The following is a 72,089-nucleotide window of genomic DNA, read 5'->3' on the forward strand; positions in this document are numbered from 1 at the left end:
ACCTCAACTAGGAGTAGGTTTGCAAGAACCGAACCTCGGTAAAACAAATCATCGTGTCTCGCTCTTTATTTGCCCGCGATTTGTTTTTCACCCTCTCTCTCGGACTCGTTTATATTTCTAACGCTAACCCGGCTTGTAGTTGTGCTTAAGTTTATAAATTTCAGATTCGCCCTATTCACCCCCCTCTAGGCGACTTTCAGGAACATTTCCCTAAAAGATTTCATATGTCACCCCACTGTAAGTAACGTCATGACATCCGACGTTGTTCAATCTCCTAAAAATTATTTATATCGGGTTAAAAGTGTGGAAGAATATGTAGAGGAACTTAGGTGCAAGTTAAAAAAATGTGCGTGTCTAATTCTTTGTCACGAGAATTGGGAACCAAAACAATTATGCCAATAACATCGGCAACAAATGGGTTTTTTCAGACATATTCTGGTAGGCCGGTGGACTCATATCCATGACGACTGTCATCGCCATCTTCGCTAAACAGTGGGTCGACCCTGAGCACAGCCGGACTGTCCGCACACGATCTCGGACCGTCTGGCCCTCTGTCAGACCATCCGGCACCCTACGCCGGACAGTCCGGAGTCACACAAAGCCCATCACAAGGGTCGTAGGTGTTGCCCGGCGTGACCGGACAATCCAAGAATAGTACCGAACCGTCCGGCAGCACAGGTCGGACCATCCGGAGCACCAGAAATCACATGTGATCCTCCTAGTGCGAAGGGCCGGCATAAAGATAGCCGACCACCCAATCCCCAAGAGTCGAAAAAGTAACTTGTCGATGAGCTTGTTTGGCCCGCTAAGGCCAAATCTTCTGTTCGCGCTCACCCTCACTCGACACAAAAGGAGAAAGTTAAGTTCACATTTAATATTATTAAGTGTGATAAAATATTTGACGAGTTATTTAAGCATGGTAATAATAAATTGTCACATATAATTCCTCTGGTTGAAGAATTAAAAGGGCGTATATATTGTAAATGACATGTCTCCTTTCTTCATAACACCAATGATTGTGTTGTCTTTCGTCGGCAAATACAATCAGCTATAAACGAAGGCCGGTTGAGATTTCAAAAGGAGGTGAAGATTGATAGGCCACCTGTCCCTATCACCACATTAGAGCCGACGAGGAAAAAAAGTCATAGTTCGGCCATGTGCAACCGATAAAAGCAAAGATAAAAATATCGTCATTGGTGATCCATGTACGCCAAATATATCACGCAGAGTGGTTACTCAGAAGGCTCCGAACAAAAGAAAGACCGGAGGCATCGGGGGGCAAGCACGATCGGACACCCGCGTACGTCGGACGGTCCGGGTACTAAGGCCAGACAGTCCAAGACAGGCGCGGACAGTCCGACTATGAAGGCTGGACGGTCCGCAGACGACCAGAAGCAGCAGCAACCTCAGACCGTCGGACCACAACGTTCCAAAACAAGTATTAGGAAGCAAAATACTTCTAAGACGTATGGCCGACTCAGCAGAGTCGCCACTACTTTTGATAAGCTGCTTGCTAAATATATGAAGAAGGTCGTTCCACACAACTGGCCAATAAAATAAACGAAGTCAAAAAGGCGATCTGTGCGAAAGGCCCAAAAGGTAGCACAATCAAGATCGTTTAGTCATCCTCCTCCAGAGATGGCATGGTGCTTCCCGGTCTATCCATCGCTGATGTGTTGTCCTACTCATGTGTGGGGCAGTACGGTGATGAATTCGTATTACTGGCCCAATCCATTTGCTTATTTGGGCTGGGAGGCACCACAAGTTTTTGTCTATTGGCATGTTAATCAGTCAGACATGGCCGAAAAGGATGCAATCCGAAACGACCTCTGTTATTAAAAGTTCTATAAAAAATATTTATATTATCTAATCACAAGAGCCGGTAACTTGCATCGATCTGAGTCCTTACTTTGGGAACGAAATAATTCATGAGGTCAATTGTTTCTGAAGTTCGCTGGTGCTTTTGGTTCGCCAAGCTCCACCAAAAGGCAGGGGCATGTGTTGAACACTAAAAGTGGCGGATGATCCGGCCCAAGGGCTCGGACGGTCTGCGCCCCCGCGATCAGATTAACGCGGATGATTATCCTTATCTCATGCGTAATTATCCATCTAATCATGTGGGGTTTGTTAGCTATCGCATAGGAACGGATCCAGACATTCCCCCTATATATATGAAGGGATACTACTGATTGAGAACCCACGAACACATTTAATTGAATCAATTACTTTCTTTATCATTCCTGTCTTAGGAGTAGATGTAGCATAGTCTAGTTATAACTTTCCGCATATCCATCTCCGCTCATTAAACTCTACATCGTCTAGATCCATCTTAGTGGCCTGCTGACCCTAATACAACCTTTAGGATCTTACCCTCCTGGGGGCAAGATCTAGTTATTCACCCAAAGCCTCTTGCTCGAATTGATCTTTTAATTCCTAGACGACTCCATGTTGTATGGGGATGCTCCAGGTGACCTGTCGACCCGGAGCGTCCTAAGATCTCTTCCCCAGGAGGCAAGATCTAGATTCCAGCGAGTAGAAAGACGACCCTACGTCATCGCGGACCGTCCGGCCCTATGCGCGGACCGTCCGACACAACGACACAACACAGGGGAGGTGCTGCTCATGCACCCAGGCCAGGGACCATCCGCGCCATCGCAGAGGGTACCGCCAGGCGGTACACCCCGAGTGATCGATGCTGCCCAGATCAGCGCCAACACATACAACTACATATACAAACTAGAAAGGGCATCGAAGGAACCACATGAGACTTCGAGTAAAAAACAGAGGTTCTAAATCCACGGCAAACTCATGCATTTTGCATTCAGTTAATATATGCTCAAATTGCCCTGTCTAGTGGAGACAATCTAACAGAGCATATCCGAAGAACCCAAACTTCACGATCATCCCAATTTCGCCATTAGTGCAAAAGGTTGAGTAAAAATGCAGCTCTTCCAATTGACTGTAAACAATAAGCACATCTGATTGGAAAGCAGGAGCAAGCTGCTCGGTGATTTCGTAATGCTCTTTTATTTATTCCACTACATAGAACGCCACAGTACGCAGCTGAGTTTTACATGCAAATGGATTGCACCAACTTACAGAATACAGACAACATCAATCATGTGAGGGTTTTCCAATGTGATCCCTTATAACAGGAATCAAATGGGATAATGATGATCGAAACCTAAATTATGTTGCTCCCAGCTGTATATATATTACTACAATATCAAACTGGTCCAGTGAGCCCCGATTCAGTGCCACCTATGCACATATGGATGCACCTTGTCGGCACTTTATCAGCTACAATGGAAAACTCCATTTGCAGCAGTACAAGGGGCCCATAGCGAAGGAACTGAAGCCAAAGTTTCTGATTCTAATGCACTATAGGAAGGTTCGACAAACACAACAATCAATAGCTGTCTTCATCTGTCTCAGGCCTTCGGAGGTAATAACGCAGGCAATTGGTCAGCGCCTATATAAAAAGCAAAATAAAGTGTGCAAAGTGAACACAACGAAGACAGAAAAAAATAACATTAAGGAAATGGTCATGATGTTGCTCGAATGACCAAGGAAGTAGACCTGAGATAAGGAGCTGTTTAGTTTTCCACCTCTGTAACTTACATGAAACTTGTCCTTCGCAACCAAACCCTGTACAGAATGCCAAATATCATCTAACAGGCTTTAATGGTCTTAGCGACTATAAAAAGCAAGGGGGGTGAAACGTAGCATACTTCAGTATCAATCTCAGCTGATTCCACATCAATATTTGTGTCCGCGATGATCTTGATTATCTCAAGAAGTAGGCCAGGCCGGTCGGCGGTCTCTATGTAAAGTATGCTGGGAATTCCAACAGAAATCGATGAGGAAGGAAATGTGCATCATTGTATGAACAAATGGCATACACAGTGAATTCAGATTCTACTTGTGTTGGAAGTGATCCATAGGGAAGGACAAATATGCATTTCAAACATGTTGAGACACATCAAAGTTCAAATGAACAAAGGATAAGACTAATAGGTAGGCACAAAAAATGAATTGAAGCTGATTCTTACATGAAAAGCAAAATATAGAGCTAAAAGAAACCTGACTCAGTTAATGACTTAATGATCATATTACAAAGCACACAAAAAAATTGGAAGAAAAAGGGCAGGAGCTCTGCCTTGCATTTAAGGAGGAAAAGAATAACACAATTACATAGGCTGAAGAAGGAAAAACAACATTGATGGCCTCAAGTAGTATTGTGTTGCTCATGCCTACATGTTCTCAGCCTATCTATGACACTTCAAACTTTTTATGCTCTGTAACCAGATCCAATTTACTATTATTTGGTTTGTGTGAGAAGTAATGTATACTTTTTTTCCAATTTTTTCTACAGGAACTGATACTACATGTCGCAGCCTAAACATGGCTCAAGCCTAAGATGTTCTGGCTTATACCATGCTGTACAGGTGTACATGAATAGCTAATTCATTTTGTACTACAGAATATTTGGGACGTACATCACTTGGTGTCAATCTTATTTTCACATGTGTAGGACTTCTTCTAGGATAAAACAATACACGAGGGCATGTAAACAATAAGATTGACATATATAACACGACAACATGCTATGAAACATGCAAAATAACAGTTAATTTAAAAGTGATAGTACGTGCTTGGATCATGCTAAGACAGAATCAAACCTTCTTTTTGGTCCGTCATCTTCAACAACTATATGTGTTGCAATATCAACATCTACCTACCAGTTCATAAATCAAAGAATGCAAATTCAGGCTTAATAATGTATCAAAGGTCAAAGCACAAACCAATAGCATAACAAAGTAAAATTTGTAGCCTAACTGTTTATAGATTTCCATTTCCTAAAATAGTGATAACTCACAGATCATAGTTAAAAAGATGGCCAAACCGAGATAACACGATACAGAACAGCATCTGAAATTACAGAATGGGAATGCATTACACTTTAGGGCTGATTTGGTGAGCCGGGATTACGGGAGGATTGGAGGGGATTGAGGGGGAAATTAGTTAATTTCCCCCTCAATCCCCTCCAATCCCCCCGTGATCCCCTTGTCACCAAATCAACCCTTAAGTGTTGTTTGATTCACGAAATGTAACGTAAATAGTAATAATAATGATTCACATTCGAGTACCAACGGTAACAAGTTTGAATGGACGGTATCCATTTTTAGTGTGATATGTGATTACGGTTGGACTTAAATAAACATGATGTAACGTTATTGACTTATTGATTACCCATTACGTTACCAATATGTGAACCAAACGGCACCTTACAGTATTGCACTTGCCTTCTTCTCAGGAGGTTTTATCCCAAAAAATTCACCCATGGCTAACTTCTCACTTGATTCCTACACAAGGATGACATGACTACGGTGTTAGTTACATTCAATCAGATAGTAAAAAATAGGTAAAGAAAAAACGATACAGAGTAACACATAAGAATCTGAAACATACAGGATGGTACTGGAGAAGGTTGTTGATGATGGTTAGCCGAATCCTTTCTAACATGTCAGGGTCCTCAACCTTGCGCCCACTAGATACATACAAAAGGGAAGGGAAAATATTACTGTTAACTAATCCAAATAAAAATTATGCAGCGGTTAATGTAACACTATAGTATTTAGATGGAATCATGGTCCAGAAGTCTCAAGGGTTCCACCATTTTTTCCATCTAAGATTGAACAAGGGATTTTCAAGAAGGAATGCCAATACTGTGAATAATTGATATGTGACAAAGCATATGTGAGAGGATTATGTGATTACTATCAAATATCTCAAGAAAACACTAGGCTAAATGAAAAATTAATGGAAGAGTATTTCAAGAAATCCATGTGTGTACATGGATAGAATTAATCACATCAAAGCTGAATAAAGGTATATGCATATGTGCAGGAACAGCGAATGCTCTCTTTAGTTTTCCTAATAGACACACATAACTAGATGCTGCACGTAAAAAATAAAACAGAAAGGAGCAAGCACCCACAATCGCATGATGTGGAACTTTGTTTGTGTGACAGCTGAGTCAGTTGTCACACTTCCTTTTGTGACATCAAGGCCAAGGTCCTTGAGTGCTTTCATCTGCAAACAGTGAATACCAGGAAAAATAATTGGCAGATATGACAAAAACTTAAACATCACAATTTTGAGCAGCAACAATGTAAAGACAGCATCAGTGGCGCATGTAAAATATATACCGTGTCAAGTAGTGCCCCCAAGCGATCTCCAAAACTTAGCTGCACAATGGTCGCATCACGGTCTGAGTCCTGATCTATCTGGACAACTGGGACTGGGACTGCCTCATCAGATGTCTGGGGTGATAATTTTCCCAAGAATACACATTAAAAAGCAAACTGAATAAATACAGAAGTGGCGTCTGCCACTGATTAAACCAGTCGTGTGAAATTGTACCGTTGAAGAAACTCCCAACACATTAGCTGAGTTGATAGATTGGCAACAAATTCTGGGAAGATTTACAAAACACAAAGATTATTAGTACATATGTTGGGAAGATTTACAAAAGACAAAGATTATTAGTACATATACAGTGTATATAGAACATGGAAGTATTATACAGGACAGATCTATCTATTACTATCATGTATATACTATAACTTAGGAATTAAGAAACAATAGAGTTGGGGATGAAGAGATACGAGATGGCAGACATAACTTCCCAAATGAATCCTACTACTGCACAACTTATCATAGGCGCAGGCAAATTTCCCATATACATACACGAATCTATCAAATCATCAACGGAGAACTCTACGAGACCGTCGAACAATGAACAACACTGAATTAGACGGTCTAAATGGAAAACAAAATCTATGCAGAGATCATGTATAAGTAAAACCCATGGAGCACAGGCTAGAGGCGTCCAATCATGCTGATGCTAAAATCCTTCCGTCTAATCAATCTGCTCACGGCACATGGTACACGGAGATGTTCGATCCGGCTGTTTAAGCGAGTTCGATCCAACTGATCGTCACTTCGTCAGCTAGGACAGACACAAAGGGACGCACGGAGATCGTCATGTAAACGTGTCGGTCCTGCATAGAATTTTTTTTCCCGGTCGAGAAGAAAAAATCCCTATAGCAAAAGAGAACTAAAGCCGGCACCTACGAGACCATTGGCACTCTAATACGAGTAACGCAAGTGGATAATCCCGCTGAGACTCGAGGCTGCCAGCGAGCAATATCCGACCAGCGCGAGGCGGCGAGCACGACGTCAGGGAAACGGGCCCCGCGGGGATCAGATCGCTCACCTCCGGGCGGGGCGGGGCAGAGGGCGCGCGGCGCGGAAGCGCAGGTGCCACCGTGACGGGGTAGGCGTGGCAGCGGGGGCGAAGGGCAGGAGGCCGTGGTGGGAAGCGGCGAGCGCCATGGGTGGGTGCGCGCAATCTGGAGCGGAGCGGGGCGGAGAGGCGTGCGGCGTGTCACTCTGCCCACCGTGACCGTCTCCGCCCTCGGCTCACTGGAGTGGCGTTGGCGCCGGCCGGGGACGGAAGGGGAAAGGTCTGGGGTCTGGGGTGGGCTGACCGAGCCTATGGGTCGGACTAGTTGTTTCCTTTCGTCACAAGTGGGCCTGAGCCTGATCGTGGCGACTATTTTACGCGCCACTTGGACTGCATGATTGGATCCAGACCGCTAGACGGGAATAGGAAAAAAAACAGAAGCGGCTAGATTTAAGGGGTGTTTGGGAGTGAAGTTTTTTCACAGTTTTGAAGAATACTGCAGTATTTTTAAATACTGCAATATTATATACAGAATGGTGTTTGACAAGCCGGCTAAAATCTCTGTTTTCAAAACTGAAGTATTGCAAATACTATAGTTGTTTTAAGGTATTCTAAACTTAGATTTAGATCTCAGTTTCTAAAATTGTGGTATTGTAAACTGCGGTATTGTCATGACTAAAGTATACTGTAGTATTTCAAAAACTGTGGTTTTCAAAAACTTTGTTCCCAAACAGGGCTTAAGCCTGCCTTTCCTACGCCTCCATCACGAATACTCAGTCCTGTGTCGAGTCCATCCGTGCGTTGCAACAGAATAATGTTATAATAACAAGAACGAATAACCACATTACGGACTACGTGACAACAACAAAGTAATAAGAATCTAGGTACTTTTAAGTCTAATCTAATTCAAAAATCATACAACAAATTCGTGACAATATATATACATGTAGGTATATATAATACTATCGATCATAATAGTAGATGACTGATATACGCAAACCATACTCACTACACCCGAAATTATCTAAATTTAACAAAATCAGAGAATGAATCTATACTACTATATTAAGGCTGCAAAGACTAGTCTACCTCTCCTGGTTCTATCTTTCACAAATCTACACCGTCCATCTACCTCCATCAAATCTAAACCATCCGTCTGTGTGCCCTCGGTTCTCGCCCCCACGTCTGATCCGCGCACGGATCCCCCACCCCTCAACAACCTCCACGGCAAACGCCGTGCGCCCCGCCCCCTCGCGACGCTATAGAGTCTCCGTGACCTCAACCACCATGCCGCAAGTCGGGCGTGATCGGGGCCTGCTGGAGCGGCCGCGCGCGCTACCGCGGTCGGCGGACCCGGCCGTGCAGATCGCCGGCAACTTCGCGCCGGTCGGCGAGCAGGCGCCGGTGCGGTCGCTGCCAGTGTCGGGCCGCATCCCACCATTCATCTCGGGCGTGTACGCGCGCAACAGGGTCAACCCCAGCTTCGAGCCGTCGGCAGGGCACCACCTGTTCGACGGCGACGGGACGGTGCGCGCGGTGCGCATCCGCAACGGCGCGGCCGAATCGTACGCGTGCCGGTTCACCGAGACGGCCAAGCTCCGGTAGGAGCGCGCGCTGGGGCGGGCCGTGTTCCCCAAGGCCATCGGCGAGCTGCACTGGCACTCCAGGATCGCGTGTTTGGCGCTGTTCTACGCCCGCGAGCTGTGCGGGCTCGTCGACCCGTCCCGTGGCACGGGGGTCGCCAACGCCGGCCTTGTCTACTTCAACGGCCGTCTCCTGGCCATGTCCGAGCAAGCCCTGATTGCCGCTGTCGGCTCTCCACTTCTCCAGTTCTGGGTGAAGAAGTAAAGATCAGCCGAGAATGAGGTCAACCCAGTTGAATCCAATGGAGCTGTGGTCTCGGTTAAGAAGACAGTATATACAACACTAATCACCAAATCTTAGTCGCCGCTTGCGGCCGCCGCCATCACTAGCCAAGCCATCGTCCCTGGCGCGCGGTCGCGTCCAGGCTTCCATTCCAGGTTACTAGGTGTATCCTACCGGTACTCTTGGAAACTAGACCGGAAAGGTGTGGCCAACCAGCAGCCCAGCGTGCGCGTGGCTGACTGACTGACTGACTGGCGAGCAGATGCAGATGCAGAGGCAACAGCAGCAGCCTGCCTTGTTCGGTTCCTCAGCTTGGTGCCCAAGCATGCAGGATCAGCAGGACGACAACTTGAGTTGCTCATCTTGCGTTGTGCAATAAGTATACGTAGTTAGGCATGTAGTGTAGAATATGCTCTCATACTTGTGCTAATTCCTGTCGGTATTGGACTAATCTTAGTTGGATTCCTGTTGCGACTCTATTTTTCTCTCTTCATCTTCCTCTCTGCTCTCTGCTCTCTGCTCTCTGTAGATATGGAAACAGGCCAGGTAGAGCAAAAACTCACTTGCGGTCGAACCCGTGAAATCTACCCAAAGTCGCCCACGATCGCACTGTGGGTGTAATTCCAAAACCGCGCCGAATCCATCGGGATCAAAACCTCCACCCGCGCCCAAGTACGTGTGTTTCGAGTCTAGGATTAAATTACCATCTCTCTCCTGCCTCTGCGGAACTCTCAACTGATTTTTTAAAAAAAATCCTGGTGGATCACATTCATGGATCTGATGTCAATTTATATTGTGTCCATTTTAATCAGCAACGTCAAATCGTTATATAGAAACAGTGTTAGATCACAATTTGGATGCCCTAACCACGCCACTGGTGCATGGCTCCAACTCGTCAGCTGTCAAATGTCATCGTCCCACTCCCAGTGAGAAGACGACTGTGACAACCATACAAGAACAGGCGGAAGCAGGGCGGAAAACAAAACGGTGCTGACCAGACGCAGCGCCAGCAGCGGCGAAGTTGACAATGCCGAATGAGAGAACGTGTGGAGGCGAGAGCGGTGCTGCCCGCCGGCAGGCAAGCCGCGAGCGCCGTCCGGCATGTGATGTGATCTGGAGCACAGGAGGACAAACGCGCGGCACACTTGTTGCATCTGGGAAGGAGGGCGACATGACGGGGTAGAGCCAGGAGGCACCTTTTCTCCCATGTCTTTCCAGAATCTTCTGTGATCCGCCCAGCGAATCGGAAGCCACCGAATGGAAGGAAGGATGACGCAACCGAGTTGGAACGGCACATGGCATGGAAGCCATGGACGAGCTAGCACACGGCCATGAGGATGACGATACCGTCACTCAGTCCTGAAATAAGCATATATATATATATATAACCTTGATTAAATATATAAACAAAATTACTATTGTTTATCAAGTATAATAAGTACTATTAGATTGGTTATAGTATATAATATTATAATATATTTTTTAATACACTTAGTTAAATTTTAAAAAAGTTTAACTCCTTAAAGACGTGTGGTATACTGATCCGTGCGCGCTGCAAGGACACTTTCAATACAGTATGAAACACATTTGTACATAAATTATTGTGGTATTATATGTTCCCGATGCAACGCACGGGCACTCACTTAGTTATACCCAGCGGATGAATACATGTTCAACACACACGGTATAGTTTAGTATGGTTTGCGTATAGGCTGGATTTTGGAGGCTGGTAGGAGGACAGTCCATTCCCTGCCGATTTGTTAGGGAACACACACGGTATAGTTTAGTATACCCATCTCTATCCAAAAGCCCTGGCTGACTACGTAAATTAATTAAATGTATCCTTGAATCTATTCACTATCCCATTAGTGAATATTTTTGAATTGATAAAGGGGCATCCCCTATTCCATTAAGAAATAGGACGTAACTGAACATAGTTCAGGATTACAACCACTGAGAGCAATACTAGGGTCATAACAAACCTCACAGCCTAGAACATCTCGGAAAATAGCATCATGGTCATTACATCACCACATGTAGCGACAACAAAACAGATAAACATAGCAGACAAACCTAAATGACATCAACGAACTGATAACGACAACAACATGTTCCTGCCAAGGAAGGGCATGAAGCAGCCACAAACAGACCAAAATGCTTCGGAGTTGAAGTCAACACAACGACGATGCGATCGGACACCATCTTCATTCCAAAATCCTTCTAGAAAGAGATACCCACTCCTTCGCCTGATCAAACACTTACATTGCCATCTTTATGATCCAGGAGCTTCCTTCCAGTACCATCCTTCTTTCTGTCTTAGGAAGACCATTGGTGTCTTGGTCTTCAAAAAAAACAAAACTCAGTAGCACAATCCACTACCATGGTCGAGTACATTGTTGTAGGGCATTGCTGTGCACAATTACTCTATATGAGGCAAACCTGTTGGGACTATGACTACAAGTTGAGCGAAGTCCCTCTCCTATGTCACAATGAGTGATATTCGCATGGCGGATAATCCAATTGAACAGGGGCGGATTTGGGCCTTAGGCCACCTGGGTCGTGGCCCGGGACGTAGCCCAAAATCCTCTTATACCTCACTACCGGAATCGCGTTCTTTGCCGAGTGTCTAAGACACTCGGCAAAGGCTATTTTACACTCGGCAAAGCTTTTGCACTCGGCAAAGAACACTCGGCAAAGATTTCATCGGCAAAGGGTTCTTTGCCGAGTGTTTTTTTTCGGACACTCGGCAAAGACTTTGCCGAGTGTCAAAAAGCACTCGGTAAAGAAAAACACTCGGCAAATTAAGAATCGAAAAAAATTTAAAAAAAACAGCAAAACATTTTTTTAAATTCTAGGAACAACTCTCCAATCCTACCTATTACTTTATCCGTTGCCTTATCATTTTTCACTATTATTTTGAATCAAATTTAGATACTTTGTAAATGGTGAGATTCGAACTCGTAACCTCTCTCTCGCGCATACCCTCCTATACCACTACACTACTACATCAATTATGTCTACATTACGTTTTCATTCCCCATGTACTATAACAAATCGAGAGTAATTTGATTATTTAAGGCACTAAATGAGTTCATTTGAAAATGTGACCAACTATAAAGTTGCATAACTTTTTGAGATCTACAAGTTTTATTTTAATAGTTTTTACATCCGAGACCGTTTACAAAATTTGGATTTTAAATTTTAAAACTTCACACGAATTTTTCAATGATAAGATGATTTCAAATCAAAAAATTGTCAACTACAAAGTTTCATTACATTTCAAGACCTACAACTTTTATTTTGGTGGTTTTTCCATCCGAGACAGTTTGAAAAATTCAAATTTCAAAATTCAAACATAATTTTGCATAATAAGATGATTTCAAACCAAAACATTGTCAACTACAAAGTTTCATAACTCTTCAATACCTACAACTTTCATGTTGGTGGTTTTTTCTTTCGAAGTCATTTTCAAAATTCAAATTTTAAATTTTTTAAATTCAGATGTAGTTTTCGTTGACAATATGACTTCAAATGAAAAAGTTGTCAACTATAAACTTATATAACTTCTCAAGATCTACAAAGTTTATTTTGGTTGTTTGGTCATTTGTTGATCTTACATGATGGTTCTAACAATATGCACAATTTCTATACGTCTCTCTTCTAGTTTCATAAACTCTCGAGAGAGATATAGGTTTTATGAACAAATTTATTTTTATTTTGTCATATGAAGAAATGTTCAATATATAAATTGTACATCATGATGAGTTATACAAATTTGTAGTTGAAAACTTTTTCATTTGAATTAATTTACTATTTTAAAATGTGATTTTAAAATTGTCTTTGCCTAGTGTTGGAGAAAAAACACTCGGCAAAGAGCTCTTTGCCGAGTGTTGTATTTGTGGCACTCGGCAAAGAGCCCTTTGCCGAGTGTCAAAAAAAGACACTCGGCAAAGAAACTCTTTGCCGAGTGTCAAAAATAAAACACTCGGCAAAGAGCTTCTTTGCCGAGTGTTTTATTTTACCGAGTGTTTTTTGCGTGACACTCGGCAAAGAGCTTCTTTGCCGAGTGCCCGAAAAAAACACTCGGCAAAGAATATGGCACTCGGCAAAGAGCCAAATTCCGGTAGTGCCTAGGCTGTTTCAGTCCAAAAAATCTGACCCATAACCCCTTCCACTTGCTAGATTGGGCCTGGTAGCCAGCGACCTCAATCACTTGCACAGGCAAACAGCGTGAATTTTGTTGAGAAACACTAATTAAGGGTTATGTGGGCAAATACCTAATATAGCCCTGAGGGCTATCGCATCTCTATATATAGAACATGTACCCCCTCATATGGAATAGAGATTAGAAAGAGGCCAGAGGCCCAACCCTATATCATGTGTCTCGTGTGTTTCCTCTGTCGTGCTTATGGGAAGGGAGACGGGTTCTCTACAGCTTCTTGCGCCTCTACTGCTAACGAGAGGGAAGGGAGCGGATCTGGTGATCCATGGTAACGTAGTTCTTAACACGTTATCAGCACGCTCTACCTCGACGTTGCTGCGGGATTGGATCTACATCAACTCTCCGTCAATCCGGCAGGTCTCCGGCCTAGCCGAACTGTCCTACGCGACAGGCTTTGATTCCTCTACACAATCGAACGGTATGATTTCCTTTTTATCTACTGATTGTGGGATCGCGTCGTCGCTCCACTATCTTTGGTAGGGCCCCACTCGGTCTTCCTGAGCGCCAGAGTTCGCGTTGTGGGCCTTGTCGGGGCGACACCTGCGCCGGAAGCCGCGCCGCGCCGGCAGCCGCGCCACACCGCGCCCGCTACGGAGCCTGCCAGGCCCACGCCCGCGCCGGAGCAGCACCTCACCTCGCTGGTGGCCGTGCGCCATGCCAGGACCACGTCCGAGGCGCGCCCGCGCAGGAACCGCGCCGGAGGTCGCGCCACGCTACGTCGGCGCCACGCCCGCGCCCGCGTCGGGCCGCGACTAGGGGGGGTGTTTGGTTACCCCAAACTAAAATTTAGCCCCTGTCATATCGAATGTTTGAACCTCCGTTCCGGGTAAAACTAATTTGTCAGCCGAAGATTAAAAGACGAGACGAATCTAGTCCAGTTGGTTGGGTCTATATTTCAAACTCCTATTTAAAAGTCAAACGCTTGATGTGACCCGGGCTAAACTTTAGCAGGAGCAACCAAACACCCCCTAGACGGGGAAAAGCTGTGCCAACGTCTGTCTGCCAGTCTTCCTAGCGTGGAGACACGGCCGATAGGAGCGATGGATCCATCATCCGTTTTCTCAGGCGCAGATAAGAACGTATGATTGAAAAAAAATGCTCCCATGCACGCTCCCCGAGAAAGTCGGATCAGAGACCATCCGCGTGGGGACGCTTCACCACGAGTGGGGCTGTGCTGTGTGGAGACTTCGAGAGAGTTCAAGACTCAAATGCAGCAGGGAGCAGGCTATTGCAAGCGTTTTCATTGGATGACTTGGGCCGCATCCTTCGCTGGCTCGCTCTTTCCTTGATGGCTTTTGATGAGTGGTAGGACTCCTGCACTTGTGGTAAGTTACTCCTGTAGTAATCATGATTCATGTTACACTTTCAATTTTTAATTAATTATTTCCCGTGGTAAATAATTAATAGAAAAACAAATGCTTGAATAAAGGAAAATGCCTTCATGCACCTGATCTGTTTATGCTCATGCATTAATTCTATTATTATTTTTCTGCTTTATTTCATAAAGTAAATAGCAGAAAATTATTAAAATGTATATGAAGGCTATAATGCACATACTTAAATCGCTAGACATATTTGTGTCACGTTGAGCTTTCAGACTCACGTCGAACGATTAAATTGTATAGTGGGTACCCGAACATGCCGATCAGAGTAAATTGTTAATCGGGTGAGTTATGGTATTGACTAAGCATTGGCTGCGCCCTGACAACACGATGCAGTATTTGTGTCGTACGAACTTGGTTGCGTCATGTGATTGCTATGTTGCACTCTCATTTACTCAAACCGCTCCTGTTGAGTCGGACCGTCATTGCTGATGAAAGTCGCCAAGAGGGGGGGTGAATAGGGCGAATCTGAAATTTACAAACTTAATCACAACTACAAGCCGGGTTAGCGTTAGAAATATGAACAAGTCCGAGAGAGGGAGTAAAACAAATCGTGAGCGAATAAAAAGTGTGACACAAGGATTTGTTTTACCGAGGTTCGGTTCTCGCAAACCTACTCCCCGTTGAGGTGGTCACAAAGACCGGGTCTCTTTCAACCCTTTCCCTCTCTCAAACGGTCCCTTGGACCGAGTGAGCTTCTCTTCTCAATCAAACGGGAACCAAACTTCCCCACAAGGACCACCACACAATTGGTGTCTCTTGCCTCGGTTACAATTGAGTTGATCGCAAAAAGAATGAGAGAAAGAAGCAATCCAAGCGCAAGAGCTCAAAAGAACACAACAAATCTCTCTCTCTAATCACTAGAGCTTTGTGTGGAGTTGGGAGAGGATTTGATCTATTTGGTTGTGTCTGGAATTAAATGCTAGAGCTCTTGTAAGTAGTTGGAAGGTGGAAAACTTGGATAACTTGAATGTGGGGGTGGTTGGGGTATTTATAGCCCTAACCACCAAACTTGACCGTTGGTGGAGGCTGCTGTCGACGGGCGCACCGGACAGTCCGGTGCGCCACCGGACACTGTCCGGTGCGCCAGCCACGTCACCTGGCTGTTGGGTTCTGACTGTTAGAGCTCTGACTTGTGGGCCCTGTAGGCTGTCCGGTGTGCCACCCGCGCGTGCTCTGCTACTCTGCGCGCGCAGGCGCGCATTTAATGCGTTGCAGTCGACCGTTGCGCGTGAAGTAGCCGTTGCTCCGCTGTCACACCGGACACTGTCCGGTGACTCACCGGACAGTCCGGTGAATTATAGTGGAGCGGATTCTCGAAGCTGGCGAGTTCAGAGTTGCTCTCCCTTGGGGCACCGGACACTGTCCGGTGGTGCACCGGACAGTCCGGTGAATTATAGCGGAGCTCCTCTAAAAATTCCCGAAGGTGAAGAGTTGGGCGTCGAGTTCCCTGGGGCACCGGACACTGTCCGGTGGCACACCGGACAGTCTGGTGCGCCAGACCAGGGTGCCTTCCGAGTTGTCTTTTGCTCTCTTGTTTGAACCCTTTTCTTGGTCTTTTTATTGGCTTATTGTGAACCTTTGGCACCTGTAGAACTTATAGACTAGAGCAAACTAGTTAGTCCAATTATTTGCGTTGGGCAATTCAACCACCAAAATCAATTAGGAAATAGGTGTAAGCCTAATTCCCTTTCAATCTCCCCCTTTTTGGTGATTGATGCCAACACAAAATAAAGCAAATATAGAAGTACATAATTGAACTAGTTTGCATAATTGTAAGTGCAAAGGTTACTAAGAATTGAGCCAATATAAATTCTCATAAGATATGCATGGATTGTTTCTTTAATTTTTAACATTTTGGACCACGCTTGCACCACTTGTTTTGTTTTTGCAAATTCTTTTATAAATTCTTTTCAAAGTTCTTTTGCAAATAGTCAAAGATAAATGAATAATATTTTGAGAAGCATTTTCAAGATTTGAAATTTTCTCCCCCCGTTTCAAATGCTTTTCCTTTGACTTAAACAAAACTCCCCCTCAATAAATTCCTCCTCTTGGTGTTCAAGAGGGTTTTAAGATATCACTTTTTGAAGGTGCTACTTTCTCCCCCTTTTGAATATAATAAGATACCAATTGAGAAAATAGGATATTGATTGAAAAATTCATCATTTTAAGACTTTTTAAATTTTTGAAAATTGGTGGTGGTGCGGTCCTTTTGCTTTGGGCTAATACTTTCTCCCCCTTTGGCATGAATCGCCAAAAACGAATACTTTGAGTGAAATATAAACCCTTTTTAAAACTACTTTCTCCCCTTTGGCAAATAAAACATGAGTGAAGATTATACCAAAGTTGGAGAGTTGCTCGGAGCGACGGCGAAGGATGAGTTATGGAGTGGAGTGGAAGCCTTTTGTCTTCGCCGAAGACTCCAATTCCCTTTCAATACACCTATATTTGGTTTGAAATTCACTTGAAAACACATTAGTCATAGTATATAAAAGAGACATGATCAAAGGTACATTAATGAGCTATGTGTGCTAAACATCAAAAAAAATTCCTAGAATCAAGAATATTTAGCTCATGCCTAAGTTTGTTAAAGGTTTGTTCACTAAGTGGCTTGGTAAAGATATCGGCTAATTGATCCTTGGTGTTAATATATGCAATCTCGATATCTCCCTTTTGTTGGTGATCCCTTAGAAAATGATACCGAATGACTATGTGTTTAGTGCGGCTATGCTCAACGGGATTATCCGCCATGTGGATTGCACTCTCATTATCACATAGAAGAGGAACTTTGGTTAATTTGTAACCATAGTCCCTAAGGGTTTGCCTCATCCAAAGCAATTGCGCGCAACAATGACCTGCGGCAATATACTCGGCTTCGGCGGTGGAAAGAGCTACGGAATTTTGCTTCTTTCAAGCCCAAGACACCAAGGATCTTCCCAAGAACTAGCAAGTCCCCGATGTGCTCTTTCTATTAATCTTACACCCTGCCCAATCGGCATCAGAATAACCAATTAAATCAAATGTGGATCCCCTAGGATACCAAAGCCCAAACTTAGGAGTATGAACTAAATATCTCAAGATTCGTTTTACGGCCGTAAGGTGAGCTTCCTTAGGGTCGGCTTAGAATCTTGCACACATGCATACGGAAAGCATAATATCTGGTCGAGATGCACATAAATAGAGTAAAGAGCCTATCATCGACCAATATACCTTTTGATCGACGGATTTACCTCCCGTGTCGAGGTCGAGATGCCCATTGGTTCCCATGGGTGTCTTGATGGGCTTGGCATCCTTCATCCCAAACTTGTTTAGTATGTCTTGAATATACTTCGTTTGGCTAATGAAGGTGCCCTCTTGGAGTTGCTTCACTTGAAATCCTAAGAAGTACTTCAACTCCCCCATCATAGACATCTCGAATTTTTGTGTCATGATCCTACTAAATTCCTCACATATAGATTCGTTAGTAGACCCAAATATAATATCATCAACATAAATTTGGCATACAAACAAATCATTGTCAAGAGTTTTAGTAAATAAAGTAGGATCGACCTTTCCGACTTTGAAGCCATTAGTGATAAGAAAACCTCTTAGGCATTCATACCATGCTCTTGGGGCTTGCTTGAGCCCATAAAGCGCCTTAGAGAGTTTATATACATAGTTAGGGTACTTATTATCTTCAAAACCAGGAGGTTGCTCAACATAGACCTCTTCCTTGATTGGTCCATTGAGGAAGACACTTTTCACGTCCATTTGGTAATGCTTAAAGCCATGGTAAGTAGCATAGGCAAGTAAAATGCGAATTGACTCAAGCCTAGCTACGGGTGCATAGGTTTCACCGAAATCCAAACATTTGACTTGTGAGTATCCCTTGGCCACAAGTCGGGCTTTGTTCCTTGTCACCACACCATGCTCGTCTTGCTTGTTGCGGAAGACCCACTTGGTTCCTACAACATTTTGATTAGGACGTGGAACCAAATGCCATACCTCGTTCCTAGTGAAGTTGTTGAGCTCCTCTTGCATCGCCACCACCCAATCCGAATCTTGTAGTGCTTCCTCTACCCTGTGTGGCTCAATAGAGGAAACAAAAGAGTAATGCTCACAAAAATGTGCAACACGAGATCTAGTGGTTACCCCCTTATGGATATTGCCGAGGATGGTGTCGACGGGGTGATCTTGTTGGATTGCTTGGTGGACTCTTGGGTGTGGCGGTCTTGGTTCTTCATCCTCCTTGTCTTGATCATTTGCATCTCCCCCTTGATTATTGCCGTCATCTTGAGGTGGCTCATCTTCTTGATCTTCTCCTTTATCAACTTGAGCCTCATCCTCATTTTGAGTTGGTGGAGATGCTTGCGTGGAGGAGGATGGTTGATCTTGTGCATTTGGAGGCTCTTTGGATTCCTTAGGACACACATCCCCAATGGACATGTTCCTTAGCGCGATGCACGGAGCCTCTTCATCACCTATCTCATCAAGATCAACTTGCTCTACTTGAGAGCCGTTAGTCTCATCAAACACAACGTCACAAGAAACTTCAACTAGTCTCGAGGACTTATTAAAGACTCTATATGCCCTTGTGTTTGAGTCATATCCTAGTAAAAAGCCTTCTACAGTCTTAGGAGCAAATTTAGATTTTCTACCTCTTTTAACAAGAATAAAGCATTTGCTACCAAAGACTCTAAAATATGAAATATTGGGCTTTTTACCAGTTAGGAGTTCGTATGATGTCTTCTTGAGGATTCGGTGTAGATACAACCGGTTGATGGCGTAGCAGGCGGTGTTGACCGCTTCGGCCCAAAACCGATCCGAAGTCTTGTACTCATCAAGCATGGTCCTTGCCATGTCCAATAGAGTTCGATTCTTCCTCTCCACTACACCATTTCGTTGTGGCGTGTAGGGAGAAGAGAACTCATGCTTGATGCCCTCCTCCTCAAGGAAGCCTTCAATTTGAGAGTTCTTGAACTCCGTCCCGTTGTCGCTTCTAATTTTCTTGATCCTTAAGCCGAACTCATTTTGAGCCCGTCTCAAGAATCCCTTTAAGGTTTCTTGGGTATGAGATTTTTCCTGCAAAAAGAACACCCAAGTGAAGCGAGAATAATCATCCACAATAACTAGACAGTACTTACTCCCGCTGATGCTTATGTAAGCTATCGGGCCGAATAGGTCCATGTGTAGGAGCTCGAGTGGCCTGTCAGTCGTCATGATGTTCTTGTGTGGATGATGAACACCAACTTGCTTCCCTGCCTGACATGCGCTACAAATCCTGTCTTTCTCAAAATGAACATTTGTTAGTCCCAAAATGTGTTCTCCCTTTAGAAGTTTGTGAAGATTCTTCATTCCAACATGTGCTAGTTGGTGATGCCAGAGCCAGCCCATGTTAGTCTTAGCAATTAAGCAAGTGTCGAGTTCAGCTCTATCAAAATCTACTAAGTATAGCTGACCTTCTAACACTCCTTTAAATGCTATTGAATCATCACTCCTTCTAAAGACAGTAACACCTACATCTGTGAAAAGACAGTTGTAGCCCATTTTGCATAATTGAGATACGAAAAGCAAATTGTAATCTAAAGAATCTACAAGAAAAACATTGGAAATTGAATGGTCAGGAGATATAGCAATTTTACCCAATCCTTTGACCAGACCTTGATTTCCATCCCCGAATGTGATAGCTCGTTGGGGATCTTGGTTTTTCTCATAGGAGAACATCTTCTTCTCCCCTGTCATGTGGTTTGTGCATCCGCTATCGATGATCCAACTTGAGCCCCCGGATGCATAAACCTACAAAACAAGTTTAGTTCTTGATTTTAGGTACCCAAATGGTTTTGGGTCCTTTGACATTAGACACAAGAACTTTGGGTACCCAAACACAAGGCTTTGACCCCTTGTGCTTGCCCCCAACATATTTGGCAACTACCTTGCCGGATTTGTTAGTTAAGACATAAGAGGCATCAAGGGTCTTAAATGAAATGTTAGAATTATTTGATGCCTTAGGAGTTTTCTTCTTAGGCAATTTTGCATGGGTTGATTGCCTAGAACTAGATGTCTCACCCTTATACCTAAAAGCATGATTAGGGCCAGAGTGAGACTTCCTAGAGTGAATTCTCCTAATTTTGCTCTCGGGATAACCGGCAGGATACAAAATGTAACCCTCGTTATCCTGAGGCATGAGAGCCTTGCCCTTTACAAAATTAGACAATCTTTAGGAGGGGCATTAAGTTTGGCATTGTCTCCCTTTTGGAAACCAATGCCATCCTTAATGCCTGGGCGTCTCCCACTATAGAGCATGCTTCTAGCAAATTTAAACTTTTCGTTTTCTAAGTCATGCTCGGCAATTTTAGCATCTAATTTGGCTATATGATCATTTTGTCGTTTAATTAAAGCCATATGATCATGAATAGCATCAATGTTAATGTCTCTACATCTAGTACAAATAGAAGTATGCTCAACGGTAGATGTAGAGGGTTTGCAATATTTTAATTCTACAACCTTAGCATGTAATATATCATTTTCACTTCTAAGGTTAGAAATGGAAGCATTGCAAACATCTAATTCTTTAGCCTTAGCAAGCAATTTTTCATTTTCAATTCTAAGGCTAGCAAGAGAGATATTCAATTCTTCAATCTTAGCAAGCAAATCAACATTATCATTTGTAAGATTGGGAATTGAAGCATCACAAACATTTGAATCAACCTTAGCAATTAAATTTGCATTCTCATTTCTAAGATTGGTAATAACATCATGGCAAGTGCTTAGCTCACTAGATAGTTTTCACATTTTTCTACTTCTAGAGCGTAAGCATTTTTAACCTTAACATGCTTCTTGTTTTCTTTAATAAGGAAGTCCTCTTGGGTGTCCAAGAGATCATCCTTCTCATGGATAGCACTAATCAATTCATTTAATTTTTCTTTTTGTTGCATGTTTAGGTTGGCAAAAAGGGTACGCAAATTATCCTCCTCATCACTAGCATCATCTTCACCACTAGAGGATACATATTTAGAGGATGATTTAGATTTTACCTTCTTCCTCTTGCCGTCCTTTGCCATGAGACACTTGTGGCCGACGTTGGGGAAGAGAAGACCCTTGGTGATGGCGATGTTTGCGGCGTCCTCGTCGGAGGAGGAGTCGGTGGAGCTCTCGTCGGAGTCCCACTCCTGGCAAACATGGGCATCGCCGCCCTTCTTCTTGTAGTATCTCTTCTTCTCCTTTCTTCTCCCTTTCTTGTCGTCGCCCCTGTCACTATCACTAGATAATGGACATTTAGCAATGAAATGACTGAGCTTACCACATTTGTAGCACACTTTCTTGGAGCGGGGCTTGTAATCCTTCCCCCTCCTTTGCTTGAGGATTTGGCGGAAGCTCTTGATGATGAGCGCCATTTCCTCGTTGTCGAGCTTGGAGGCGTCGATGGGTATTCTACTTGATGTAGATTCCTCCTTCTTTTCCTCTGTTGCCTTGAATGCAACCGGCTGTGCTTCGGATGTGGAGGGGCCATCTAGCTCGTTGATTTTCTTTGAGCCTTTGATCATCAATTCAAAGCTCACAAAGTTTCCTATCACTTCCTCGAGAGTCATTAGTGTATATCTAGGATTACCGCGAATTAATTGAACTTGAGTAGGGTTAAGGAAAACAAGTGATCTAAGAATAACCTTAACCACTTCGTGGTCATCCCATTTTTTGCTCCCGAGGTTGCGCACTTGGTTCACCAAGGTTTTGAGCCGGTTGTACATGTCTTGTGGCTCCTCCCCTTGGCGAAGACGAAAGCGACTGAGCTCCCCCTCGATCGTTTCCCGCTTGGTGATCTTGGTCACCTCGTCTCCTTCATGCGCGGTCTTTAACACGTCCCAAATCTCCTTAGCACTCTTCAACCCTTGCACCTTATTATACTCCTCTCGACTTAGAGAGGCGAGGAGTATAGTTGTGGCTTGGGAATTGAAGTGTTGGATTTGGGCCACTTCGTCCTCATCATAATCTTCATCCCCTACGGATGGTACCTGTACACCAAACTCAACAACATCTCATATACTTTTGTGGAGTGAGGTTAGGTGATATCGCATCATATCACTCCACCTAGCATAATCTTCACCATCACTCTCATGGGCTCCATCTATTTATGTCACGTGGATTTATCGTTGGTTGCGTTTGGTAATGGTGTTATGACTAACGACTGATGGTGTCGCGACGAAACCGAGAGCCTACTATGGTGCACACATGGTTGAGCTGCTCGGCACGCGCTGGTATCACGGTTAATGGTTGTGATCCATTATGAGACTACTAATGTGCTATCTTTTGTGGAGATTCTCTCAAAGTGATCGCTGCATTTTGTCTCAATATGTCGCGATATTCTATCCAAATCTAGTTTCAGTATCTTGTCAGATACCCTCTCATGAAATTGCATCTATTTTCAATCTGGGAGTTACATGCTTCTCCACCCTTAAAGATCCTCATTCGAATCTCGGGACGAGATTCTTTTAAGGGGGAAGGTTGTGACGCCCCAGGTGTCAGTTTCGTGTTATGTCGGGAGATTTATCCTAATCTCTGATGCTCAGTGAAAATTTCTATTTCTCGCTCACGTATGTCTCTGACTATCCAGACTATTTATTCTCATTTCACCGAATTCGGAGTTATTCAGTCTCACCGAAGGCCAAATTTGGAGCCTGTTAAAACTTTTATTTCTCGGCATGAATGCGAACTCGATAATCCATCTCGATTTATAAATCTCGTCTAAAGCTCATTTAATCAAGCGCTCGACAGTTGCTAGTCGAGCTGTATCCGAATCAAATTTCTCGATGTTCGATCTATGTCCAACCCCGATTTCTCGACTAGCGATCCATGTCCAAATATTCTATCCGGGTTCGTATTCTTAAGCGGAATCTCTAATGTGTCAGCTTCAAAATAAATCTTACCCGACCTAACTTGTTAATACTCATAGGCGATCCAAATTCGAAAACATAGAATAAAGACTCACACAAAATGGTAAACCTAAATTCATGACAACAATATTTTTGAGTGAGCCGCGAATAAAAATGGGGAGTAATTTTAAGTTTTGGCGCGAGCAAAAGCGACAATAATTCTTAAAAAAAAGGAACAATTTGTGTCATTTATTTTTAATCCGAGCTACGAGGTTCTAATTCAAGAGCACGATCAAATTGAGTCAAAGCATTTTTTTTAAAAAAGGATAATAAGACACAATATTTTTCCAAGCAACGTCGACTCGAACCCCTGTCTGATCTGCCGCAGCGTTCGTTTGTCGTGATCTTATATTGTTCGAAACCCATCGACAATTAATTTTAGTGGAGAGTTTAAAACCTAGTTTCTTTAATTAATTATTCTCTTGAATTGCTGTTATGGGTTGAAAAAAAATGAAAACACACGCACACAACCCACACCACCCTTCTCCCTGCACACGCCACCACCTGGTCCTGGCGCTCGGCCCCGTGCTCTCTGCGCCAATGGTTGCAGCCGGCCAGTGGGAATTGCCGCCCAATCCCAGCCAATGGAATGCCAGCAGCTCCTGTTAAATCAATCAGCAGCCGTAGCCTCCTCCCTCTATTACTTAGCGCAGAAGCATTCCTCGTGTCTTCCCGGCTCAGCCGCGCCCTTCTTCTCCACGGGCAGGAGAAATTTTCCCCATCCATGGCGCCACAAATCTCCAGCCGGCTTCCCCTGCGTCTTCCTCCCTGCGCTCCTGCAGGCCTCCCTGGCGCACCTCGCCAACAGCAGGGATCTTTCCCTCTCCCCATGGCGCGCAAGCCCTGAGCTCCCCCACGCGCGTTCCCTTTCCCAGGCGCGAGAGCTCCCTCCGGCGTCGGCCAACAGGCAAGTTTGAGCACCGAGCTCATCCATGGCGCCTCCCCTCCCCTCGGCTCCAGCCCCTCAGGGCTCCATTTCTGTGTCCGAGCTCGAGCAGCTTGCCTCCCTGCCGGATCTCGTCCTGGTGGCCGTGGTGAGCTCTTTTCTCCAAGCACCCGGCCTGCAGTGACCTCCCTTGGCCCGAGCTCGTACAGCCGGTCTTCCCCAAACGCCGGCACCCAGTCAAGCCCCGGTTGTGGTCTGCCAGTGCTGCGCGCGAGCACAAGCCCAGGCCGCCCCCGCGATTCTCCACCTCACCAGCGCTCCCCATCCATCTTCCCCAGGGGCGCGCCCCCTTCATCCAGGCAGCAGACTATGCCTGCGCACCAGGAACGACCAAGCTCGCCTCTACAACTCCCTCGACACCGGCCTCCATAGATGCACGGCTCCCACTCCCATGGCGCCTCTGCTCCTCCCATACAGGGCGTCTGACCCCCTGCTCCTATCTCCAGCCCCCTCCTCTCTGTTCCTTGCGCAGAGGAATTTCTTCTCCTTTGCCAACGTTTGTTTCCCCCGCTTCATCTCCTCCGCGTGGCAAGGCAGTAGACAAGCCCCTGCATCTTGCTCGACCTCCACCTCCGGTCGTCGTCCTCGCGCAGCAGCAGCCCCGTCCGCGACGTCGTCGACCCCGCAGCCGTCGACCTCGCGCAGTAGCAGCGACGCCCTCCACTGCGTCGCGCTCGCCAAGTCGGACCACTCGCCGTCGATCTGCGCAGCCCTGTGTGCCGTCGTCAAAACCCGCGGTGAGCTCCTCGCTGTCCCGTGTTCCTTGATTTTATAAAATGACTGAACAAATAACTATGTAATAATTGTGTATATCGTTTAAATCACAGCCCCTTGTCATCGTCGCGCTTCGCCCGTCGTTTCTCGAGAAGAAAGCCAAACCAACATATATGCATGCGCAACACGAGTCGGCCAGGTTGTTCGCATTGAGTGATTCACGATTTGTTTTATTTACATATTCGGTCGATGATGTGCCTGCGTGTTTATATGAGTGAAAATATAATTGTATGAATGAAAGCATGTAGAGGAGAAAACGAAGTAGAAAGAACTCGGACATTTTTATATTTGATAGGAAAAATATGTGATGCGTTGTTTAAATGCGAAAACTAAGTTACAAAATGCGGATTTTGTTTTGGGAAATGTATCGATATGTGTTTATGTGAAAAGTGTATTTGTTTTATGCAATGTGATGTGATTCATGATTATATAGCAGATATAATTGTTAATGTGACGAATAGTTTAGACAATGCTAATTTGCGTGGAGGATGAATTATTAATACATGAGTGTTGGAGTTCATATATTAGTGGTCGCGCCACGTTGATTGAAGTGTCTCGAGTGCACGCCACCATATGGATTGTATGCGAGACACGGTAAAATAAAGTGTGCTCGACATGAATGTTTGGTCGTTGTAGATAGAAATTACTTTGGCTTATATAGAGAGGTGGTGACATGCCAAGGTAGTCGTCGCTTTCTCTAAATTTATAAGTCGAGTTGAGATGATGCGTATTGTGCGTTCGATAAATTAGGCTTCGCATATAGTGTATGATTGTGCTTACGATTTTGAGTAGACGCTTCAAGTAAGTTAAATAGGTTTGTGATACAAGTGTGTAATGGAGTTAGTTGTTTTAGGATAATTACTGAAATACTCGGTTCGTGTGATAAATATGTATGCGTTCGTAATTCGGGAAGTAAATGCATGGTATTTGCGAATTGTAGACTAGTGGTTTACGATTCGTATAGATTGGTCGATGTGTGAAAATACTTGTGAATATGATGTTTATAAAATTGTTGTAGTGTATGTTGTGTCTCGGATTGCGATAATAATGGACTAGCCGACGTGTATGTTATTTAGCGGCCTATGTCGTTACTCTAGTTAGCCGAATTGTTGGACGGCTTTAGTTAAGCATGTAATCGCGATAAATTGGTTGTTGTAGTCCAAATGCGCATGGTTATGGTCGCGAGTAAAATTAGTGGTGCTCATGTGATATCTAAGTGAAAAATGCAAATTAGTGTGCGAAGGGCGCAATCGATATACACATTTATACCGGGTTTGATGATTGTGGTGAATGTGTTTGTTGATTGTGTACGGTAATTCTAACGCGCGAAATAACCCGTATAAAATTAGTAACTCTACTTAGTGGTTCTAATTTGGTTGTTTTAACTCTAACAGATGATAAAGTGTTAGAATAGTTAAAGTCTCTAGAACGCGACAATTCTTGAATTATATAGGAGCTGAAATTCGTTAATTGCTGTTTTGGACTGCACGCAGTGATTTCCCCGTGCTGTATGTTTGATGAACCAAATTGTGTTTTCTGTAGATATGTGCTATAGAAAAGTGGTAGATAACTTTATTATCTTGCTGGTGTTAAAATTTGACAGCCATAAGTCTGATCGTTTAGGAGTTATGCTTTTCACAAATTCAGTAACTGAATCTGCCCAAATTCTGTACAGATTTCAGAAACTGCATTGTTTGCCTAATTTAATGTTACAATCTGTTCATGGTCGTTATAAGAAAGTTGTAGATGCTTTTCTTATCTTGCTTGTGTCAAAATTTCATACCCATAGGCCTGACAGATTAGGAGTTATGAATTTTACAAACTGGTTGCTGTATTCTATCCACTGACAGAACAGATTTCGAAAAATGTATTGTTTGATTTAGTGAAGCATGGAATCACTTCTTGGTGATTATAAAAGTTATGTAGTGCTTTTGCTGAGCTTTCCAAAAAGTCTTGGATCACTCTTTTTGGTGATCTGAATATTAAGTTATGGATGTTTAAAGTCTGAAGACTGAATCTGTCCAATTCTGGACAGCAAAGCCTTCTAGTGTCTTTTGTCCTTAGTTAAATATTGAATCACCTTGAGATGTTTATAAATGATATGTAGACAATTTTATTACCTTTCCAGAAAGTATAGGATCAATTTGTTTAGATGTCTGAACCTGTAGTTGTGAATTTTTGAAGTCGTAAGTCTGAATCTGTCCAACCTGGACAGACCTGTTATTTTTGCACAGTTCGACTTTGCTAAGAGTCTAGTCATATTAAGACGATAATACCAAAGTTGTAGAGCGTTTCCCAAGCTTTCTAAAAAGTATTTGTTCACTATTTTTGGATAAATAATTGAAGAGTTATGGCTAAAACAAGCAACTGCTGTGCTGCTGTCCTAATTTTATTATGTTTGGTGGATTGCTCTACTATGTGGTGTATTTCTTGAGTCGACTGTTTCCTCGTTTTGACTTTGGTTGAACCCGCAGTAATGATAATATAACTAATATAATTGAGCCTAAGTATATCGGTAACTAGTACACGTCTCGCTAAATTAGTGAACTAAATTGGTTAAGGTCTAATAAGTGTTTGCCTAGTGAATAATTTTAAAGCCCAATTAAGTGTCTAGTTTCTTTTCAACCAAGTCTATCTATATATGAGTCGTAGCGAACTTGTGTACTTAACTAATTTAATGTTAGGTAACTAATGGATGATTAAAGTGAACGTGGTAAACACTTGTGCTCATGCTTGTGTGGTCATGTTTGTATTGGTTAAGTAAAGTAAGCGTCGTCATCTTTCTAGTGATAGCGAATATGTATGCCCGATGACGTGTAGATAACTAATGCTAACGCGTGGTGGTTTACGGTGTCTTCTAAATTAATGTTAGTTCGCTACTATGTCTTTGTATATCTTGTGGTATTTTTCATCATATTCATACATATGCATCTTGCATCTCAATTAGGACCGAGAAAGGATAATCGTGCAAGTGATGTGTTGCCAACCACAAGAGGCAGTTGGTGGACGACCTGAAGAAAGATGGACTTAACCAGTGGATGCTCGCCAAGCAAGTACCTCCCCCAGCAAACACTATCTAAGTGTTAAATTAATGGCAAGCCCCGGTTTTATGCATAACCGTATATATATATGCTATTTTACTACACTTAATGTTTGCAGGCTTGTACCGTGCACTTAAGTGTAGGAGTTGCTTGAAACCCCTAGTTGCATGAACTCAGGATTTCTTTTGAGATGGATACTAGTATGCTAGGTCGAGTAACTGCTATGCTAAATTAGGATCTCAGTAGAAGTCGAGTGATTTTTCTAGCACTCGCGTGAGGTCAGGAATTGGTTGTATCCATTTTGATAACAGAATGATGATGGTCTGTGGACACGGATCCATGGGGATGCGTTGTCTATGAGATGAAATTGGAATAAGGATTAACGTGCGGATACCTGTGTCAAGCGTTTGAACGTACTAAACACATGTCGGGAAATATGGTAACCGGTAAACCTAGTACCTGAGTGAAGCCGGGCGCGGACTTTATCCCTCACGCGACCTGAGACTGAGTCTCCCATTCTAGATATGGTGGGTACAAGTGCGGTCACTGCACGGCGGCGGCCGGGATCAGTGGAGCATTGTATGCCAAGGCGGTGAGGCCTGGACGCGAACGGGGAATCGATGGGGACGGTTGACATGTGTGGGGTCGGAGTACCCTGACATGTCGTGTGTTTAGGTTTACCTTGCAAGGATAAAAACTCGATTCGAATCGTCTGCTTCTCGCAGCTAATGAGACTGCTTGATTCATTGTACTGCATTGAGTAATAAGTGGAAATGAGGTGACTGGCAAAAGATGTTGATTGATATAATGTTTGATACCATGTATGAATAGATAGGTTCTCATCTAGTCTAAATTATTATTATAGAACTTGAAAAGCTAAAACTTGTTTTAGACTCAGCTAGTGCTTTTGGCAAACCAAACCCCTCAGCCAAACAGCTGCATGTCTAGAGGTAGAGGAGTAGACTCCTCACACCGGGTAAGTCTAGCTGAGTATTAGTATACTCAGCCTTGCTTGTGGCATAATTTTTGCAGGTACTCCTTAGGATGATTGGTTGATGGTGTGACTTGGCCTCCATCCCAGCCACCGGGACAGATGGTCGAGAGGGTTACTGCTTCCGCAGGAGAGGACCAGGAGGAGTAGCGTGGCCAGGCTTCGCCATGTTACTCAGTTTTCTCCGTTAGTTATTTCCGCTGCACTAAAATTTATGGTTATCATTTCTGAAACTCCGATAATGTAATCACTAATGATACTTATTAAATTTGTGGTATTATGTTTTATTGTATTTCTCTGTGCCTCACCTTCGAGTGAGCTAGTGGTATTCGATCCTGGATAAGTGGCTTCTATCGGACTAGATCTGAGGGACTAACGAGTTATTCCGATTTAAGTGTGTCGTTGCCTCTAAGGCGAGACTTGGGCACTTAAGTTGGAATAATTCGGGCGGTTCCGCCACAGACCATTTCTTGGTCAAAAATCCGTAGGTGTTAAGCTTCGGTATTATTGAAAATGGTCGTTCATGGCTATTTTCGACAAAAATGGGGGTTATGTGGCCATTGATCATTGACTAGAGGCTCGCTCACCTCACCCCACATATGTTTCCATGCCATAGATCACATTCTTGGATTTCTTGTGGAGAACATTTCTTGGTCAAAAATTCGTAGTTGTTAGCCTTCGGTATTATTGAAAATGGTCGTTCATGCTATTTTCGACAAAAATAGGGGTTATGTGGCCTATGATCATCACCAGAGGCTCGTATACCTCACCCCACAAATGTTTCCTTGCCATATATCGTATTCTTGGATTTCTGGTGGAGACCATTTCTTGGTGAAAAATCCGTTGGTGTTAGCCTTCGGTATTTTTGAAAATGATCGTTCATGCTATTTTCGACAAAAATCGGGGTTGTGTGGCCATTGATCATTGACTAGAGGCTCGTACATCACACCCCACATATGTTTCCTTGACATAGATCACATTCTTGGATTTCTAGTGGAAACCATTTCTTTGTCAAAAATTCGTACGTGTTAGCCTTCGGTATTATTGAAAATGGTCGTTCATGGGTATTTTCGACAAAAATGGGGGTTTTGTGGCCATTGATCATTGACCTGAGGCTCGTACACCTCACCCCACATATGTTTCCATGCCATAGGTCACATTCTTGGATTTCTGGTGGAGACCATTTCTTGCTCAAAAATCCGTTGGTGATAGCCTTCGGTATTATTGAAAATGGTCGTTCATGGCTATTTTCGACAAAAATGGGAGTTGTGTGGCCATTGATCATTGACCAGAGGGTTGTTCACCTCACCCCACATATGTTTCTTTTCTATAGATCACATTCTCAGATTTCTGGTGGAGACCATTTCTTGGTCAAAAATCCCTAGGTGTTAGCCTTCGATATTGTTGAAAATGGTCGTTCATGGCTATTTTCAACAAAAATGGGGGTTGTGTGGCCATTGATCATTGACCAGAGGCTCGTTCACCTCACCCCACATATGTTTCCTTGCCATAGATCACATTCTTGGATTTCTGCTGGAGACAATTTCTTGGTCAAAAATTCGTAGGTGTTAGCCATCGGTATTATTGAAAATGGTCGTTCATGCTATTTTCGACAAAAATAGGGGTTGTGTGGCCTTTGATCATCAACCAGAGGCTCGTACACCTCACCACACATATGTTTCCTTCCCATAGATCACATTCTTCGATTTCTGGTGGAGACTATTTCTTGGTGAAAAATCCGTTGGTGTTAGCCTTCGGTATTATTGAAAATGGTCGTTCATGTTATTTTCGACAAAAACCAGGGTTTTGTGGCCATTGATCATAGACTAGTGGCTCGTACACCACACCCCACATATGTTTCCTTGACGAAGATCACATTCTTGGATTTCTACCATTTCTTCGTCAAAAATTCGTAGGTGTTAGCCTTCTGTATTATTGAAAATGGTCGTTCATGGCTATTTTCTACAAAAATGGGGTTTTGTGGCCATTGATCATTGACCAGAGGCTCGTTCACCTCACCCCACATATGTTTTCTTTCCATAGATCACATTCTTGGGTTTCTGGTGGAGACCATTTCTTGGTCGAAAATCCGTAGGTGTTAGCCTTCGGTATTATTGAAAATGGTCATTCATGGCTATTTTCGACAAAAATGGGGGTTGTGTGACCATTGATCATCAACAAGAGGCTCGTACACCTCACCCCACATATGTTTCCTTGCCATAGGTCACATTCTTGGATTTCTGGTGGAGACCATTTCTTGGTCAAAAATCCATAGGTGTTAGCCTTTGGTATTACTGAAAATGGTCGTTCATGGCTATTTACGACAAAATGGGGGTTGTGTGGCCATTGATCATTGACCAGTGGCTCGTTCACCTCACCCCACATAGGTTTCCTTGCCATAGATCACATTCTTGGATTTCTTGTGGAGACCATTTCTTGGTCAAAAATTCGTAGGTGTTAGCCTTCGGTATTATTGAAAATGGTCGTTCATGCTATTTTCGACAAAAAAAGGGGTTATGTGGCCTATGATCATCACTAGAGGCTCGTATAGCTCACCCCACAAATGTTTCCTTGCCATAGATCACATTCTTGGATTTCTGGTGGAGACCATTTCTTGGTGAAAAATCTGTTGGTGTTAGCCTTCGGTATTTTTGAAAATGATCGTTCATGCTATTTTCGACAAAAATCGGGGTTGTGTGGCCATTGATCATTGACTAGAGGCTCGTACACCACACCCCACATATGTTTCCTTGACATAGATCACATTCTTGGATTTCTAGTGGAAACCATTTTTCTGTCATAAATTCGTACGTGTTAGCCTTTGGTATTATTGAAAATGGTCGTTCATGGGTATTTTCGACAAAAATGGGGGTTTTGTGGCCATTGATCATTGACCAGAGGCTCATACACCTCACCCCACATATGTTTCCTTGCCATAGGTCACATTCTTGGATTTTTGGTGGAGACCATTTCTTGCTCAAAAATCCGTTGGTGTTAGCCTTCGATATTATTGAAAATGGTCGTTCATGGCTATTTTCGAAAAAAATGGGAGTTGTGTGGCCATTGATCATTAACCAGAGGGTTGTTCACCTCACCCCACATATGTTTCTTTTCTATAGATCACATTCTCAGATTTCTGGTGGAGACCATTTCTTGGTCAAAAATACCTAGGTGTTAGCCTTCGGTATTATTGAAAATGGTCGTTCATGGCTATTTTTAACAAAAATGGGGGTTGTGTGGCCATTGATCATTGACCAGAGGCTCGTTCACCTCACCCCACATATGTTTCCTTACCATAGATCACATTCTTTGATTTCTGCTGGAGACAATTTCTTGGTCAAAAATTCGTAGGTGTTAGCCATCGGTATTATTGAAAATGGTCGTTCATGCTATTTTCGACAAAAATTGGGGTTGTGTGGCCTTTGATCATCAACCAGAGGCTCGTACACCTCACCCCTCATATGTTTCCTTGCCATAGATCACATTCTTGGATTTCTGGTGGAGACTATTTCTTGGTGAAAAATCCGTTGGTGTTAGCCTTCGGTATTATCGAAAATGGTCGTTCATGTTAATTTCGAAGAAAACCAGGGTTGTGTGGCCATTGATCATTTACTAGTGGCTCGTACACCACACCCCACTTATGTTTCCTTAACATAGATCACATTCTTGGATTTCTAGTGGAAACCATTTCTTCGTCAAAAATTCGTAGGTGTTATTCTTCGGTATTATTGAAAATGGTCGTTCATGGCTATTTTCGACAAAAATGGGGTTTTGTGGCCATTGATCATTGACCAGAGGCTCATTCACCTCACCCCACATATGTTTTCTTTCCATAGATCACATTCTTGGATTTCTGGTGGAGACCATTTCTTGGTCGAAAATCCGTAGGTGTTAGCCTTTGGTATTATTGAAAATGGTCATTCATGGCTATTTCCGACAAAAATCGGGGTTGTGTGACCATTGATCATCGACCAGAGGCTCGTACACCTCACCCCACATATGTTTCCTTGCCATAGGTCACATTCTTAGATTTCTGGTGGAGACCATTTCTTGGTCAAAAATCCATAGGTGTTAGCCTTTGGTATTATTGAAAATGGTCGTTCATGGCTATTTACAACAAAAATGGGGGTTGTGTGGCCATTGATCATTGACCAGTGGCTCGTTCACCTCACCCGACATATGTTTCCTTGCCATAGATCATATTCTTGGATTTCTTCTGGAGACCATTTCTTGGTGAAAATTCGTTGGTGTTGGCCTTCGGTATTATTGAAAATGGTCGTTCATGCTATTTTCGACAAAAATGGGGGTTGTGTGGCCATTGATCATTGATAAGAGGCTCGTTCACCTCATGCCACATATGTTTCTTTGCCATAGATCACATTCTCATATTTCTGGTGGAGACCATTTTTTGGTCGAAAATCCGTAGGTGTTAGCCTTCGGTATTATTGAAAATGGTCGTTCATGGCTATTTTCGACAAAAATGGGGGTTGTGTGGCCATTGATCATTGAACAGAGGCACATTCACCTCACCCCACATATGTTTCCTTGCCATAGATCACATTCTTGGATTTCTAGTGGAGACCATTATGTCGTCAAAAATCCATAGGTGTTAGGCTTCGGTATTATTGAAAATGGTCGTTCATGGCTACTTTCGACAAAAATGGGGGTTTTGTGGCAATTGATGATTGACAAGGGGCTCGTTCACCTCACCCCACATATGTTTTGTTTCCATAGATCACATTCTTGGATTTCTAGTAGAGACAATTTCTTGGTCAAAACTTCGTAGGTTATTATTGAAAATGGTCGTTCATGGTTATTTCCAACAAAAATGGAGGTTGTGTGGCCACTGATCATCGACCAGAGGCACATACACCTCACCGCACATATGTTTCCTTGCCATAGGTCACATTCTTGGATTTCTGGTGGAGACCATTTCTTGGTCAAAAATCCATAGGTGTTAGCCTTTGGTATTATTGAAAATGGTCGTTCATGGCTATTTCCAAAAAAATGGGGGTTGTGTGGCCATTGATCATCAACTAGAGGCTCGTACACCTCACCCCACATATGTTTCCTTACCATAGGTCACATTCTTGGATTTCTGGTGGAGACCATTTCTTGGTCAAAAATCCATAGGTGTTAGCCTTCGGCATTATAGAAAATGCCCGTTCATGGCTATTTACGACAAAAATGGGGGTTATGTGGCCATTGATCATTGACCAGTGGCTCGTTCACCTCACCCCACATATATTTCCTTGCCATAGATCACATTCTTTGATTTCTGGTGGAGACCATTTCTTGGTCAAAAAATATGTAGGTGTTAGCCTTGGATATTATTGAAAATGGTCATTCATGGCTATTTTCGACAAAAATGAGGGTTGTGTAGCAATTGATCATTGACCAGAGGCATGTTCACCTCACCCCACATATGTTTCCTTGCCATAAATCACATTCTTGGATTTCTGGTGGAGACCATTTCATGGTAAAAAATCTGTACGTGCTAGCCTTCAGTATTATTGAAAATGGTCGTTCATGCTATTTTTGACAAAAATAGGGGTTTTGTGCCCTTTGATCATCAACCAGAGGCTCGTACACCTCACCCCACATATGTTTCCTTGCCATAAATCACGTTCTTGGATTTCTAGTGGAGACCATTTCTTGGTCAAAAATCTGTACGTGTTAGCCTTCGATATTATTGAAAATGGTCGTTCATGCTATTTTCGACAAAAATGGGGGTTGTGTGGCCATTGATCATTGACTAGAGGCTCGGACACCTCACACCACATATGTTTCCTTGCCATAATCACATTCTTGGATTTCTAGTGGAGACTATTTCTTCGACAAAAATGGTCGTTCATGGCTATTTTCGACAAAAATGGGTTTTGTGGCAATTAATCATTGATAAGGGGCTCATTCACCTCACCCCACATATGTTTTCTTTCCATAGATCACATTCTTGGATTTCTAGTGGTGACCATTTCTTGGTCAAAACTTCCTAGGTTTTAGCCTTCGGTATTATTGAAAATGGTCGTTCATGGCTATTTCCAACAAAAATGGGGGTTGTGTGGCCATTAATCATCGACCAGGGGCTCGTACACCTCACCCCACACATGTTTCCTTGCCATAGGTCACATTCTTGGATTTCTGGTGGAGACCATTTCTTGGTCAAAAATCCATCAGTGTTAGCCTTGTGTATTATTGAAAATGGTCGTTCATGGCTATTTACGACAAAAATGGGGGTTGTGTGGCCATTGATCATTGACCAGTGGCTCGTTCACCTCACCCCACATATATTTCCTTGCCATAGATCACATTCTTGGATTTCTAGTGGAGACCATTTCTTGGTCAAAAATACGTAGGTGTTAGCCTTGTATATTATTGAAAATGGTCATTCATGGCTATTTTCGACAAAATGGGGGTTGTGTGGCAATTGATCATTGACCAGAGGTACGTTCACCTCACCCCTCATATATTTCCTTGCTATAAATCACATTCTTGGATTTCTGGTGGAGACCATTTCTTGGTCAAAAATCTATAGGTGTTAGCCATCGATATTATTGAAAATGGTCGTTAATGCTATTTTCGACAAAAATAGGGGTTGTGTGGCCATTGATCATCAACCAGAGGCTCGTACACCTCACCCCACATATGTTTCCTTGCCATAGATCACATTCTTGGATTTCTGGTGGAGACCATTTCTTGGTAAAAAAATTTGTTGGTGTTAGCCATCGGTATTATTGAAAATGGTCGTTCATGCTATTTTCGACAAAAATGGGGTTGTGTGGCCATTGATCATTGACTAGAGGCTCGTACACCTCACCCCACATGTGTTTCCTTGTCATAGATCACATTCTTGGATTTCTAGTGGAGACCATTTCTTCGTAAAAAATCCATAGGTATTAGCCTTCGTTATTATTGAAATTGGTCGTTCATGGCTATTTTCGACAAAAATGGGGGTTGTGTGGCCCTTGATCAATGACCAGAGGCACGTTCACCTCACCCCACATATGTTTCCTTGCCATAAATCACATTCTTGGATTTCTGGTGGAGACCATTTCTTGGTAAAAAAAATCTGTAGGTGTTAGGCTTCTGTATTATTGAAAATGGTCGTTCATGGCTATTTCCGACAATAATGGGGGTTGTGTGGTCATTAATCATTGACTAGAGGCTCGCTCACCTCACCCACATATGTTTCTTTGCCATAGATCACATTCTCGTATTTCTAGTGGAGACCATTTCTTGGTCAAAAATCCATAGGTGTTAGCCTTGGGTATTACTGAAAATGGTCATTCATGGCTATTTTCGACAAAAATGGGGGTTGTGTGGCCATTGATCATTGACAAGAGGCTCGTTCACCTCACCCCACATATGATTCTTTGCCATAGATCACATTCTTGGATTTCTGGTGGAGACCATTTCTTGGTAAAAAATTCGTAGGTTTTGGCCTTCGGTATTAATGAAAATGGTCGTTCATGCTATTTTCGACAAAAATAAGGGTTGTGTGGTCTTTGATCATCAACCAGAGGCTCATACACCTTACCCCACATATGTTTCCTTGCTATAGATCACATTCTTGGATTTCTGCTGGATACCATTTCTTGGTGTAAAATCCGTTGGTGTTAGCCTTCGGTATTATTGAAAATGGTCGTTCATGCTATTTTCGACAAAAATGGGGGTTGTCTGGCCATTGATCATTGACTAGAGCCTGGTACATCTCACACCATATATGTTTCCTTGCCATAAATCACATTCTTGGATTTCTGGTAGAGACCATTTCTTCGTCAAAAATCTGTAGGTGTTAGCCTTCGGTATTATTGAAAATGGTCATTCATGGCTATTTTCGACGAAAATGGGGGTTGTGTGGCCATTGATCATTGACCAGAGTCTCATTCACCTCACCCCACATATGTTTACTTGTCATAGATCACATTATTAGTTTTCTGGTGAAGACTATTTTTTGGTCGAAAATCCGTAGGTGTTAGCCTTCGGTATTATTGAAAATGGTCGTTCATGGCTATTTCCGACAAAAACGGGGGTTGTGTGGCCATTGATCATCGACCCGAGTCTCATTCACCTCACCCCACATATGTTTCCTTGCCATAGATCACATTCTTGGATTTCTGGTGGAGACCATTTCTTGGTCAAAAATTCATAGGTTTTGGCATTCGGTATTAATGAAAATGGTCGTTCATGCTATTTTCGACAAAAAATAGGGTTTGTGTGGCCTTTGATCATCAACCAGAGGCTCGTACACCTGACCCCACATATGTTTCCTTGCTATAGATCACATTCTTGGATTTCTGCTGGAGACCATTTCTTGGTGAAAAATCTGTTGGTGTTAGCCTTCGGTATTATTGAAAATGGTCGTTCATGCTATTTTCGACAAAAATGGGGGTTGTCTGGCCATTAATCATTGACTAGAGGCTTGTACACCACACCCCACATATGTTTCCTTGACATAGATCACATTCTTGGATTTCTAGTGGAAACCATTTCTTCGTCAAAAATTCGTGCGTGTTAGCCTTCGGTATTATTGAAAATGGTCGTTCATGGGTATTTTCCACAAAAATGGGGGGTTTTGTGGCCATAGATCATTGACCAGAGGCTCGTACACCTCACCCCACATATGTTTCCTTGCCATAGGTCACATTCTTGGATTTCTGGTGGAGACTATTTCTTGGTCAAAAATCTGTTAGTGTTAGCCTTCGATATTATTGAAAATGATCGTTCATGGTTATTTTTGACAAAAATGGGGGTTGTGGCCATTGATCATTGACCAGAGGCTCGTTCACCTCACCCCACATATGTTTCTTTTCTATAGATCACATTCTCAGATTTCTGGTGGAGACCATTTCTTGGTCAAAAATCCCTAGGTGTTAGCCTTCGGTATTATTGAAAATGGTCGTTCATGGCTATTTTCGACAAAAATGGGGGTTGTGTGGCCATTGATCATTAACCAGAGGCTCGTTCACCTCACCCCACATATGTTTCCTTGCCATAGATCACATTCTTGGATTTCTGCTGGAGACCATTTCTTGGTCAAAAATTCGTTGGTGTTAGCCATCGGTACTATTGAAAATGGCCGTTCATGGTTATTTCCAACAAAAATGCGGGTTGTGTGGCCACTGACCATCGACCAGAGGCTTGTACATCTCACCCCACATATGTTTCCTTGCCATAGGTCACATTCTTGGATTTCTGGTGGAGACCATTTCTTGGTCAAAAATCCGTAGGTGTTAGCCTTCGGTATTATTGAAAATGGTCATACATGGCTATTTTCGACAAAAATGGGGGTTGGGTGGCCATTGATCATTGACCAGAGGCTCGTTCACCTCACCCCACATGATGCGTCACGATGCCCGATCTTCACGACGTAGGATCAATCTTCAGATAACTAGCTTCAAAGAAGCCAAGATAACTTGCTGCAAGCAGCGATAACTAGTGCAACCTGACAAATAAAACTCGAAGCCAACCACCGTCTTTAACCGGCAGCCTGAATCGAGGATTCGCCCAACCACACCCTCAAAGAACCAACCAACACAGCCTACAATCAATCGAGGAGACCTCGAAGGGAGTAGGAGCACCAATTGGGAGCGGATGAAGCCGCCGCTTCTGCAATCCCGCGAAGGAATTCACAAGAGCAAAGGGGTAGAGATCACTCTCAATATTTGTTAGCACACAGCTGAACAAAGAGGTTCTGTTTTAGATTACCATAAGCTGCCTTACATCATAGACATAGGGGGGTATTTATACTAGTAACAACCAGCCTTAGCGAGGTATAAACACAGAACAAAAGTATTTTCACGAGCTAATGTGAAGGAGCCTCTTCGGGAGATCTGCAGAACTGATTTCCGTGTGGCTGTTTGACTTCTGCGCAGCCTTCAGTATTTTGACAATAACTTCTTCTAGGAATCTTCAAATGACGTGGGGCTGGATGCGTTGGAAAGCTTACTTGATAAGCTTTCACACCATATATAGCATGCTTAATGAAACTTCGTAGAATGATGCAGTTTAATACGAAAACTTGGTCATCAAGCTGACTGTTGACCTTCTGACCAGTCGGCACTAAAGTAGGTCGGCTGCCTTTCTGGATGATGTGGTTAAGTCGGCTTTAGCAGCATTGGAAACTAGACTTCAAGAGCTTTCCAAAAAGTACTTATGCGCCTTCATAGCTTTTGGAAATCAAAAGATATGACTGTTTCTTCTGGACGGTTCTGTTGCGCTGGACTGACTCGGATATAGCTCTTCTTGCTGATTCGCCCTTGATATGTTTTGTCCTTCCTCTTTGGTGAACCTAAGTAATATCAACATACACGACTTAGGTAGCATAAAATTCTCATTAGTGTTTAAATGAAATTCATAAAGTAGCGCGTGCACCTCTTGCTGTAGCTTCTTAGCTCGGCTACGTGTAATTGGTCCATCAAAGACTTGGGTTGGTGATGATGTTGGTTGTACTTGGGTTGATGTAGTATGACTTGGGGGTTGTAACATGTTGCTTAATGGCGTGGTCATATCATCCTCCTCCCCTTGAAAAGGAGTCGTCCTCGACTCTGAAATGTCTTCGCTTGTATAAGGTAAGAGGTCAGCAACATTGAACGTGTTGCTCACGCCATAGCATGGTGGAAGATCTATCTTGTATGCATTATCATTGATCTTGGCAAGAACACGAAATGGACCATCCCCTCGTGGCATCAATTTGGATTTGCGCTGATCAGGAAAACGCTCCTTGCGCAAGTGAATCCAAACCAAGTCCCCCGGCTCAAATAACACTTTCTTCCTATGCTTGTTCATATTTGCAGCCTTGCGCACTGCTTTGAGCTCAATTGCTTCCTTGGTCTTCTCATGTATCTTTTTTATATATGCAGCACGCTTGGAAGCTTCCATATTGGTTCTTTCCTGCAATGGAAGGGGCAACAAATCTATGGGAGCAATAGGTTTAAACCCATATACAATTTCGAAGGGGCATAAATTAGTTGTAGAATGTACTGCCCTATTATAAGCAAACTCCACGTGTGGCAAACATTCCTCCCAATCCTTCAAGTTCTTCTTTACCATTGTTCGCAGCAGCATTGACAATGTACGATTCACCACTTCAGTTTGGCCATCAGTTTGGGGGTGGCATGTGGTGGAGAACAAAAGTTTAGTTCCAAGCTTTGCCCACAATGTTTTCCAAAAATAGCTCACAAACTTCACATCACGGTCAGATACGATGGTCTTGGGCACTCCATGTAGTCTCACGATTTCTCTGAAAAACAAATTAGCAACATGTGAAGCATCGTCGCTCTTGTTGCATGGAATAAAATGAGCCATTTTTGAAAATCTATCAACCACAACAAAAATAGAATCTCTCTTTTTTCGAGTCATCGGCAGTCCTAAAACAAAATCCATGCTTATGTCTTCCCAAGGAATTTTAGGAGCGGGTAAAGGAGTATATAAACCATGAGGGTTCAATTTTGACTTAGCTTTGTGACAGGTGACACAACGCTCCACAAATCTGATGACGTCTCTCCTCATCTTGGGCCAATAGAAATGATCACTGAGCATTTCATAAGTCTTCCTTTGTCCAAAATGACCTGTTACACCGCCTCCATGTGACTCCTGCAATAAAAGCAATCTAACCGAAGAATTTGGTACACAAAGTTTGTTAGCTCTAAACAAAAATCCATCATGTATATGATATTTTTCCCAACCTTTTCCATCTTTACAATGATTGTATGGTTCTGAAAATTCAGGATCATCATTATACATTTCTTTCAAATTTTCAAGACCCAAAACTTTTACCTCTAGTTGATTCAACAACACATTCCTTCGAGACAAGGCATCAGCGACCACATTGTCCTTACCTTTCTTATATTTCACAATGTATGGAAATGTTTCGATAAACTCAACCCATTTGGCATGGCGACGGTTCAGTTTGACTTGCCCTTTCAAATACTTCAAAGCTTCATGATCAGAATGAATAACAAACTCTTTTGGCCATAAGTAGTGCTGCCATGTTTTAAGCGCTCGGACCAAAGCATACAATTCTTTGTCATACACAGAATAATTTAATTGAGCACCTCCCAATTTTTCACTAAAATATGCTATAGGTTTTCCTTGTTGCATTAAAACTCCTCCTATCCCAATCCCACTAGCATCACATTCTACTTCAAAAGTTTTAGTGAAATCAGGAAGAATAAGTACAGGTGCTTCAGTCAAACGTTTCTTCAATTCTTGAAAAGCATCTTCTTGTGAGTTTCCCCATTTAAATTCAACACCTTTCTTTGTCAATTCATTTAAAGGAGAAGCGATGGTACTGAAATCTCGCACAAATCTTCTATAAAAACCAGCAAGACCATGAAAACTTCTTACTTGACTTACATTCGTTGGAGCTGGCCAATCCTTGATGGCTTTCACCTTGGATTCATCCACCTCTATTCCTTTTGCTGAAACAACAAAGCCAAGAAACACAACATGGTCTGTGCAAAAACTGCACTTCTCAAGATTAGCAAATAATTTCTCCTTTCTAAGCTCATCTAAAACTTGTCGAATGTGTTTCACATGTTCATCAAAAGACTTGCTGTAAATTAGAATATCATCGAAGTAGACAACAACAAATTTTCCAATGAAAGTTCTTAAGACATGGTTCATTAATCTCATAAAAGTACTAGGAGCATTAGTCAACCCAAAGGGCATTACTAACCATTCATACAACCCAAATTTTGTTTTAAATGCAGTCTTCCATTCATCTCCAGTTTTCATTCTTATTTGATGGTATCCACTTCTCAAATCAATTTTAGTAAAAATTGTGGAACCACTTAATTCATCAAGCATATCATCTAGTCGTGGAATAGGATGGCGATAGCGAACGGTAATATTATTTATCGCTCTACAATCAACACACATCCTCCAAGATCCATCTTTCTTAGGTACTAAAATCACAGGAACAGCACAAGGGCTTAAGCTTTCACGAACAAAACCTTTATCAAGAAGTTCTTGTACTTGCCTTTGTATTTCCTTAGTTTCTTCGGGATTGGTTCGATATGGTGGACGATTAGGAAGTGCAGCCCCTGGAATAAGATCGATTTGATGCTCAATCCCTCGAATTGGAGGTAGTCCAGCCGGTGTTTCTTGTGGAAATACGTCTTCATAGTCCTGCAAAAAATCAGCCACAACACTAGGAAGAGATGTTATGTCGTTAGGAGAAATCAAAACATCTTTGTTCACAAGTACAAAGAGTACTTGATATGGGTTGTTCCTCACTTCTCTCAGCTCAGATTTTGTGGCTAGCATAACTAGATGTTCTCCCTCTTCCTTCCTTTTATCTCTTGAATTTGGCTTGTAGCACTCGCTCACCGAATTGTGGATGGCACTCAATTTCTTTTGCTCTTCTCCTCCTCTACTTGCTGCACTAATTTCAGTTTTCTTTTGTAAATGTTCAGCCATGATTTGTTGAGGGGTCATAGGCTTGAGTACAAACTTTCTCCCTTTCAGATCTAGCGTGTATTGATTTGTTCTTCCACAATGCTGAGAATATCGATCATATTGCCAAGGTCTTCCTAGCAGCATGTGACACACAGACATGGGTGCAACATCGCACTCCACTGTGTCAACATACTCTCCAATCTTGAACGAAACTTTCACCTTATAACCAATCTTGATATCTCCTGATTCATTCAACCATTGGACATGATATGGATGAGGGTGTCGCTGCAACTTCAAACCAAGCTTTTCAACCATCTCACGACTTGCAAGATTATGGCAACTCCCTCCATCAATGATCACTTTTACTACTTTGTCTTGCACTTTGGCTCGCGTTTGAAAAAGATTATGTCGCTGTCCAATTTTAGCTTCTTTCATTTGAACACTCAAAATTTGTGTAACCACAAGAGTAGTACCATGCTCAAATTCACATCCCGTTTGTTCTTCAGATTTATCAATGTCATCTTCATTTCCTGCTTCAGCTTCCTCTTCACTAGCTGATGTATATTCTCCATCATCAGTCACAAGGATCACACGATTATTTGGACACTCCTTTATGACATGACCACGACCTCCACACTTGAAGCACTGAATACCACTACTCTTGGCTGTTGAACCCACTGATGTTGAAGTGGCGGCTGCTGGTTTATAACTCGTGTTTGGAGCAGCACCGTTCTTTCCACTAGAATTGCCTTGAATATTGGATCGCAAGCCTCCAGTTGAACCTTTTGTTGCTGAGGATGCAGCAGTAAACCTTGAGATCGATTTGCTTCCTCCAGTCATGGTTCGTGCACCATATGACAAGGGCTTCCTGCTCTTAGCATCTTGTTGCATCTGGCGTTCAGCTTTGGTGGCTTGATGTACCAAATCAATAAGACTTTGGTACGGCTGAAACTCAACAATACGCTGAATGTTGCGGTGTAACCCAGCCATGAAACGTGCAATGGTTTGCTCTTCGTCTTCATACACATTGGCTCTAATCATGGCCTTCTCCATCTCCTTATAATACTCCTCAACAGAGAAACTTCCTTGCCTCAAATTCTGCAATTTATCAAAAAGATCACGCCGATAATGCTTCGGCACAAAACGAATTCTCATTTCTCGCTTCATCTCTTGCCAAGTAATAATAGGGTCCTCTCCATCTTCTTCACGATCACGAAGAAGTTGCTCCCACCAAATCAGAGCATATCCTTCAAACTCAAGAGATGCCATTGCAAGTTTCTTCTCCTCTGAATAATTATGTAGGCGGAAGATTTTCTCCACTTTCAATTCCCATGTGAAATAATCTTCAGGATCAGATCTACCATCAAATTTTGGCATGGTAAACTTAAGTTTCCCAAATCTCTCTTCTTGGTTGACGCCTCTATGATGACGACGACCATAGCGATGTTGAGACTGATCATCCCCAAATTCAGATTCTTCGTTGTCATTATTTCTTCGATTCCGGCCTCTTCCTCTACCATATGCAGCACCTTGATTTCTCCTCCCATGTTCACTTGCTCTTCTAGAATAATTTCCTTCATCTTCTTCCCCATCTTCATCATGGTTTCTTACACCGTCGGGGAGTCGACGACGACCTCTGATTTCAGCCATAAGTGTCTGAAGATCTTGTGCCAACAGATCTTGCTTGGCTTCTATGCTTTGTTTGAGCTCATTGAATTGTATCAGGGTGACACATTCTTCAATCTCAACGTTGGGATCCATCTTCCTGCGAAGTTAGTGACAACAAGGCAACAAATATAGGTGGAATATGAAGCTATATAGAATCTCACAACCTCACCACTCTTACCAACCAAAGCTCTTATGAGTTCCCTGCGGGTTGCAAGAAAATGTGTGGTGGTAACAAGAAAGTGGTGGTTAAGCGAATACAAGACCAGAGTACCGATTACGATGGCTTATATGTGGAGCTTGGTGGGGATTAATAAACAAGGGATACAATCTGAATTCTAGTTGTTGTTAGGTTAAATAACCATCCGACTAGAAGTTCCCTGCCTACTGCTGACCACAAGATTCGAGTGATGTAAATAGATCAAACACACGCGCAAGAAATTTCAGATTTGATGCAGACAAGGAGTATGATTGGAATGCAAGTGTTGCAATCAGATCCAACCAAAATTTTGCACCAAATGACAATAGCAAACTGGTTGAATAACTTGATAAAATTTTTAGCACTTGTGCACATAAACAAACTGATTGTTCTACTTTTCTTTCACAATCTTGTTCAACACTTTTCTTTGGTACTTTTCTTTCTTCTCTTTTTTTTGATACTTTTTTTTATAGAACTAAACACAGAGATCTGATATGATATTGCACACTTTATAATACTTAACAAAGAACTCACCAGCAGCTATAACTTAAATAGGATCAAAGTTAACGCGAAGGAAATGATGAGAGTTTTCAGATTTTTCTTTTTGTGGATATTTTTAGATATATATAAGAGGCTCAAAGGGAACACAAAGGATAGAGTGACCAGCAACTAAACAAAGACTCTAAGGACTGAAACTTAACAAAACTCACTAGAACAACAGATTGAAACAAAGGGCTATGACAAAATATTTTATGGCTTTTTGGTGGATAGGACGAACACAAAATATATATAGCTAAGGGTAAAGAATCCTACCGTGGCAACTGAGGCTTTGATACCAGATGATGCGTCACGATGCCCGATCTTCACGACGTAGGATCAATCTTCAGATAACTAGCTTCAAAGAAGCCAAGATAACTTGCTGCAAGCAGCGATAACTAGTGCAACCTGACAAATAAAACTCGAAGCCAACCACCGTCTTTAACCGGCAGCCTGAATCGAGGATTCGCCCAACCACACTCTCAAAGAACCAACCAACACAGCCTACAATCAATCGAGGATACCTCGAAGGGAGTAGGAGCACCAATTGGGAGCGGATGAAGCCGCCGCTTCTGCAATCCCGCGAAGGAATTCACAAGAGCAAAGGGGTAGAGATCACTCTCAATATTTGTTAGCACACAGCTGAACAAAGGGGTTCTGTTTTAGATTATCATAAGCTGCCTTACATCATAGACATAGGGGGGTATTTATACTAGTAACAACCAGCCTTAGCGAGGTATAGACACAGAACAAAAGTATTTTCACGAGCTAATGTGAAGGAGCCTCTTCGGGAGATCTGCAGAACTGATTTCCGTGTGGCTGTTTGACTTCTGCGCAGCCTTCAGTATTTTGACAATAACTTCTTGTAGGAATCTTCAAATGACGTGGGGCTGGATGCGTTGGAAAGCTTACTTGATAAGCTTTCTCACCATATATAGCATGCTTAATGAAACTTCGTAGAATGATGCAGTTTAATACGAAAACTTGGTCATCAAGCTGACTGTTGACCTTCTGACCAGTCGGCACTAAAGTAGGTCGGCTGCCTTTCTGGTAGATGTGGTTAAGTCGGCTTTAGCAGCATTGGAAACTAGACTTCAAGAGCTTTCCAAAAAGTACTTATGCGCCTTCATAGCTTTTGGAAATCAAAAGATATGACTGTTTCTTCTGGACGGTTCTGTTGCGCTGGACTGACTCGGATATAGCTCTTCTTGCTGATTCGCCCTTATTATGTTTTGTCCTTCCTCTTTGGTGAACCTAAGTAATATCAACATACACGACTTAGGTAGCATAAAATTCTCATTAGTGTTTAAATGAAATTCATAAAGTAGCGCGTGCACCTCTTGCTGTAGCTTCTTAGCTCGGCTACGTGTAATTGGTCCATCAAAGACTTGGGTTGGTGATGATGTTGGTTGTACTTGGGTTGATGTAGTATGACTTGGGGGTTGTGACATGTTGCTTAATGGCGTGGTCATATCACCACATATGTTTCTTTGCCATAGATCACATTCTTAGATTTCTGGTGGAGACCATTTCTTAGTCAAAATCCATAGGTGTTAGGCTTCGGTACTATTGAAAATTGTCGTTCTTGGCTATTTTCGGCAAAAATGGGGGTTGCGTGGCCATTGATCATTGACCAGAGACTCGTTCACCTCACCCCACATATGTTTCCTTGCCATAGATCACATTCTTGGATTTCTTGTGGAGACCATTTCTTAGTCAAAAATTCGTAGGTGTTAGCCTTCGGTATTATTGAAAATGGTTGTTCATGCTATTTTTGTCAAAAATAGGGGTTGTGTGGCCTATGATCATCACCAGAGGCTCGTACACCTCACGTCACAAATGTTTCCTTGCAATAGATCACATTCTTGGATTTCTGGTGGAGACCATTTCTTGGTGAAAAATCCGTTGGTGTTAGCCTTCGATATTTTTAAAAATGATCGTTCATGCTATTTTTGACAAAAAACGGGGTTGTGTGGCCATTGATCATTGACTAGAGGCTTGTACACCACACCCCACACATGTTTCTTGACATTGATCACATTCTTGGATTTATAGTGGAAACCATTTCTTCGTCAAAAATTCGTACGTGTTACCCTTCGGTATTATTGAAAATGGTCGTTCATGGGTATCTTCGACCAAAATGGGGGTTTTGTGGCCATTGATCATTGACCAGAGGCTCGTACACCTCACCCCGCATATGTTTCCTTGCCATAGGTCACATTCTTGGATTTCTGGTGGAGACCATTTCTTGGTCAAAAATCCATTGGTGTTAGCCTTCGGTATTATTGAAAATGGTCGTTCATGGCTATTTTCGACAAAAATGGGGGTTGTGTGGCCATTGATCATTGACCAGAGGCTCATTCACCTCACCCCGCATAAGTTTCTTTTCTATAGATCACATTCTCAGATTTCTGGTGGAGACAATTTCTTGGTCAAAAATCACTAGGTGTTAGCCTTCGGTATTATTGAAAATGGTCGTTCATGGCTATTTTCAACAAAAATGGGGGTTGTGTGGCCATTGATTATTGACTAGAGGCTCATTCACCTCACCCCACATATGTTTCCTTGCCATAGATCACATTCTTGGATTTCTGCTGCAGACCATTTCTTGGTCAAAAGTTTGTAGGTGTTAGCCATCGGTATTATTGAAAATGGTCGTTCATGCTATTTTCGACAAAAATAGGGGTTGTATGGCCTTTGATCATCAACCAGAGGCTCGTACACCTCACCCCACATATGTTTCCTTGCCATAGATCACATTCTTGGATTTCTAGTGGAGACTATTTCTTGGTGAAAAATCCGTTGGTGTTAGCCTTCGGTATTATTGAAAATGGTCATTCATGCTATTTTCGACAAAAACCGGGGTTGTGTGGCCATTGATCATTGACTAGTGGCTCGTACACCACACCCTGTTTACTTGACATAGATCACATTCTTGGATTTCTAGTGGAAACCATTTCTTCGTCAAAAAATCGTAGGTGTTAGCCTTCGGTATTATTGAAAATGGTCGTTCATGGCTATTTTCGACAAAAATGGGGGTTTTGTGGCCATTGATCATTGACCAGAGGCTCGTTCACCTCACCCCACATATGTTTTCTTTCCATAGATCACATTCTTGGATTTCTGGTGGAGACCATTTCTTGGTGAAAAATCCATAGGTGTTAGCCTTCGGTATTATTGAAAATGGTCATTCATGGCTATTTTCTACAAAAATGGTGGTTATGTGGCCATTGATCATCGACCAGAGGCTCGTACACCTCACCCCACATATGTTTCCTTGCCATAGGTCACATTCTTGGATTTCTGGTAGAGACCATTTCTTGGTCAAAAATCCATAGGTGTTAGCCTTCGATATTGTTGAAAATGGTCGTTCTTGGCTATTTACGACAAAAATGGGGGTTGTGTGGCCATTGGTTATTGACCAGTGACTCGTTCACCTCACCCCACATATGTTTCATTGCCATAGATCACATTCTTGGATTTCTGGTGGAGACCATTTTATGGTCAAAATTTTGTTGGTGTTAGCCTACGGTATTATTGAAAATGGTCGTTTATGCTACTTTTGACAAAAATAGGGGTTGTGTGGCCTTTGATCATCAATCGAGGCTCGTACAGCTCACCCCACATATGTTTCCTTGCCATAGATCACATTCTTGGATTTGTGGTGGAGACCATTTCTTGGTGAAAAATCCGTTGGTGTTAGCCTTCGGTATTATTGAAAATGGTCGTTCATGCTATTTTCGACAAAAATGGGGGTTGTGTGGCCATTGATCATTGACTAGAGGCTCGTTCACATCACCCCACATATGTTTCTTTGCCATAGATCACATTCTCAGATTTCTGGTGGAGACCATTTTTTGGTCGAAAATCCGTAGGTGCTAGCCTTCGGTATTATTGAAAATGGTCGTTCATAGCTATTTTCGACAAAAATGGGGGTTGTGTGGCCATTGATCATTGACCAGAGGCTCGTTCACCTCACCCCACATATGTTTCCTTGCCATAGATCACATTCCTGGATTTCTAGTGGAGACCATTATGTCGTCAAAAATCTATAGGTGTTAGGCTTCGGTATTATTGAAAATGGTCGTTCATGGCTACTTTCGACAAAAATGGGGATTTTGTGGCAATTGATGATTGACAAGTGGCTCATTCACCTCACCCCACATATGATTCCTTGCAATAAATCACATTCTTGGATTTCTAGTGGAGAACATTTCTTGGTCAAAAATATGCAGGTGTTAGCATTCGATATTATTGAAAATGGTCGTTCATGCTACTTTTGACAAAAATAGGGGTTGTGTGGCGTTTGATCATAAACCGAGGCTCGTACACCTCACCCCACATATGTTTCCTTGCCATAGATCACATTTTTGGATTTCTGGTGGAGACCAATTCTCGGTGAAAAGTCCGTTGGTGTTAGCCTTCGGTATTATTGAAAATGGTCGTTCATGCTATTTTCGACAAAATGGGGGTTGTGTGGCCATTGATCATTGACCAGAGGCTCGTTCACCTCACCCCACATATGTTTCTTTGCCATAGATCACTTTCTCAGATTTCTGGTGGAGACCATTTTTTGGTCAAAAATCCGTAGGTGTTAGCCTTCGGTATTATTGAAAATGGTCGTTCATGGCTATTTTCGACAAAAATGGGGGTTGTGTGACCATTGATCATTGACCAGAGGCTCGTTCACCTCACCCCACATATGTTTCTTTGCCATAGATCACATTCTTGGATTTCTAGTGGAGACTATTTCTTCGCCAAAAATCCATAGGTGTTAGGATTCGGTATTATTGAAAATGGTCGTTCATGGCTATTTTCGACAAAAATGAGTGTTTTGTGGCAATTGATCATTGACAAGGGGCTCGTTCACCTCACCCCACATGTGTTTTCTTTCCATAGATCACATTCTTGGATTTCTGGTGGAGACCATTTCTTGGTCAAAACTTCTTAGGTTTTAGCCTTCGGTATTGTTGAAAATGGTCGTTCATGGTTATTTCCAACAAAAATGGGGGTTGTGTGGCCATTGATCATCTGAGAGCACCTAGAGGGGGGGTGAATAGGTGATCCTATAAAAACTTGAAACTTAAAGCCACAAAACTTGAATAAGTGTTAGCACAATGAAATCAAGTGGCTAAGGAGAGCTCTTGCGAAAAACAATAGACAAAGTGAGAACAAGCACAAGAGACACGAGGATTTATCCCGTGGTTCGGCCAAGTACAAAACTTGCCTACTCGACGTTGTGGTGTCCCAATCGACGAGAGTTGCACTCAACTCCTCTCAAGCGATCCAAATATCCACTTGAATACCACGGTGTTTCTCTTTTTCACTATATCCCATTTGCGAGGAATCTCCACAACTTGGAGCCTCTCGCCCTTACTAATGATGATCACAAAGAAGCACGGAAGTAAGGATGGGAAAAGCAACACACACAAGCCTCAAAGCAACAGCACAATCACGCACAGTAGTCACAACTTGAGCTCTAAGTTCACACACGGAGTTCTCAACTCAAGAGGAGCTCAAATTGCTATCACAAAGAATCAAATGCGCTAGAGAGATGTCTTGGACCTTAGAGATGATCAAAGAATGCTTGTTTACTTCCTCCATGCGCCTAGGGGTCCCTTTTATAGCCCCAAGGCAGCTAGGAGCCGTTGGGAGCAATCCAGGAAGGCAATTCCTGCCTTCTGTCGACTGGCGCACCGGACAGTCCGGTGCACCACCGGACACTGTCTGGTGCAGATTTCTTTCCTATTCTGGCGCAGCCGACCGTTGAACACTTGGAGCCGTTGGCGCACCGGACACTGTCCGGTGCACACCGGTTAGTCCGGTGCACCCTTCTGACCGTTGGCTCGGCCACGCGTCACGCGCGGATTGCGCGTCCGACTGTTGGCTCGGCCGACCGTTGGCTCACCGGACAGTCCGGTGATTTTTAGCCGTACGCCGCCGATGAATTCCCGAGAGCGGCCTGTTCGCCTAAGCCAGCCTGGCGCACCGGACACTGTCCGGTGCACCCAGACTGAGCAGAGTCTTAGCTACTCGAGCCAAGTCTTTTCCAATTGTATTTTCTCTGATTCTAGCACTTAGACAAATATGTTAGTACACAAAAACCAATGTACTAAGTCTAGAATCATACCTTTGTGTTGATTTTCACTTCAACCACCATTTGGCATAGTTTCACACTTAAACCATTTGTGTTGGCACTTAATCACCAAAATACTTAGAAATGGCCCAAGGGCACATTTCCCTTTCAATCTCCCCCTTTTTGGTGATTTATGCCAACACAACAAAAAGCAATATATAGAAGTGCAACATCAATGCAAATGAGAACACAGATTTGTTTTGATTCAAATTTGGCATATTTGGATCATTCTTTGCCACCACTTGGTTTGTTTTTGCAAATCAAACACAATTTTCTATCTCTAAGTCAAACACACCTGTTGAGGCATAGAGAGAGGTATTCCAAGAGAAATTGATCAAAGATTCAAAAACTCCCCCTTTTTCCCATAATCAAACATTCTCCCCACAAGAGACCAACTTTTGACAATAAGAGACAATAAGAGTATTTTGACAAACCAAAAGCTCTAATTCTACTATTTTCAAAATTCTCAAGTGGTAGCTACTCCATTTCTTGCTTTGGCCTTAATTTCTCCCCCTTTGGCATTAAGCACCAAAACGGGATCATCTTTGGCCCTTGAACCCCATTGCCTCACCAAACATCTTCAATTAAGATAAAAAAGGCAATAAGAGCATGGAGATGAACTTGGAGTAAGTTACCCTCTCATCGGAGTGCAGTGGAAGTCTTTCATGGTCCAAGTCCACCTTTCCCTTTCAATCCACCTTTGAGACTAAATCAAGCAAACTCAAGCACATGGTTAGTCTCAAAGGGTCAAGTTGTAGCATGCCTCCCCCTAAATCAGTGCATCACATGCAAATGGACTTGTGAGGTCCGGGGATCATGAGTACAACTTGAGCACCATAAATAAGCAACAATATGCATAAAGTAACATGATCAAAGCATAAGACACATGTATGCTATAAATCAATCCAAGTTACACGAATCTAAGACATTTAGCTCACTACGCAGCCTGCAAAAGGTTGACTCATCTAAAGGCTTGGTAAAGATATCGGCTAGCTGGTTCTCGGTGCTAACATAACACACTTCGATATCTCCCTTTTGCTGGTGGTTTCTAAAAAAGTGATGCCGGATGTCTATGTGCTTTGTGCGGCTGTGTTCAATAGGATTGTCCGCCATGTGGATAGCACTCTCATTATCACATAGGAGTGGGACTTTGCTCAGATTGTAGCCAAAGTCCCGGAGGGTTTGCCTCATCCAAAGTAGTTGCGCGCAACACTGTCCTGCGGCAACGTACTCGGCCTCAGCGGTGGATAGGGCAACAGAAGTTTGTTTCTTTGAACTCCATGACACTAGGGACCTTCCTAAGAATTGGCACGTCCCTGATGTACTCTTCCTATCAACCTTACATCCAACATAATTGGAGTCTGAATATCCAATTAAGTCAAAGGTAGACCCCTTTGGATACTAGATCCCGAAGCAAGGCGTAGCGACTAAATATCTAAGAATTCGCTTAACGGCCACAAGGTGACACTCTCTTGGGTCGGATTGAAATCTAGCACACATGCATACGCTAAGCATAATATCCGGTCTACTAGCACATAAATAAAGTAAAGACCCTATCATAGACCGGTATGCCTTTTGATCAACGGACTTACCTCCTTTGTTGAGGTCGACGTGTCCGTCAGTTCCCATTGGAGTCTTTGCGGGCTTGGCATCCTTCATCCCAAACCGCTTTAGCAAGTCTTGCGTGTACTTCGTTTGGGAGATGAAGGTGCCGTCCTTGAGTTGCTTCACTTGGAACCCAAGGAAGTAGTTCAACTCGCCCATCATCGACATCTCAAATTTTTGAGTCATCACCTTGCTAAACTCTTCACAAGACTTTTGGTTAGTGGAGCCAAATATTATGTCATCGACATAAATTTGGCATACAATTAAGTCACCATCACATGTCTTAGTGAATAAAGTTGGATCGGCTTTCCCAACCTTGAAAGTATTAGCAATTAGAAAGTCTCTAAGGCATTCATACCATGCTCTTGGGGCTTGCTTAAGTCCATAGAGTGCCTTAGAAAGCTTACACATGTGGTTGGGGTACCGTTCATCCTCAAAGCCAGGGGGTTGCTCTACGTACACCTCCTCCTTGATTGGCCCGTTGAGGAAAGCGCTCTTCACATCCATTTGGACAACCTGAAAGAATGGTGAGCGGCATAGGCTAACAAAATGCGAATTGACTCTAGCCTAGCCACAGGAGCAAAAGTCTCCTCAAAGTCCAAACCTGTGACTTGGGCATAACCTTTTGCCACAAGTCGTGCCTTGTTCCATGTCACCACCCTGTGCTCGTCTTGTTTGTTGCGGAACACCCACTTGGTTCCCACAACGTTTTGCTTGGGACGAGGCACAAGTGTCCAAACTTCATTTCGCTTGAAGTTGTTGAGCTCTTCCTGCATGGCCAACACCCAGTTCTGATCTTGCAAGGCCTCTTCTACCCTGAAAGGCTCAATAGAAGAAACAAAAGAGTAATGCTCACAAAAATTAACTAATATAGAGTGAGTAGTTACTCCCTTGCTAATATCACCCAAAATCTGGTCGACGGGATGATTTCTTTGAATCGTCGCTCGAACTTGAGTTGGAGGGGCTTGTGGTGCTTCTTCCTCCATAACTTGATCATTTTGTGCTCCCCCTTGATCACATGCTTCTTCTTGATGAACCTGTTCATCGTCTTGGGTTGGGGGATGCACCATTGTTGAGGAAGAAGGTTGATCTTGCTCCTTTTGTTCCTGTGGCCTCACTTCTCCAATCGCCATGGTGCGTATTGCGGCCGTTGGAACGTCTTCTTCATCTACATCATCAAGATCAACAACTTGCTCTCTTGGAGAGCCATTAGTCTCATCAAATACAACGTCGCTAGAGACTTCAACCAAACCCGATGATTTGTTGAAGACCATATATGCCTTTGTATTTGAGTCATAACCTAACAAAAACCCTTCTACAGCTTTGGGAGCAAACTTAGAATTTCTACCTTTCTTCACTAGAATATAACATTTGCTCCCAAATACATGAAAGTATGACACATTGGGTTTGTTACCGGTTAGGAGTTCGTACGACATCTTCTTGAGGAGGCGATGAAGGTAGACCCGGTTTATGGTGTGGCAAGCCGTGTTCACAGCTTCCGACCAAAACCGCTCGGGCGTCTTGAACTCGCCAAGCATCGTCCTTGCCATGTCTAAAAGCGTCCTGTTCTTCCTCTCTACCACACCATTTTGCTGTGGTGTGTAGGGAGCGGAGAACTCGTGCTTGATTCCTTCCTCCTCAAGGTACTCCTCCACTTAAAGGTTCTTGAACTCGGACCCGTTGTCGCTCCTTATCTTCTTCACCTTGAGCTCAAACCCATTTTGAGCTCTCCTTAGGAAGCGCTTGAGGGTCCCTTGGGTTTCAGATTTATCCTGCAAAAAGAATACCCAAGTGAAGCGGGAAAAATCATCAACTATAACAAGACCATACTTACTTCCCCTGATGCTGAGGTAGGCGACGGGTCCGAAGAGATCCATATGAAGTAACTCCAAAGGTCTTGATGTGGTCATCACATTATTGATATGATGAGAGCTTCCCACCTGTTTACTTGCTTGACAAGCTGCACAAGGTCTATCTTTTTCGAAAGTTACATTTGTTAGACCTAACACATGTTCTCCCTTTAGAAGCTTGTGAAGGTTCTTCATTCCCACATGTGCTAGACGGCGATGCCACAGCCAGCCCATGCTAGTCTTAGCAATTAAGCATGCACCTAGACCAGCCTCCTCCTTTGCAAAATCAACTAAATAGAGTTTGTCGTCTAGTACACCCTTAAACGCTAATGAACCATCACTCCTTCTAAAGACAGACACATCTACGTTTGTAAATAAGCAGTTGTATCCCATATTACATAATTGACTAACAGACAACAAGTTATACCCGAGCGATTCTACTAAAAACACATTAGAAATGGAATGCTCGGATGAAATTTCTATTTTTCCTAGTCCCTTAACCTTGCCTTGGTTCCCATCACCGAATATGATTGAATCTTGGGAATCTTTGTTCTTGACGTAGGAGGTGAACATCTTCTTCTCCCCTGTCATGTGGTTTGTGCATCCGCTGTCGATAATCCAGCTTGAGCCCCCGGATGCATAAACCTGCAAGGCAAATTAGGCTTGGGTCTTAGGTACCCAACTCTTGTTGGGTCCTACAAGGTTAGTAATAATAGCCTTAGGGACCCAAATGCAAGTTTTATCTCCCTTGCATTTTGCCCCTAATTTCCTAGCAAACACTTTCTTATCCTTTCTACAAATAGCAAAGGAAGCATTGCAAGCATGGTAGATTGTAGAATGTTCATTACTTACTTTCCTAGGTACATGAACAACATTTCTTCTAGGCATATGATGAATAACATTTTTCCAAGCCAAATTTCTACCATGCATAATAGAAGAACTTGAAGCAATCATGGTATGAGAATCAAAAGCATTATAACTTCTATGAACATTCCTAGAATGTCTCCTATCATGGTACATGAAAGCATGGTTCTTTTGAGCACTATTAGCCATAGGGGCCTTCCCTTTCTCCTTGGCGGAGATGGGAGCCTTATGACTTGTTAAGTTCTTGGCTTCCCTCTTAAAGCCAAGCCCATCCTTAATTGAGGGGTGTCTACCAACCGTGTAGGCATCCCTTGCAAATTTTAGTTTATCAAATTCATTTTTGCTAGTCTTAAGTTGAGCATTAAGACTAGCCACTTCATCATTTAATTTAGAAATGGAAACTAGGTGTTCACTACAAGCATCAACATTAAAATCTTTACACCTATTACAAATCACAACATGTTCTACACAAGAGGTTGATTTATTAGCTATTTCTAACTTAGCATTCAAGTCATCATTGATACTCTTTAAGCTAGAAATAGATTCATGGCATGTAGACAATTCACATGAAAGCACTTCATTTCTTTTAACTTCTAAAGCAAGAGAATTTTGTGCACTTACAAATTTATCATGCTCTTCATATAAAAGATCTTCTTGCATAGTCTATTTTAGTTCTATCTAATCCTTTGAATAAACATGCATAGTCTATTTCATCATCACTAGATTCATCATCACTTGAAGAAGCGTAAGTAATAGTATTACGAGTGCTTACCTTCTTTTCCTTTGCCATGAGGCAGGTGTGATGCTCGTTGGGGAAGAGAGACGATTTGTTGAAGGCGGTGGCGGCGAGTCCTTCATCGTCGGAGTCGGACGAAGAACAATCCGAGTCCCACTCTTTGCCAAGGTGTGCCTCGCCTTTAGCCTTCTTGTAAACCTTCTAGTTCTCTCTTTTCCCATTCTTTCCTTGTTCCTGGTCACTATCATTATCGGGACAGTTAGCAATAAAGTGACCAATCTTACCACACTTGAAGCAGGAGCGCTTTCCCTTTGTCTTGCTCTTGTTGGGATGCTCCTTGCGACCTTTGAGCGTCGTCTTGAAGCGCTTGATGATGAGGGCCATCTCATCCTCATTTAGCCCGGCCGCCTCAATTTGTGCCACCTTGCTTGGTAGCGCCTCCCTGCTACTTGTTGCCTTGAGAGCAATAGTTTGAGGCTCGTGGATTGGGCCATTAAACGCCTCATCAACGTATCTTCCCTCCTTGATCATCATTCGCCCGCTTACAAACTTTCCAAGTATCTCCTCGGGCGTCATCTTGTTGTACCTAGGATTCTCACAAATAGAGTTAACAAGATGAGGATCAAGGATAGTGAAGGACCTTAGCATAAGTCGGGCGACGTCGTGGTCCGTCCATCGCGTGCTTCCATAGCTCCTTATTGTGTTGACCAGGGTCTTGAGCCTGTTGTATGTTTGAGTTGGCTCCTCCCCCCTGATCATTGCGAACCTTCCTAGTTCGCCTTCCACCAACTCCATCTTGGTGAGCATGGTGATGTCGTTCCCCTCATGCGAGATCTTGAGGGTGTCCCAAATCTGCTTGGCGTTATCCAAGCCGCTCACTTTATGGTATTCATCCCTGCACAATGATGCTAAAAGAACAGTAGTAGCTTGTGCATTTTTGTGAATTTGTTCATTGATAAACATGGGACTATCTGTACTATCAAATTGCATTCCATTTTCTACTATCTCCCATATACTTGGATGGAGAGAGAACAAGTGGCTACACATGTTGTGACTCCAAAATCCGTAGTCCTCTCCATCAAAGTGAGGAGGTTTACCAAGGGGAATGGAAAGAAAATGAGCATTGGAACTTTGCGAATACGAGAATAATCAAAGGAAAAGTTCGAATTAACCGTTTTCTTTTTCTCCTCGTATTCGTCGTCCTTTTGGGAAGAAAAAGATTCGTCGCTGTCGTAGTAGACAATCTTCTTGATGCGCCTCTTCTTCTTTCCGTCCTTCTTCTTATGACTTGAGCCCGAGTCAGTGGGCTTGTCGTCTTTTGGCTCATTGATGAAGGACTCCTTCTCCTTGTCGTTGATCACTATCCCCTTTCCCTTAGGATCCATCTATTCGGGCGATTAGTCCCTTTCGTGAAGAGAATGGCTCCGATACCAATTGAGAGTACCTAGAGGGGGGTGAATAGGTGATCCTGTTAAAACTTGAAACTTAAAGCCACAAAACATGATTAAGTGTTAGCACAATGAAATCAAGTGGCTAAGGAGAGCTCTTGCGAAAAACAATAGACAAAGTGAGAACAAGCACAAGGGACACGAGGATTTATCCCGTGGTTCGGCCAAGTACAAAACTTGCCTACTCCACGTTGTGGCGTCCCAATGGACGAGAGTTGCACTCAACTCCTCTCAAGCGATCCAAAGATCCACTTGAATACCACAGTGTTTCTCTTTTTCACTATATCCCGTTTGCGAGGAATCTCCACAACTTGGAGCCTCTCGCCCTTACAAATGATGATCACAAAGAAGCACGGAAGTAAGGATGGGAAAAGCAACACACACAAGCCTCAAAGCATCAGCACAATCACGCACAATAGTCACAACTTGAGCTCTAAGTTCACACATGGAGTTCTCAACTCAAGAGGAGCTCAAATTGCTATTACAAAGAATCAAATGCGCTAGAGAGATGTCTTGGAGCTTAGAGATGATCAAAGAATGCTTGTTTACTTCCTCCATGCGCCTAGGGGTCCCTTTTATAGCCCCAAGGCAACTAGGAGCCGTTGGGAGCAATCTAGGAAGGCAATTCTTGCCTTCTGTCGACTGGCGCACCGGACAGTCCGGTGCACCACCAGACACTGTCCGGTGCAGATTTCTTTCCTATTCTGGCGCAGCCGACCGTTGAACTCTTGGAGCCGTTGGCGCACCGGACACTGTCCGGTGCACACCGGACAGTTTGGTGCCCCCTTCTGACCGTTGGCTCAGCCACGCGTCACGCGTGGATTGCGCGGCCGACCGTTGGCTCGGCCGACCGTTGGCTCACCGGACAGTCTGGTGCACCACCGGACAGTCTGGTGATTTTTAGCCGTACGCCGCCGATGAATTCTCGAGAGCGGCCAGTTCGCCTGAGCCAGCCTAGCGCACCGGACACTGTCCGGTGCACCACCGGATAGTCCGGTGCACCCAGACTGAGCAGAGTCTTGGATGCTCGAGCCAAGTCTTTTCCAATTGTATTTTTCTCTGATTCTAGCACTTAGACAAATATGTTAGTACACAAAAACCAATGTTCTAAGTCTAGAATCATACCTTTGTGTTGATTTTCACTTCAACCACCATTTGGCGTAGTTTCACACTTAAACCATTTGTGTTGGCACTTAATCACCAAAATACTTAGAAATGGCCCAAGGGCACATTTCCCTTTCATCATCGACCAGAGGCTCGTACACCTCACCCCACATATGTTTCCTTGCCATAGGTCACATTCTTGGATTTCTGGTGGAGACCATTTCTTGGTCAAAAATCCGTTGGTGTTAGCCTTTGCTATTATTGAAAATGGTCGTTCATGGATATTTACGACAAAAATGGGGGTTGTGTGGCCTTTAATCATTGACCAGTGGCTCGTTCACCTTACCCCACATATGTTTCCTTGCCATAGATCACATTCTTGGATTTTTGGTGGAGATCATTTCTTGGTCAAAAATCCATAGGTGTTACCCTTGGATATTATTGGAAATGGTCATTCATGGCTATTTTCGACAAAAATGGGAGTTGTGTGGCAATTGATCATTGACAAGAGGCACGTTCACCTCACCCCACATATGTTTCATTGCCATAAATCACATTCTTGAATTTCTGGTGGAGACCATTGCTTGGCCAAAAATCTGTAGGTGTTAGCCTTCGGTATTATTTAAAATGGTCGTTCATGCTATTTTTGATAAAAATAGGGGTTGTGTGGCCTTTGATCATCAACCAGAGGCGCGTACACCTCACCCCACATATGTTTCCTTGCCATAGATCACATTCTTGGATTTCTGGTGGAGACCATTTCTTGGTGAAAAATCCGTTGGTGTTACCCTTTAGTATTATTGAAAATGGTCGTTCATGCTATTTTCGACAAAAATGGGGGTTGTGTGGCCATTGATCATTTACTTGAGGCTTGTACACCTCACCCCACATATGTTTCCTTACCATAGATCACATTCTTTGATTTCTATTGGAGACCATTTCTTCATCATAAATCCATAGGTGTTAGGCTTCGGTATTATTGAAAATGGTCGTTCATGGCTATTTTTGACAAAAATGGTGGTTTTGTGGCAATTGATCATTGACGAGGGGCTCGTTCACCTCACCCCACATATGTTTTCTTTCCATAGATCACATTCTTGGATTTTGGTGGAGACCATTTCTTGGTCAAAAATTCGTAGGTGTTAGCCTTTGGAATTATTGAAAATGGTCGTTCATGGCTATTTTCGACAAAAATGGGGGGTTTTGTGGCAATTGATCATTGACAAGGGGCTCATTCACCTCACCCCACATATGTTTTTTTCCATAGATCACATTCTTGGATTTTGGTGGAGACCATTTCTTCGTCAAAAATACATAGGTGTTAGGCTTCGGTATTATTGAAAATGGTCGTTCATGGCTATTTTCGACAAAAATGGGGGTTTTGTGGCAATTGATCATTCACAAGGGGCTCGTTCACCTCACCCCACATATGTTTCCTTGCCATAGGTCACATTCTTGGATTTCTGGTGGAGACCATTTCTTTGTAAAAAATCCATAGGTGTTAGCCTTCGGTATTATTGCAAATGGTCATTCATGGCTATTAACAACAAAAACGGGGGTTGTTGGCCATTAATCATTGACAAGTGGCTCGTTCACCTCACCCCACATATGTTTCCTTGCCATAGATCACATTCTTGGATTTCTAGTGGAGACCATTTCTTGGTCAAAAATCCGTAGGTGTTAGCCATGGATATTATTGAAAATGGTCATTAATGGCTATTTTCGACAAAAATGGGGGTTGTGTGGCAATTGATCATTGACCAGAGGCACGTTCACCTCACCCCACATATGTTTCCTTGCCATAAATCACATTCTTGGATTTTTGTTGGAGACCATTTCTTGGTGAAAAATCCGTTGGTGTTAGCCTTCGATATTATTGAAAATGGTCGTTCATGCTACTTTTGACAAAAATGGGGGTTGTGTGGCCTTAGATCAACAACCGAGGCTTGTACACCTCACCCCACATATGTTTCCTTGCCATAGATCACATTCTTTGATTTCTGGTGGAGACCATTTCTTGGTGAAAAATCTGTTGGTGTTAACCTTCGGTATTATTGAAAATGGTCATTCATGCTATTTTCAACAAAAATAGGGGTTGTGTGGCCTTTAATCATCAACCAGAGGCTCGTACACCTCACCCCACATATGTTTCCTTGTCATAGACCACATTCTTGGATTTCTGGTGGAGACCATTTCTTGGTGAAAAATCGGTTGATGTTAACCTTCGGTATTATTGAAAATGGTCATTCATGCTATTTTCGACAAAAATCAGGGTTATGTGGCAATTGATCATTAACTAGAGGCTTGTACACCTCACCCACATATTTTTCCTTGCCATAGATCACATTCTTGGATTTCTAGTGGAGACCATTTTTTGTTCAAAAATTCGTAGGTGTTAGGCTTCGGTATTATTGGAAATGGTCATTCATGGCTATTTTCGACAAAAATGGGGGTTGTGTGGCCATTGATCATTGACGAGAGGCTCGTTCACCTCACCCCACATATGTTTCCTTGCCATAGATCACATTCTTGGATTTCTGGTGGAGACCATTTCTTGGTCAAAAATTTGTAGGTGTTAGGCTTCGGTAATATTGGAAATGGTCGTTCATGCTATTTTCGACAAAAATAGGGGTTGTGGCCTTTGATCATCAACCAGAGGCTCATACACCTGACCCCACATATGTTTCCTTGCCATAGATCACATTCTTGGATTTCTGGTGGAGACTTTCTTGGTGAAAAATCCATTGGTGTTAGCCTTCGGTATTATTGAAAATGGTCGTTCATGCAATTTTCAACAAAAATCGGGGTTGTGTTTCCATTGATCATTGACTAGAGGCTCGTACACCTCACCCCACATATGTTTCCTTGCCATAGATCACATTCTTAGATTTCTAGTGGAAAAAATTTCTTTGTCAAAAATTCGTAGGTGTTAGGCTTCGGTATTATTGAAAATGGTCGTTCGTGGCTATTTTCGACAAAAATGGGGGTTTTGTGGCAATTGATCATTGACAAGGGGCTCGTTCACCTCACCCACATATGTTTTCTTTTCATTGATAACATTCTTGGATTTCTGGTGGAGACCATTTCTTGGTCAAAACTTCGTAGGTGTTAGCCTTCGGTATTATTGAAAATGGTCGTTCATGGCTATTTCCGACAAAAATGGGGGTTGTGTGGCCATTGATCATCGACCAGAGGCTCATACACCTCACCCCACATAGGTTTCCTTGCCGTAGATCACATTCTTGGATTTCTGGTGGAGACCATTTGTTGGTGAAAAATTCGTTGGTGTTAGCCTTCGAAATTATTGAAAATGGTCGTTCATGGCTATTTCCGACAAAAATGTGGGTTGTGTGGCCATTGATCATTAACTAGAGGCTCGTACACCTCACCCCACATATGTTTCCTTGCCATAGATCACATTCTTGGATTTCTAGTGAAGTCCATTTCTTCGTCAAAAATCCATAGCTGTTAGCCTTCGATATTATTGAAAATGGTCGTTCATGGCTATTTTCGACAAAATGGAGGTTTTGTGGCAATTGATCATTGACTAGAGGCTCGTTCTCCTCACCCCACATATGTTTTCTTGCCATAGATCACATTCTTGGATTTCTGGTGGAGACCATTTCTTGGTCAAAACATCCTAGGTGTTAGCCTTCAGTATTATTGAAAATGGTCATTCATGATTATTTCCGACAAAAATGGGGGTTGTGTGGCCATTGATCATCGACCAGAGGCTCGTACCCTCACCCCACATATGTTTCCTTGCCATAGGTCACATTCTTGGATTTCAGGTGGAGACCATTTCTTGGTCAAAAATCCATAGGTGTTAGCCTTCGGAATTATTGAAAATGGTCGTTTATGGCTATTTTCGACAAAATGGGGGTTGTGTGGCCATTGATCATTGACCAGAGGCTCGTTCACCTCACCCCACATATGTTTATTTGCCATAGATCACATTCTCGGATTTCAGGTGGAGACCATTTCTCGGTCAAAAGTCCGTAGGTGTTAGCCTTCGGTATTATTGAAAATGGTCGTAAATGGCTCTTTTCGACAAAAATGGGGGTTGTGTGGCCATTGATCAATGACCAGAGGCTCTTTCACCTCACCCCACATATGTTTCCTTGCCAAAGATCACATTCTTTTATTTCTGGTGGAGACCATTTCTATGATACCAAAGGCTAACACCTATGGATTTTTGACCAAGAAATGGTCTAAACTAGAAATCCAAGAATGTGATCTATGGCAAGGAAACATATGTGGGGTGAGGTGTATGAGCCTCTTGTCGATGATCAATGGCCACACAACCTATTTCTATCGAAAATAACATGAACGACCATTTTCAATAATACCCAAGGCTAACACCAACTGATTTTTCATCAACAAATGGTCTCCACCAGAAATCCAAGAATGTGATCTACGCCAAGGAAACATAAGTGGGGTGAAGTCAATGAGCCTCTGGTTGATGATCAAAGGCCACACAACCCCTATTTTTATCGAAAATAGCATGAACGACCACTTTCAATAATACCGAAGGCTAACACCTAAGGATTTTTGACCAAGAAATGGTCTCCACTAGACATCCAAGAATGTGATCTATGGCAAGGAAACATATGTGGGGTGAATTGAACGAGCCTCTGGTCAATGATCAATGGCCACACAACCCCCATTTTGTCGAAAATAGCCATGAACGACCATTTTCAATAATTCCGAAGGCTAACACCTACGGATTTTTGACCAAGAAATGGTCTCCACCAGAAATCCAAGAATGTGACCTATGGCAAGGAAAAGTATGTGGGGTGAGGTGTACGAGCCTCTGGTCGATGATCAATGGCCACACAACCCCCATTTTTGTCGGAAATAATCATGAACGACCATTTTCAATAATACTGAAGGCTAACACCTAGGATGTTTTGACCAAGAAATGGTCTCCACCAGAAATCCAAGAATGTGATCTATGGCAAGAAAACATATGTGGGGTGAGGAGAACGAGCCTCTGGTCAATGATCAATTGCCACAAAACCTCCATTTTGTCGAAAATAGCCATGAACGACCATTTTCAATAATATCGAAGGCTAACACCTATGGATTTTTGACGAAGAAATGGACTTCACTAGAAATCCAAGAATGTGATCTATGGCAAGGAAACATATGTGGGGTGAGGTGTACGAGCCTCTAGTTAATGATCAATGGCCACACAACCCACATTTTTGTCGGAAATAGCCATGAACGACCATTTTCAATAATTTCGAAGGCTAACACCAACGAATTTTTCACCAACAAATGGTCTCCACTAGAAATCCAAGAATGTGATCTATGGCAAGGAAACATATGTGGGGTGAGGTGTATGAGCCTCTGGTCGATGATCAATGGCCACACAACCTATTTATATCGAAAATAATATGAACAACCATTTTCAATAATACCGAAGGCTAACACCAACTGATTTTTCACCAAGAAATGGTCTCCACCAGAAATCGAAGAATGTGATCTATGGCAAGGAAACATAAGTGGGGTGAGGTCTATGAGCTCTGGTTGATGATCAAAGGCCACACAACCCCTATTTTTATCAAAAATAGCATGAACGACCACTTTCAATAATACCGAAGGCTAACACCTAAGGATTTTTTACCAAGAGATGGTCTCCACTAGACATCCAAGAATGTGATCTATGGCAAGGAAACATATGTGGGGAAGTGAACGAGCCTCTGGTCAATGGTCAATGGACACACAACCCCCATTTTGGTCGAAAATAGTCATGAACGACCATTTTCAATAATACCGAAGGCTAACACCTACGGATTTTTTACCAAAAAATGGTCTGCACCAGAAATCCAAGAATGTGATCTATGGTAAGGAAACATAAGTGGGGTGAGATGAACGAGCCTCTGGTCAATGATCAATGGTCACACAACCCCCATTTTTGTCGAAAATAGCCATGAACAACCTTTTTCAATAATACCGAAGGCTAACACCTATGGATTTTTGACTAAGAAATGGTCTCCTCCAGAAATTGAAGAATGTGACCTATGGCAAGGAAACATATGTGGGGGTGAGGTGTACTTGCCTCTGGACGATGATCAATGGACACACAACCCCCATTTTTGTCAGAAATAGCCATGAACGACCATTTTCAATAATATCGATGGCTAACACCTACAAACTTTTTACGAAGAAATGGTCTCCACCATAAATCCAATATTGTGATCTATGGCAAGGAAACATATGTTGGGTGAGGTGAACGAGACTCTGGTCAATGATCAATGGCCATACAACCCCCATTTTTGTCGAAAATAGCCATGAACGACCATTTTCAATAATGCCGAAGGCTAACACCTACAGATTTTTTTACGATGAAATGGTCTCCAGCAAAAATCCAAGAATGTGAATTATGGCAAGGAAACATATGTGGTGTGAGGTGTACGAGCCTCTAGTCAATGAAAAATGGCCACAGAACACCCATTTTTGTCAAAAATAGCATGAATGACCATTTTAAATAATACCGAAGTCTAACACCTACGGATTTTTCACCAAGAAATGCTCTCCACCAGAAATCCAAGAATGTGATCTTTGGCAAGGAAACATATGTGGGGTCAGGTGTATGAGCCTCTGGTTATGATCAAAGGCCACACAACCCCTATTTTTTGTCGAAAGTAGCATGAACGACCATTTTCAATAATACCGATAGCTAACACCTATGAATTTTTGACCAAGAAATGGTCTCCACCAGAAATCCAAGAATGTGATCTATGGCAAGGAAACATATGTGGGGTGAGGTGAACGAGCCTCTGGTCAATGATCAATGGACACATAACCCCCATTTTTGTCAAAAATAGCCATGAATGACCATTTTCAATAATACCCAAGGCTAACACCTACGGTTTTTGACCAAGAAATGGTCTCCACCAGAAATCCAAGAATGTGATCTATGGCAAGGAAACATATGTGGTGTGAGGTGTACGAGCCTCTAGTCAATGATCAATGGCCACATAACCCCCATTTTTGTGGAAATAGCCATGAATGACCATTTTCAATAATAACGAAGGCTAACACCAATGGATTTTTGACCAAGAAATGGACTCCACCAGAAATCCAAGAATGTGACCTATGGCCAAGAAACATATGTGGGGTGAGGTGTACAAGCCTCTGGTTGATGATCAATGGCCACACAACCCCCATTTTTGTCGAAAATAACCTTGAACGATCATTTTCAATAATACCGAAGGCTAACACCTACGGATTTTTGCGAAGAAATGGTCAACACAGAAATCCAAGAATGTGATTTATGGCAAGGAAAGATATGTGGTGTACGAGCCTCTAGTCAATGATCAATGGCCACACAACCCCCATTTTTTGTCAAAAATAGCATGAACGATCTTTTTTAATAATACCGAAGGCTTAACACCAACGGATTTTTCACCAAGAAATGGTCTCCACTAGAAATCCAAGAATGTGATCTATGGCAAGGAAACATATGTGGGGGTAGGTGTACGAGCCTCTTGTTGATGATCAAAGGCCACACAACCCCTATTTTTGTCGAAAATAGCATGAACGACGATTTTCAATAATACCAAAGGCTTAACACCTACGAAATTTTGACCAAGAAATGGTCTCCACTAGAAATCCAAGAATGTGATCTATGGCAAGGAAACATATGTGGGGTGACGTGAATGAGCCTCTAGTCAATGATCAATGGCCAAACAACCCCCATTTTTGTCGAAAAGAGCCATGGACGACTATTTTTAATAATACCGAAGGCTAACACCGACGGACTTTTGACCAAGAAATGGTCTCCACTAGAAATCCAAGAATGTGATCTATGGCAAAGAAACATATGTGGGTTGAGGTGAATGAGCCTCTTGTCAATGACCAATGGGCAAACAACCCCCATTTTTGTCAAAAATAGCCATGAACGACCATTTTCAATAATATCGAAGGCTAACACCTACAGATTTTTGACCATGAAATGGTCTCCATGAGATATCCAAGAATGTGACCTATGGCAAGGAAACATATGTGGGGTGAGGTGTACGAGCCTCTGGTCGATGATCAATGGCCACACAACCCCTTTTTTGTCGGAAATAACCATGAACGACCATTTTTGATAATACTGAAGGCTAAGACCTACGGAGTTTTGACCAAGAAATGGTCTCCACCATAAATCCAGGAATGTGATCTATGGCAAGAAAACATATGTGGGGTGAGGTGAACGAGCCTCTGGTCAATGATCAATTGCCACAAAACGCCCCATTTTTGTCGAAAATAGCCATGAACGACGATTTTCAATAATACCGAAGGGTAACACCTATGGATTTTTGAAGAAGAAATGGTCTCCACTAGAAAGCCAATAATGTGATCTATGGCAAGGAAACATATGTGGGGTGAGGTGAACGAGCCTCTGGTCAATGATCAATGGGCACACAACCCCCATTTTTGTCGAAAATAGTCATGAACGACCATTTTCAATAATACCGAAAGCTAACACCTATGGATTTTTGACCTAGAAATGGTCTCCACCAGAAATCCAAGAATGTGACCTATGGCAAGGTAACATATGTGGGGTGAGGCGTACGAGCCTCTAGTTGATGATCAATGTGTAACGCCCCGAATTTTTTGCAGTTGAATTTTTTCTTTCTTTACTCGCCAAAATTCGGGCGTTACCTTTTCTTTTTCTTTTTCCCCTCGCTAAACCTTGACCTTTTTCAAAGTTTAGCGGGATTCGGTTTGGAATTCCCGTATGTATAAAAACCCTAAATACTTTATGTTGTTTGATGCACCATGCCGCCCTTGCATTTTTGGTTGTTTGAAAGTGCAATCGCATTCATCTAAAAGATCGGATTTCGAGAACAAGCGGAAAATCTTTTATCTTTCTTTCTCTCTCTTTCTCTCTCCCCTTTCTCTCTCTCTCCCGCGCCCTGGGCCGACCCCGGCCGGCCCAGCCGCCCCCTGGCGCCCCCCCTTGGGCCCAATTGGCCCAAGCCGCCCCCCCCCACCTCCCCTTTTTCCCCAAACCCTCTCCCTCTCCCTCTCATTTTCTCTCATTCTCTCCCTAGCGCCGCCCCTACCCCTGCCCTAAGCCGCCGCCGCCCCTGCCCCCTACCCTAGGCCGCCGCGCCGCCCCCTGCCGCCGGCCGCCCCTCGCCGTCGATCCCCGCCGGTGAGCCCCCTCCCCCTCCTCCCTCTCCTCCCTCCCCTCTTCTCTCCCCACCCCCGCGCGCCCCCTGGCCGCGCCGGCAGCCGCCCCAGCCCCGCCGTGGCCCCTGGCCGCCGCTGGCCGGCCCTCGGCCGCGCCCAGCCGGCCCCGGCCGCCGCTGGCCCGCCCCGGCCGCTCCCCTGGCCGCCCTGGCCCGGCCGCTGGCCGCCCCCAGCCGCGCCCCGCCCGGCCGCCAGCCGCCCCTAGCCCGCGCCCCGGCCGCCTGGCCCCCTGGCCGCGCCCCCCTGTCCCGGGCCGGTTCAGCCGGCCTCGGCCCCGGCTCAGCCGCCCCCGGCCCCAGCTCGGCCGCCCCCCGCGCTCGGCCGCCCCAGCTCGGCCGCCTGCCCCCGGGCCGGTTCAACCGCCCCTAGGGCCGGTTCAACCGCCCCCCCTCTGTTTTTTTTTTATTTATTTTTTATTTTATTTTATTTACTTTCTGTGATTATAATTACTGTATTTTAAGTAGGCTAATCACTGTTCATGCTATGGGAAAATAGGAAGTTTAATTTAAAATTCCGTTATGCTATTGATTCACGTAGTTAATTGTTTACCCTGTGCAATGTTGATCAACTAAAAGTGATTAGGTTTCCATTAGTATATATAAATATATATAACAGAATTATTTTGTTAAAAACCAATTGTGTCATTAGTGCATAAGATTTAACCCCCTGCGAGACCCTTTCCTGTTTCTTTCTAACCATAACAAATGCGATATCGAATGTCATACTTGATGCATATTCGCTTTATTTGTTATCTTGTATGGTGTACTGTTCTTTTGTATTAAATATGTGGATGGATGTATGTATGTTTGCGCTCGCATAGAGAACGATTCGGTCGAAGAGCCCGAGGAATTCGCAGGAGAAGCCCCTGAGCAGCAGTCGGTTGGTGGAGGCAAGTGTCCTTTGACCTATCTCTGTCCTATTCATTATTTAATTCACCTCCCGCTTACACATTTATGCCTAAGGATTGACTAGCTTTTGTTATCCATGTCCTTGTTTACCTATCTGGGTTGGATTATTACTGTTTAGCTTTATGCTATTGCTCAACTCTAATCAATGAACATGATGTGGTTATCTATGATACGCTGTTTTCCCGTTCTTCTTTATGATCATACTTGTGGTTTTCAAGGGGACTCGAGCGGTTTCTCGAGTGCCTCTCCGTAAGGACCTGTTCTATGGATGACCGCCCGGGAAAACAGTGCAACCATGAGGGTAGAATGGGGTGCCCTTAGCTGAATAATTAGAGGATCCGGGATGTAGTTCACTTAGCCGTCGTGCCGTCAATGGGGCTCGGTGTATGCGGCTCGCTCTGCCAAGTTTGGGTTCGCCCCTTGGGGAGGAGTGCGGTGCATTTAGGAAACCTAACGGGTGGCTACAGTCCCGGGGAATCTTTGTAAAGGCTACGTAGTGAAACCCTGCCTATTCACCTTGGTAGTGTTTAAGGGTTTGATCGGCCCGAGGCAAGAGGGAATCACGGCTTGTGGGTAAAGTGCACAACCTCTGCAGAGTGTTATGAAACTGATATATCAGCCGTGCTCACGGTTATGAGCGGCCAAGGGAGCTCCAGTGATTAGTGGTACTTGATCAGAGACATTGTGGTACAGGTGGTTATGAGATTGATGGTTCTGGTTATGATTATGGTATTGGTAAGTGGTATTCTTTCCGTTTGGAAAGGGTACATCGGGTTAATAACTTGGGTTAATGCTAAAACTTGGCTTTCTACTAGTAAATAATAATCTGACCAACTAAAAGCAACTGCTTGACTTATCCCCACATAAAGCTAGTCCACTACAGCCAAACAGGATACTTGCTGAGTATGTTGATGTGTACTCACCCTTGCTCTACACACCAAACCCCCCCCCCAGGTTGTCAGCATTGCAACCACTGCTCAGGCGAAGATGAAGCTGTGGAAGGAGACTTCCAGGAGTTCCAAGACTACGACGAGTTCTAGGTGTGGGTTAGCGGCAACCCCCAGTCGGCTGCCTGTGAAGGCCGCGTTATCTACGTTTCTTTTCCGCACTTTGATTTATTGTAAGAACTATATGGACGTCTCAGACGTATGATGTAATCGACTATTTCCCTTATTAATACTATTTTGAGCACTGTGTGATGATGTCCATGTTATGTAACTGCTGTGTACGTGAATAACTGATCCTGGCACGTACATGGTTCGCATTCGGTTTGCCTTCTAAAACCGGGTGTGACATAAGTGGTATCAAAGCCGTGCTGACTGTAGGACCGCTAACCTAGAGTAGAATGGTCGTTCTAAGGACTATAGACCTCTGTCTCTTCCTTGACTTTGATATCCCTTCAAAAGTTGGTCCTACTGACCAAACCTATGTTCTACTACATATTATACCTTGCTGAAAATTATGTTTTATTCTGATCCTTCATTTATTTATGATTCATTACTTGCTGGTCATATTAATTCTATTCTCACCCCTTTTGCTTGCGATGTCTTTTGTAGATGGCTCGACTTAGACACACTGCACGAAAGTCAGTCATCCCCTTCTTACCCTCCCGCCTTGCTGAGCGTCCGCTTCGCCGTCCCGTGGCCGGACAGTCCAGCCACTTGGAGAGACTACACCACCGCCTGCGTGAGGAGCAGGAGCGTCGACGACAGGAGCAGCAGAGCTCTTCCTTCTCGCTCCACCAGGAGATAGAGTCTGTGAGGAGCTGCTCCCCTGTGCTTCCCCTGGAGGCGCCCCCTGCACCACCACTGGGCGCCCCAGCTTCTGGAGTAGCTGCTGGAGGAGACCCAGACGACGGAGATGGCGACGACAGCTCGAGCCACGACACCGACTTCTCTGCTAACCTTGAGCCGGAAGGATGGGTTGCTCGACCCATCACTCGCGACGCTGCTCGCGGGTGTCACTTCCACGATGCGCTCGACACCCTGCTACGTCGGGCATTTGACCGGCATACTTGGTCCGTCGAGTATCGCTGTGTGGTCTACCAGCATAGTCGCGGGGTCTACCCGGATCGCTGGGAGGCAACTTGCTTGGTGCGCTGCCCGGAGAACAGTCTCCAGGGAGCGGAGGCCTGTTCAGAGCACTATTCTATCTCTGAGCGGGACTCAGCTGAGGCAGCCATGCAAGATGCTGCACGGCGTGCGCTTTCGCACTACTGCTCGGTTTTCGGTGGGGCAGCTGACGGTCTTGACCTGAAGTATTACCCCCGCCGTTCATCTGGCAGCACAGGAGGCGTGATTGTCTCACCTGTCGGTGAGGGCAATCCTAGGTTGAGCAGCACAGTCAACCTAGCCGCCGTGCTAAACACGGAGCTGGACCATGCATTAGATGAGCTGAGTAGGGCTCGTGCTGAGATCGCCCAGCTGCGGGCTGAGCGCGCGGAACGTCGTTATCTGGATGGTGGTTCCCCCGCTCCCGTCGGGACTCAGCACCCGTACCGCTCACCTCAGCGTGGACACCAGTCTTATGGCAATCCCGCCTGCAAGACCAAGATAACTCTAGAGCCATAGATCGTTAGAGTTGGATCTTGTAATTAATACGAAATATATACGTAGAAGCTTCAGTCTTAGCGTTAGTCTCGGTCTTAGTTAGTCTTAGTTAGACAGGGTAGTTTGCTATATCCTGTGCATTTATGTTTGTCATGATGAACTATGATTGGTTTGGATCTTTGTAATGATTGTCACCAGAGTGTGGGTATCCCCTGCATTTTGGTTTACCTATTATGTTAATAAAGTTAGTTATATAGTTGGGAAAACCTTTATTCTACTTTCCTCTTTTTCTGAGAAGCTGTGTGGCCTGTGTTGGAGATCAGTGAAGATGCTCATCTGTTCAGTGCTGTTGAAGAATTCTATTCTCTTTTCTTATGCTGCAAGATTTGCCAGATCAGTTCTGATGTGTGGTCGCATTCTGCAGATGTCAGAGAACAGGCGTAGAGGAGGAAGGCGTGCTCAGCAGGAGCGAGCCGGTCAGCAAGATGAGGCGCCCCAGCAGCAGCAGCTGCCGC

At 43.4% G+C, this 72,089-nt stretch overlaps 1 protein-coding gene across 1 annotated transcript; it reads right to left on the bottom strand.

Annotated features, from left to right (window-relative positions):
- Positions 1 to 2,979: 2,979 nt before the first annotated feature.
- On the bottom strand, positions 2,980 to 7,594 carry LOC103649523 (ACT domain-containing protein ACR12). Its single transcript, XM_008675242.3, has 10 exons — positions 7,283 to 7,594; positions 6,427 to 6,478; positions 6,213 to 6,326; positions 6,002 to 6,096; positions 5,473 to 5,551; positions 5,307 to 5,366; positions 4,683 to 4,738; positions 3,732 to 3,837; positions 3,580 to 3,648; positions 2,980 to 3,472 (listed from the first exon to the last, which is right to left on the bottom strand). Exons 1-10 carry the CDS (start codon positions 7,399 to 7,401, stop codon positions 3,410 to 3,412), a joined length of 813 nt encoding a protein of 270 aa, XP_008673464.1. The 5' UTR covers positions 7,402 to 7,594; the 3' UTR covers positions 2,980 to 3,409.
- Between the last annotated feature and the right edge of the window lie 64,495 nt (positions 7,595 to 72,089).

The sequence above is a fragment of the Zea mays genome, chromosome 3 (genome assembly GCF_902167145.1).
Source record: "Zea mays cultivar B73 chromosome 3, Zm-B73-REFERENCE-NAM-5.0, whole genome shotgun sequence".
NCBI classification, from domain to species: domain Eukaryota; kingdom Viridiplantae; phylum Streptophyta; class Magnoliopsida; order Poales; family Poaceae; genus Zea; species Zea mays.

What these genes read in the sequence shown, in the direction of transcription:
- LOC103649523 (XM_008675242.3), bottom strand. Translation starts at nt 7,401, where the DNA reads ATGGCGCTCGCCGCTTCCCACCACGGCCTCCTGCCCTTCGCCCCCGCT. An exon ending in TAAAACCTCCTGAGAAGAAG is followed by an intron (nt 4,739 to 5,306) that starts GCAAGTGCAATA and finishes ATGAACTGGTAG; the next exon opens with GTAGATGTTGATATTGCAAC. An exon ending in CAGCTGAGATTGATACTGAA is followed by an intron (nt 3,649 to 3,731) that starts GTATGCTACGTT and finishes CATTCTGTACAG; the next exon opens with GGTTTGGTTGCGAAGGACAA.